This window comes from Eschrichtius robustus, chromosome 1 (genome assembly GCF_028021215.1).
Source record: "Eschrichtius robustus isolate mEscRob2 chromosome 1, mEscRob2.pri, whole genome shotgun sequence".
NCBI classification, from domain to species: domain Eukaryota; kingdom Metazoa; phylum Chordata; class Mammalia; order Artiodactyla; family Eschrichtiidae; genus Eschrichtius; species Eschrichtius robustus.
The window spans coordinates 27,498,773-27,559,720 of NC_090824.1; the positions used below are offsets into that span (position 1 = coordinate 27,498,773).

Here is a 60,948-nt window from a genome sequence, read left to right on the forward strand (position 1 = left end):
ACTCAGTCCCTGGAGGAAGCCATTCTTATAACCACGATCCTCTCCCACCTGAAGGAAGCCTCCTCCAGCTCCTGGCAGAGCCTCACCACCTCCTCCAGGAACTCAGGAGCTAACGTCATTATCTCAGGGGCTCTGCCAGGCCCTTTACGAATCTTATCTTAGTTAATTCCCACAGCCAACCTAGGCAGCATTATTCCCATTTCACAGCTAAGAAAACTCAGGTTCACAAAGGGTAAGTAACTTGCTCCAAGGTACGTAAGGACAGCTAGTCAAGAGCAGAAAAGGGATCAGAATCCAGGTGTGCTGGGCCACAAAGCATCAGGGCGCCTGACGCTCCTGTGTGTGCTTCATCTTGACCAGATTCAAGGCTCTTCAAGGTGGAGACCAGGTTGGGGTTCCCCACAAGCCTTAGCGTAGAGCAGGGACATAGTGAGTGTTTGCTCAGTAAATTGTCAGCGGAAGTTTACCCTGATTACCTATTGTGTGAGAAACAGTATTGGGAGAACGAGGAAGTGTTTGTGTAGTGATAAGGCCTGTGTGCCTGATGGTAGCCCCAGGCCCTGGGCCAGGGACAAGAAGTGGGCGGGTGGGCAGCAGACTGGAGCCTGGTCAGAGGCGCCTCCCTGACAGCGGCGGAAGGGAGGCCTGGGGGGGGGAGGCCTGAGACCTAGGATTTAGTGGAGGATGGGAGCAGATTGACTGGCTTTGCTTCCCTGGCATCCAGGCCTACAGGTTTCCACCACCTAAAGGGGCTACAGAGACAGGGAGGGAAGAGGGAGGCATGCTCTCAGTGGACAGCAGGGCCACCTGGGGGTTGACGGAGTGGCTGTGTGCGAGGCAAGGGATTTGGGTTTGGGAGCCCCTGGGGGCAGATATATGCTTTGAAGGTACTCCCCAGGAAGATGCAGGAGAAATATGGTTTGATTCAACACCTCTGAGGAGAAGACATTTTCTTGGAGGACCCCAGACCAAGGAGGCAAAGCATGGAAAACCATGGTTTGGAGGGATCAGAAAAGGCGGAGCTTGATGTGAGGAAGCTGGTTCCGAGAGACGGCTGGGCCTGACGAGGGCACAGGGCGTGCCTTCGGGGGGACCACGGAAGTAGAGGTGCAGGGGAGCAGAGGGAGTGGGGACCCAAGCGGATGCTGCACATCCTGGCCTCACCATTCACTGACTGTGGGACTTCGGGCAAGTTACATAACCTGCCTGACCCTCAGTTTCCTTATCCATAAAATGGGAGATAATAGTACCATCTGCCTTATACCATTGCTGAGAGGGTAAAATGAGATAAAATATGTACTGAGCTTAGCACTGTGCCCAGAAAAGAAAAAGATTCAATAAATGTTAGCAGTAGTTGGTGATGGTGAGGTATGTTCCTGGGAGGGAGGGATCTAGGAATACAGTGAAAAAATAAGCCACTGCCAGCCTGTTCTGTTTCATGACAACTTAAATTTACTGAGTGCATACTATGTGCCAGAAACTATTCTCAATGCTGTAAATATTTTATTTCATTTAATCCTCATCACAGGCTTAGGAGATAGACACTATAATTTTCCTCATTTACGTGAGGAAGCAGAAGCACAGAGAGTTTGGGTAACTAGACTGAAGTCACACAGTTAGTGGGTAACAGAACTTGGGAATTCTGATTCCAGGACCACACACTTACATCCTGCCTCTCATCTGCTTAAATAAATGTAAGACATCTGGAGATACAGCAGACAACTGGTCATGGAGTACACAGCATGGCATGGGGCTTCTCAAACCTCTGCTGTGTCAGAATCTCCCAGGGAGGTGATCTAAAATGCACACGCTGGGGCGCCATGCCCAGAAAACCTGACTCTGGCAGCAGTGAGAATGGTAGGGCTGGGGCAAGGGAGCACAGAAATTTGTATTTTTAATCAGCTCCATAGGTGATTCTGATGCAGGTGGTCTAGAGGTGGGAGGAGAACACATAGACAGTGCAGTGAGTGAAGTGGTGGCTTCACCTTTGCGAGCCTGCGATTTCTCCACTATGTTTTGGATGCATGCTTATAAGAAGTCAAAGAAAGGCTCTGTTCTCAGTCTCTGGCTTCACATTTTACAAAGGATGAAGTCAACACCTAGATGGCGTAATTTCTAGCCCAAGGTCACCCAGTGAGTGGGTGGCAGGGCAGAGCCAGGACCCCTGTCTAGAGGTCCTTCCCACCTCCTGTGGGAAGCCCAGTTCATGGCTCTCAGTGTGGGCTTGCCAGGAAGCCCTGGTTATTGTAATGTTGGAATGTTGTTACTTTAATTTCACTCCAAAAGAGTCGATACTCTCTAATGATTTTGTTTGGTGGTCAGTCTCTTTGCCCCTGACCAACATGTGGGTAGTGGCTTTTGACCTCTGGCTTAGAGACTCTGATGGTTCCCTTCCACACAGCTGGGTCTTCTGCTTTAGGGATGCAAGTTGAGCTATCTTCGGAAGCCGCTATCTGAAATGCAGAAGTTGGACATCTGTAGAACTGACAGCACTGGTTGTGGTCTGTGAAACACCAAATCTTGGAGAAGTACCTCTTTAGAAAGGTTATTAATACTTCCTTTGCCCACGTGCCACAATGATTTTCTGCAAGAAAGAAAAAAAAAAAAGCCTCCCTCATGTGCCTGCGGAGAGAGCTTCCTCCTCATCTGAAGCCCTGGCTTCCCATTCCTCCCTCTTTGCTAACACTTGAGCTGGCAGAACGTGGCTGGCCCAGGAATGAACCTTGTCCCCAAGCTGGTGTTCCAGATACTACTCTCCTTACCAGAGGTCTAATTTCGTGTCGTGTTCCAGGAGAAAAGGCAGCAGTGCTTGAGCAGGAGAAACAAGGATGTAAATCAGACTGAGAAATATTTATTGAGTGCATGCTGCTTGGAAGGTGTGGAAAGGTTAGGTATTGAAATAGGAATGGCCACGGGTTAGGTGGAGCATTAGTTTTCAACTCTGGATGCATGTTGGATCACAGGGAAGTTTTAAAAAATCCAAATGCCCAGGTTGCACCCATACCATTTACATCAGAATGTCTGGGGGGTGTAGTGGAAGTAGTCAGGCATCAGTATTTAATAAAGATCCCCAGATGGTTCCAGTGTGCAGCAAAGTTAGGGAACCACTGAAATATGCTATTGCCCTGGACAAGACCCAGATATTCTGTTTTCAGTGGTCTGCATTGGGTCCTAGGTGGGTCCTAGGCACTGGCAGTCTTTAAAAAGCTGCCAGGTGATTTCAGTGTGCAAAGTTGATTCAAGTAAATAATAAAGGGAAAGGCATGTGGGCATTATCAAGATGCCCACAGCTGGTGGTCTTTTCCCATCTATATGGTCTGTATCGCTCACAAGATGGAGCTTTTGTGGAGGGAGAATGAGTTTTGGTGGATTTCAGAGACAGCTGGTGACGGTAGACACCAGATGCTGACCACTTAGTAGCCTATCAAGGAAAATGCATTGGAGAGAAAACAAAACTTCCTTAGAACCAGGAGTGAAGGCCAAAAATGGTGTAATCCTCTGCTCTATGTCACCAAGCTTTAAGGTCTCAAAAACAGTTTTAAAGTAATCCCAAGTGCTCTTAGGATCTGCATGTGTACAGGCTTCAGGTATGGCTGTTTCCAGGGGTTTGGGGGTAGATGCCATTTGGCTCTCTATTAATCCTCCTTTGGAGTGCCTCAACTCTGGGGCTACTTCTACAAAGCACTGAGCAATTTCCCCATTTCCTTCTTTCCTTCTCAATACTTTTATTTCTTCTCAGAAGCATAAGTGGCTACAGACATAAGGTAAACATGGGGTCCCTGCAGTTCCCATCTTACCTCCCTGACCCTACCTCCTTCCCCAACTAGAGTCTCATTTTCACAGCTCTTCTTTTTTTGTCCCTAGGTTCTTCCACTCCAACTGGTCCAGTGGATTTCTTTTCATCTCATTCTTGTCTTGGGATTCTGCCTTCCTGGCCTCCAGGACTTCATCTCTCTGCCCTGCGCTCTGGGGCTGGTATTCTCCATAAGCAAACAGTGCTGATGGCGCAGAGGCGACACCTCCCTTCTACTCCTGTTCTTTTCAGCTTTGGTTTGCTCTCAAGACATGTGGGTAGTGGTGACAGTTCATGTCATGGTTCTTATGTTTTCTGAAACTTCTTCTTTGGGGACATATTTTTTATCTTTTGCTTACATCATTTCTAAAATTCTTCCTAGTAATTTTTTGTTAAATCCAGACTTAGTGTTCTCAGCTCATGTATATCACTGGAAGAACTTTGATCCTGGCAATAAGGATTTACAGGCTGTGACTTAAAGGCTGGGTCCTGATAGTTTAACTCGACAATGTTCTAGAGACAACACTGATGAAGGGCATTAATTGTGATGGAGGGTTGGTGAGGAGGTCATGCTTCCTACTAGGAAGATAAAAATTCAGCATCATAGGAATCTGGAGAGGAAGATAAATCTTGTTTATTCAAACAAAGTGAATTGAGGGGAGACACTAATCGATGCTACAAGTTTTGCATTAACTATTAACATCTTTATGGATTTTCTGAAAGACTTAAATTTACTTAAACCCCACAAAAGTTGTATTTTGAATATAAGTGAGGGTAGAAAAAGAGAACCCAGAAGAATCTAAAACTTCTTAGTAGAGTGGGAACTAAATAATAAAGATCATGTTTTATCAAATGTAATTATGTCTGAAAACCAGTCTGCAGTTAGGAGCTCTCATTTCTATTCTCAGCTCTAACACTGACTCATCATATGGTTTGAAGCAAGTCACTAAACAACTTTGGACCTCAGCTTCTCCAGTTGAAAAAATGACAATTAAAATACTAGATAGAGGAACTAGCATTTATGGAGCAACTGCTCTATGTCAATGTGCTAAGTGCTTTATATTATGTTGCAGTATTTCTTTAAGCAAATATTTGTTGACCACCCAGTGTGTACAGGACATTGTGCCTGGCCTCAGGGAACAAAGCAAAGACCTTGCTCCCTTAGAGCTTAAGTTCCATTTGGGTTGGGTGATAATAAATGAAAAAGAAAGAAAGAAAGGAAGAAAGAAGGAAAGAAAGAAAGAACGAAGGAGAGAAAGAAAGAACGAAGGAGAGGAAGAAAGAAAGAAAGAAAGAAAGAAAGAAAGAAAGAAAGAAAGAAAGAAAGAAAGAAAGAAAGAAAGAAAGAAAGAAAGAAAGAAAGAAAAAGAAAGGAAGGACAAGATACTCTCAAATAGTCACAAGTGCTATATAGATAATAACACCAGATCATGTGATAGAAAGTAACCTGGGGACAGGGTTACTTATGTAAGGTGGGAAGTGACATTGGAATTGGGACCTGAACAGCAGGAGCAGCTTGCAGAGCCCAGAGTCCATGGGACAAGATGTAGAGAAGAGAGTTCCAGGTAGGCATTAAGTGCAAAGGCCCGATGCAGGTAGGAGCTTACATTGTTTGGAAGGCCAGGTGACTGTAGGAGAGTGAAAGGGTGGGTGGTAGGAAGAAGTGATCACTGGGTAAGATGAGATTAGAGAGGTAGGCAGGAGCCCGACTGCAGTGGCTTTGGGGCTGTGGAAAGGTATTTGAGCTTTATTCTGATTGGCCTGATTTATATTTTTTAAAGAAAATCACTTGGGGTGTATTAAGGAACATGACTGTAGTGGTGCAAGAATGGAAGCAGAGACAACAGTAGGGAGGCTGTTGTCTTATCTAGGTGAGAGAAGAAACTTTTCTGTGAAGGGTCAGATAGTAAATATGTTAAGCTCTCTTCCACACATTCTGTTTCTCCCCCTCACTCTCCTGATCCTCCGCCTCCTTCTTTTCTAACAACCCTCTACAAATGTAGAAACATTCTTGGCTCTTGGGTGATACAAAAACAGGAGGTTGCCTGCTGGATTAGGCCTGACCAGCTGGGCAGTAGTATGCCGACCCCTAGCTTAGAGAGAAGTAGAAACTGATCAGCATATATTTAGGACACAGAACTGGTAGGACTTGCTGATGAACTGGCTCTGTGCGGGGTAGGGTTAAGAGAAAGAGGAAACAAGGATGGCCTCAGTGAAGAAGTAGAAAGTGGTGTCATTTACTAAGATGGGGAAGCAACAGATTTGGGAATAGGGGGAGAGGGGATATCAAGAGTTAAGTATGAGTTGCCTATTAGTCATTCAAGTGGAGATGTCAAGTAGGGAGCCTGATATAGACTCTGGAGTTTAGGGGAGAGGTCAGGGCTGGATATTCACATTTGGGAGTTATCAGTCTATGGATGCATTTAAAGTCATGGACTGGATGAGATCACACAGAGTGCAGTGCAGAGGTTCCAGGACCAGCTCCTGGGGGACTCTAGAACTTAGAGGACCCATAGAAAAGGTCCTTGGAATCACTTTCTGGGTCAAAGAGTATGACACATGACAAATTGTTTTCCAAAAGGGTCTTTTGCCTCTTCACAGAACGCATCTTGTTTTAGCTATTCAAATACACCCTGTGAGTGGGACTGTACAAACGAATGGGCGGGGGCACTGGAGTTAGGAATCCTTGACAGCTTTTGCGTTGGAGCTGGGGATCCTCAAGCCACACCAGAGGATTAGGCTGGTTAAAGGAGGCATCAAAGGGCCATAGCTCTTCCAGGGACTTCCAACCACAGAATTGCCCAACAAGGTTATTACAAATGCAGATTTTTAATAAGAGCTTCTGATTCACTGTCTGGAGTGAGGTGTGTTTTAAACAAACTCCCTCTCATACAAACAAAAGTTTGCGAAACCTGTGGCTTAAGGATAGACTGGGTGGAGGGTGTGTCCTAGTGACATCTCTTCATCTCCAGAGTCTGGGGGGATGGGGGGGGTGGTGGTTCAGGAATCTTAGGTGAGACTGGCTGGGGAAGTTTCAGGATGATGGGATGGCAGAGGACTGTTAGGCCAGGAAAAAACAGTTTCTCTAGTTGTGGGACACTTTCCATTTGCTCTCCAATTCAGAATGAGGCCTTTTCCCCAAACAGATGTAAAATTGTACCTTGTTTAGCCCTGATGCAGAGTTCAAAAATTCTAGTTCCCAGGCTTCCCTGGTGGCGCAGTGGTTGAGAATCTGCCTGCTAATGCAGGGGACACGGGTTCGAGCCCTGGTCTGGGAAGATCCCACATGCCACGGAGCAACTAGGCCCGTGAGCCACAACTACTGAGCCTGTGCGTCTGGAGCCTGTGCTCCGCAACAAGAGAGGCCACGATAGTGAGAGGCCCGCGCACCGCAATGAAGAGTGGCCCTTGCTTGCCGCAACTAGAGGAAGCCCTTGCACAGAAACGAAGACCCAACACAGCCAAATAAATAAATTAATTAATAATAATTTTAAAAAAATTTCTAGTTCCCTAGGAATATCTACTCTGCCCTCTAGTTACACAGCACAGAGGGTAGATTTTTTTTTTCCCTCTGTCCTTATATGGAAACAAGATCACATTTTTCAATTAAAAAAAAAAAGATATGCGGACTTCCCTGGTGGCGCAGTGGTTAAGAATCTGCCTGCCAATGCAGGGGACACGGGTTCGAGCCCTAGTCCGGGAAGTTCCCACATGCCGTGGAGCAACTAAGCCCGTGTGCCACAACTACTGAGCCTGCACTCTAGAACCCACGAGCCACAACTACTGAGCCCACGTGCTGCAACTACTGAAGCGCGTGTGCCTAGAGCCCTTGCTCCACAACAAAGAGAAGCCACCGCAAGGAGAAGCCTGTGCACGGCAACAAAGAGTAGCCTCTGCTCGCCGCAACTAGAGAAAGCCCGCACGCAGCAATGAAGACCCAACGCAGCCAAAAATAAATAAAAATTGAAAACTTTATTAAAAAAAAAAGATATGCTCATTGTTGGTGAAACTGAAATAGTACCTACATTTTGGATACATTATGGATTAAATAAATTTGTTTGAAAACAGCTAAGGAATAATGGAAGAAATTTGCTGTTAGACCTTCTGCTAGGAGCTAAGGAATTAATCTTGCATTTATTGAACCATTATTTATTGTGCCTTCTAAGTGCCAGGCACTATTTTAGATTCAGGAAATAAAGCAATGAATAAAATAGACATAAATTCCTGCCCCTGACAAAACAGATAGCCTAGTTAGAGAGACAGATCAATAAGTGTGGTAAATAAGTAAAATGTATGCAGAAACTAGATAGTGATGAGTACTAAGGAGAAAAATATAAAGGAGGGAATGGGGAACAGGAAAGAGCTGGGGGCCAGGATAAGTGAGAATATAGAACAGGAAAGGACTTAAGAGCTGTGACTGAGGAAAGTAACTCAATTTCCCTAAGTCTCAGTTTCTTCACCTGTAAAATAATATGTAATAGCACCTTTCTGAAGATGGTTCAGGCCCTCAGACTGACTTTGTCACTTTTAAACTATGGGACTTTGGGTACAAAAGTTCTCTGGCTTCTCAGAACCTCAGTTTCCTCATCTGTAAAATCAACAGATTTCCCCAGCCTATGTCCCATGGGTTTTGAAAATGCCAAATGAGATCATTAATATTTGTGAAAATATTTTAAAACATATAAGCTATTATTTAAATGTAAGAAATTTAAAGAAAACACACACACAGATATTTTATGGGTTGCAGATCTCTTGCTGATAGTCAGCAGAGCCTCAGGACTGAGAGTAAACAATGAATTCGATAACGGCTTGGTTCTGATTCCCTGCACTGGCAGGGAAAAGGCCAGTGCAGATTATCAGGATGTAGTGAGTAGATGAGCAATCATATCTTAGATCAGGGATAAAATAATCAAACTAAATGTTCCTAAGTAGACACCTCATAAAGTAATCATTATATGATATTTGTCAAATTTTAAAATGCTTTACAGCTCCTTTATGTTTGTTCTTGTTTTGTTTGTGGGACTTCAGTTCCAGGAAAAGACTGAAAGAAGTTATAAATACAGAACAACTATTTAATTTACTAAGAGCAGACAGTCCATCTTCTGGGTATTTCTGTAGATGCTCAATAAACATGAATCGAAGTAGATAATTCTAAACATAGGCTGTGGAGTACTCCTTTTTCATCTTCCTATTTTCTTCAGCCCTGAATATTTGATAGCATCCCCATAATGGTTTGTTAAATCAATAAACATGTCGGTATGCATGCATGCTATAGTGTCTGGCACACAGTAGGTAGTCAGTAAATATGTGTTAAATGAAAGCATGAATGATTACCATGTAAATTTTCCTACTACAGACTAGCCAATTTGATCCCTAAAGTAATTTAAACATTTAAAACACACCAATACTTGCTTCCCCTGTATAACGCTTATCTGGTAAACTGCATTAGGTTCATCTCCCACAGTGCGCTAAAACAAGGTTTTATTCAATTTAAATACAGAATCCAAATTTAGCTTGAATAGTACCTAGCAGAGTAGGTGCTCAATGTTTGCTAACTAAGATGCACATTCAGAAATCAGTTATTCCAGCCCAAATACCCGGCTCAGGAGCATGAACTGGACACCTCCAGCTCACATTCAGCAGATGACCTCTACCCCTTCTCTGAGGTTCTGGCCCCCGCTCGCCTAATAGCCAAATAAGAATCTTTTCTCAGCCTCTCGAAGTCTTCCTCTCAAGTGCTCAATGTCCCAATTGTCACCAAGGCGCTGGGACAGCGCACCCTCTGCCTCTGCCGCACATCCTGTGCGCCTGGGAGGTTGGTGGGCGGGCCCAGCGATGGGCTTTGTGGCTGTTTCCTATTGGGGCTTGGTTGCTATGGTATCACCGACCTTAAAACTCGCGGGCGCTACTTCCGGATGTTCAAGGAGAATTGCTTCCTGGGCTGCCCGTACTTGCTATGGTCGACTGAGCGGTCACAGAGCTTAACAAAAATGAAACTTTTTCCGGAAGCTTCTAGAAAACCTCATTTAACCACTTTAATTTGAAGGCATTACGTGGTATCATATGCCTTCTTCCCTTTAAAAAAATTCACTATACATTTTTCATCTATTTGCCAGCCTCCAAAATGGCGCCGGCGGCATTGGAAGGTCAGAGGTGAGCTACGTGATCCCTCCCGGTTCCGGCGCGATAGAGGCCCAGGGAGGTGAACGGTCTCCGGCACGATGTCTGGTTTCTCTGGCCCACAGGCCCAGCGTGGCCCTTTCCCGTTAGCGTTGCTGCTTTTACTCCTGCTTGGCCCCACCTTGGTCCTCGCCATCTCCTTCCATCTGCCCGTTAACTCCCGCAAGTGCCTCCGCGAAGAGATCCACAAGGACCTGCTGGTGACGGGCGCGTACGAGATCACCGACCAGTCTGGGGGCGCCGGCGGCCTACGCACCCATCTTAAGGTGAGGTACTCGGTGGGGCGGGGAGAGAAGACCGAAGGCGTCGGCGAGGTAGCTGAGGATCCGAGAGTCCGGCGGGCGGAGGCCTGGAGCGCGGCCTGGCCTCCCGGAGCGCGAAGGGCGAGCCGTCGAGACCGCCCCCTCACCCCGCTCGTTGGCTGTCGCGGGGCGGGGCTGGGCGCCAAAGCCGGGAACCCATTGAAGGGCCTCCCGGCCTTGGCGGATGTGGTGACAGCTGAGCGGCGACGGCCTTGACTTTGGGTCCTTGTCGCGGTCCTATACTTGTTTTGGTCTTAGGTACCTTGAACTGTAACTAGGATCTCCAGAGAAGTCTTTGGATGCTGATTATGTGTAGGGACCGGCATCTTAAGACACATCGATACCTGCAGGAAAACGACGGAAGCACTGAAGCTTACTGTGAATAACAAAAAGCTGTTATTTCTTGAGCATCAGCTGTGTGTTAGGTCCTGTGCTACTGTACACGTATTACCATTTAGTTCGTACACTACCCTACGAAGTAGGTACTGTTAGCCTCATTATACACATGAGGAAACTGAGCCTCAGAGAGGTAGTAGAACATACTGGTGTCAGAGCTGGAACTGATTTTTAGTTTGGGAGTTAAGTAAGGTGACAGAAAAGTGCTGCAATCTTATTCCCTTCTTGTTTTTTATTTGTAATTCCTGTGATTGATTAAAGTCGATTATTGGTCACAAGACGGTTTCAGTCTCTAGTCCTTTCCTTTCTGGTACCCCAGAGTCTGGACTTAGCCAAGTTTTCAGTAAATTTCGGTGATACTCTTGGATGGTGACAACTACTACTATAGTGCCGTTTGGTCCCATATTACATTTAGGATGACCGGGCCTGATCTTTGAAACGTTAATATAATTTGATATATGTCAAGATTCGATTGTATTTTAGGTAATTTTATTCATTCACTATAAGCACGTGGTTTTTGTTTTTAACAGAATGTGTCTTGAACTAAACAGGAAGAAACATTTTTACATTTTAATAGAGCTTCAGGTATAAGAAGACCATAATTTATTTTTAAAGTATTGGAACCCAGTAGTGGTAACAGATGCAGTTTATATAAACTTTATTTGAGAGATATAAACTATTTTTAGTGCTGTTGCACAATGAGCCAGCCTTTTGTTATTCTCGTCAGGTACCAACCTCCTTTGGCCAAGAAAGAGATGATGGCATAATTTTATATGCTTAGATACAACATTTTGGGGGTCGTGCTTCTGGCTCTTCAAAGGATGTGTAGTGCATAGAGTGAGAGAATTTGAGCAATGAGAGTTTACTCTCATCTTTAGTGTTGCCCCCTCTGATCTGTACTTAGGTTTTAAAACCCTCCCGTGGCTCACTATTCTTCATCTGGTAAAGTGTAAATTTCCCAGCATACTCTGTAGCATTCTTCATGACCTGTTCCTGAAGCTTTATACGCTTTGTCACTCCCCACTTTGCATTTTACATATGAACCACCCTGAACAGTACCCTAAACTCACTTATTTTCATCTTATATTGTAATTACTTATATTTATAGCTTGTCTTCCTCATTAGACTGTTAGTATCCTGAGGGCAGGAATTATTTTCATGTTTGTATTTTCCAGAATGTCAAGCATACTGCCTTGCTTCTAGTAAGCACTGAATACAGGAAGCATATAGTGTAGCATAGTCTTATGGGAATTACATCTGTATCCAAGGCTGCTGAAGGGACCTCGACAGCAGGAGTCTGTGCATCTACATACTAGCATTTTACCATCACACGTTGCTCTCCCCATGTCTGCTCTGTTCTCTTGCTACTAGCCAGCTTAATCGGACTACTCCTGGGGTCCTTAACCTAAACACCAAGTAGGTAATGTAAATGAATGAATTGGGCCAGCTGTAAGAAAAACAGCAGTGATGTTAAATGGGAGATAATTGGGAGTAGTGGAAACTGTCAGTATGGAGTAGCCAGTACTCATCTCTTGATGTGGGCCTGTTGCCACATCTGATTTTTCAAATGAAGTCAGAAATCCAGATTTTCATGTGAAAGCTCCTGATTTTAAAATGTCACCAACTAATTCAAATCAGGTTTGGCATTTGTTTATTTTCAGTTTTATAGAGAAGAGTACAGTCAGTCCACTATGTGCACATTACCCAGATTCAACAGTTATCAGGATCTTGTCACACTTGTTTCATCTTAACTGTTTCTCCCTTCTCATTTTATGCTGAACTGCTTTAAAGTAAATCCTAGATATCATGGTATTTCAGTCCTTCATACTTCAGGATGAATCTCTTAAAAATTATGAACTTAATCACAATGTTATGCGGCTATAATCATACCTCACAAAGTTAACAATAATTCCATAATGCTATCTAATAATACCCAATTCATATTCAAATTTCTCCACTTGTCTCAAAAATATCTATTTAAAATTAATTTGTTGTATCACTCAAGTCTCTTTAATCTATAGCAGTCCACTCTCCCTCCCTGCCCCTGCCTTTTTTATATGCTTGAAATTGTATTGTTGGAGTCAGAGATCCGTAAATCACGTCCTACATTTTGGATTTGTCTCTGCTTCCTTGAGGTGTCACTTAACGAGTTCTTTCCCCCATATTTCTTGTAAAAGGAATCAGCTGTAAAGATGTAACTAGATTCAGGTTTATCTTTTGGTGAGGTTACTTTAAGGGTGGTATTGTGTACCTCATGTGGCATCATGTGGTTACTTTTTGTGCCCCTTAGTGCTGCTAAGATAGATCAGCGGGTTCAGTTGGGTGTATTAGTGTCCAACTGCTGCTATAACAAATTACCATGAACTTAGTGGCTCACACACACATTTGTCTTACAGTTCTAGAGGTCAAAAGTCCTAAAATCAAGGTGTCCGCAAGACTGTGTTCCTTCTGAAGATTCTAGGGGAGAATCCATTTACTTGCCTTTTCCAACTTCTAGAGACCACCTGCATTCTTTGGCTGGTGACCCCTTCTTCCGTCTTGAAAGCCAGCAGCATAGTATCTCCAAAACTTTCTCTCTCTTCCTTTCTCCCACCCAAACCTGTCTCCCTCCTCAGCTTCCATCATCTCATCTCCTCTGACTCTACTGCTTCCCTCTTTCCCTTATAAGGACCCTTAATTTAATCCACATCTGCAAAACCCCTTTTGCCACGTAGGATAACATATTCACAGGTTCTGGAAATTAGGCTATGGACATCTCTTGGGGGGTGGGGACATTATCCTGCCTACCAAGGTGGTAACAGCCCGGAGCCTCCAATGTAAAACTTCCAATTAATCTTTCACTTAGGAAGCCATTGATGACTTATGTAAATTAATTGTTTCATTAAGGTTGTGAAATGATGATTTTCTAATTGTTGTTCCTTTCATATTTATTAGCTGGAATTATTAAAGAATTCATCACTTGAGGCCATTTGGTTACCCTAAAATTTACAATTCAGGAAGGAAAGTCAGGGTAAGTGCAGAGTTTATCCCTTCTTATTGACAGTTTTCAGAGTAAGGAAGTTGCCCTTGTCATTTCCAGTGTAGTCTGAAGAAGGTTGTTGTTGTTGTTTTAAGTATTATACTGAGATCATTTTTTATTGTTGTTTATTTCGATTTTTGGAGTCATTGTTTTAGTCAGTTGCATTCGTTCTCTATGCTCACTTGTCTCTTTGGCTCCTGTGTCCTTTTGACACAATCCTATTAGACTTTGATAGCTGCCCTGTTGTGTGGAACAACTAGGTGCCCTAGGCTCATCTTTTGTATGTCAAACCCCTGACCTGGATGCAGCTATTCCTCCAAGAAGTTGTGGTTCCTTTTTGTGAGAAATGGTATTTTAGAGACCGTAAGTTGGGTGTCATTTTTAACAGTTTAATATACTGTGCAGGCCACAGAACCTATCTGTGGTTTGATCCCACTCCTTAGCACAGTTTAGCCTCTGTCCACTTAGTTCTGCTTTGTCTTAAATTTTGACCACTCGTGGCCCAGACTCTGCCTCAAGGATTCTCTCTATGCATCATTTCAGCTTCTGAGGTGTGACTCCAGAGTGCAAGGATCTGATTGGTTCAGCTCTTTTTTTATATCTAAGTCTCTGAACAGCCTGTTGATTATCTTCTCTTTGGTCATATATCCACCCCTGGTTTAAGCAGCCGTGGTTTGGGTTGAGGTTTGGAGAACTGGATGCTTTCTGAAGTGCAAAACTTGGCCAACTGGGCTTGGCATTTAGTTATTGCTCTAATTGAGGCAGTCTCTCTTAGAAGGATCTTTGTGAATGTAGTGCCTTGATAGACCTGTCTCGTTCATCATCTTCCTGTCAAGGAGCACCTTAATGTCCAATGAATACATCAGTGTTATCATGTATCGCTCTGTGTTGTAGTCTTGTGTTTACCCATCTCCTCAGGTAGACTTTAAGCTCCTTGAGCAGAGGCTGTGTCTCAATCATCATTGAAATGCCTGTGTCTAATACAGTGCCTGGTACATAGTAGGACTTCAACTTAAGGAATGAATGAACAAATGAATTGGCACTGTCCTAGCCTCATCTCTGATCGTTACCTCTTCCTTCCTCTTCACCTCTCTCCTCCTACTCCTGACTCTAGCTGTTCTGAATACCTTGCAGTTCTTTGAACACAGTGTTCTCTTAACCTGGACCAGTCTTTGCCTGTATACCCCTCTTGTGTGCTTCCATTACATCCTGTTTGACACGGCTTACTTTGTGAACTCCTTGTTGTTTTATTCATCTTTGTGTCTTCGGTTTAGGATACTGTGTAGGCATTGTTGTACAACTGAGTTAAATATCTTAGTCTTATTGAGCCTGGACCTGGAGTCAGACAGATTTGGGTTCAGATCCCATCAGCTCCGCCATTTAAAGGGTGTATGGTCTTAGGGGAATTACTTAACCTTTCTCTTTGGGTCTCTTATATGTAAGATAGGGATGATAGACTTCATGGAATTGTTAGAAGGGCTAATGGAGATGGTTTCTTTAATTGTTCAGGGCCCATTGTGGTGGGCCATAGATGTTGGTACTCTTCTTTCCTGTCTAGTGAATGAAAATTGAATTGCTTATCTGACTCCCCCGCCCTATGTCATTGCAGTGACCAGATAAAGAATATTTTAATGAGAGGAATTCTGAGTTTTTGTGTTTCTCCCATTCATTCAATAAATATTTATTTAATACTTAGTATATGCCAGACATACCTGGGGTTATAGGAATGAATTGCAGACAAGGTCCTTGAGCTCTAGTGGAGAACAAAGACAAAATACAAGTTAAAAAAAATACAATGTCAGGTAGTGATAAGTACTATAATGAAAAATCAAGCAGTAGGTGGTAAGGCGTGATTAATGGGGTAGAGTATTTAAGTGGCCAGCGAAGGCCTTTCTGAATAGAGAGAGAAGTGGATTGAAATGATGGGTGGGACTCTTTTGCAAAGATTTCTCCTTCAGGCCCATGTTGGGATGTGTTTTGTGTTAAGATTTCCAATTGAGGTTATCCCTTCCCTACTCATTTCATAAAATGAGGCTAAACCAGGCTAAATAGTTTCAGATTTAAAGACTGCTGCACAGAATTGAAACAGGAAGTACCAACTCATCATTCATAGTGAATATAGAAGTTTTCTCATTACTTCAGGTCCATAATAAAAGCCCGTTGTAGGGACTCAGAATCTGTGAATTGAAAACCACATTTTCATAAAGACTAGATGATACCATAATAATTTAATAGGTTCCAGTATCATTTATTATTTAGAATCCTTGTTAATGGTGAAAATTGGAGGATGAATTAATTTTAGGGGATGAGATGAGTTAGTTATTGCCTAAGGGTGATTTATATTTTGGAAATACAGAAAGAGAGCAAGCAATTGTGAGGAGATGTCATAATCATCACTGGAAAGAAAGAAGAGCCTACTGGTAAATTAGATCACTTATACTTTTTTTAACCTCTTCCAAATAATCTAATTGGTCTAAGGGTTTTTTTCATTGTCATTCTTCAAGAGTGCTGTTGCTATTAATAATTCATTTTGGTAAATGAGATTATCTTTTATTTGGATATTACACTCAGTTATGGTCCCAGTGTTTCCCAACTAGCTTACAGATGAGAATGCCAAACAAGATCATTTGGAGAGTTCAGCCTTGAGTCGTAGGCTTATCACAATTTAAGCATAAAAATTACCAAGAAGCATCTTGGCAGTTGGGAAACCATTGGCTTATAACATTTTTTCCCACTAAAAGCTGTATGAAAAGAGTGTGTGTGTGTGTGTATGCTATAGCTTTTTTTTTTAATATAAATTTATTTATTTATTTACTTATTTTTGGCTGCATTGGGTCTTTGTTGCTGCACGCGGGCTTTCTTTAGTTGCGGCGAGCGGGCTTCTCATTGTGGTAGCTTCTCTTGTTGTGGAGCACGGCCTCTAGGTGCATGGGCTTCAGTAGCTGTGGCATGCGGGCTCAGTAGTTGTGGCTCGCGGGCTCTAGAGCACAGGCTCAGTAGTTGTGGTACACGGGCTTAGTTGTTCTGTGGCATGTGGGATCTTCCCGGACCAGGGATTGAACCCGTGTCCCCTGCATTGGCAGGCGAATTCTTAACCACTGCGCCACCAGGGAAGTCCCTATGTTATAGCTTTAATTGATTTTATTTGGAACAGTTACACTTCAGCTCATGATTACTGTTGTCTGTACTGAGGGCTGATCATTTTCTGTTGGGAAAAATATGTCTCTTTCAAATTTACGTTTGATGTGACTGTTGTCCAGTGGGTTAGAAACAGGTCAATAAATAGATGGTTTAGTACAGAAGGCTAATTGGTACATTAAAATTTAATAATATTAAAATCTAGTTTATTTTTGTATTATATACAGCTTTCTAGCTTTAAATTAAAACCTGACTCTGTGTTTCCTTCTCCATAAAAGTTAAACAATGTGTTACTTATTTATTTATTTATTTATTTAGTACAAAAAGCTTCAGCTTTTTTTTTTTTTTTAAATCAGTCATCAGTTTTATACACATCAGTGTATACATGTCAATCCCAATCGCCCAATTAAGCACACCACCATCCCCACCCCACCGCGGTTTTCCCCCCTTGGTGTCCATACGTTTGTTCTCTACATCTGTGTCTCAACTTCTGCCCTGCAAACTGGATCATCTGTACCATTTTTCTAGGTTCCACATACATGCGTTAATATACGATATTTGTTTTTCTCTTTCTGACTTACTTCACTCTGTATGACAGTCTCTAGATCCATCCACGTCTCAACAAATGACTCAGTTTCATTCCTATTTATAGCTGTGTAATATTCCATTGTATATATGTACCACAACTTCTTTATCCATTCGTTTGTCGATGGGCATTTAGGTTGCTTCCATGACCTGGCTATTGTAAATAGTGCTGCAATGAACATTCGGGTGCATGTGTCTTTTTGAATTACAGTTTTCTCTGGGTATATGCCCAGTAGTGGGATTGCTGGGTCATATGGTAATTCTATTTTTAGTTTTTTAAGGAACCTCCATATTGTTCTCCATAGTGGCTGTATCAATTTACATTCCCACCAACAGTACAAGAGGGTTCCCTTTTCTCCACACCCTCTCCAGCATTTGTTTGTAGATTTTCTGATGATGCCCATTCTAACTGGTGTGAGGTGATACCTCATTGTAGTTTTGATTTGCATTTCTCTAATAATTAGCGATGTTGAGCATCTTTTCATGTGCTTCGTGGCCGTCTGTATGTCTTCTTTGGAGAAATGTCTATTTAGGTCTTCTGCCCGTTTTTGGATTGGGTTGTTTGTTTCTTTAATATTGAGCTGAATGAGCTGTTTATATATTTTGGAGATTAATCCTTTGTCCGTTGATTCGTTTGCAAATATTTTCTCCCATTCTGAGGGTTGTCTTTCGTCTTGTTTATGGTTTCCTTTGCTGTGCAAAAGCTTTGAAGTTTCATTAGGTCCCATTTGTTTATTTTTGTTTTTATTTCCATTACTCTAAGAGGTGGATCAAAAAAGATCTTGCTGTGATTTATGTCAAAGAGTTTTCTTCCTATGTTTTCCTCTAAGAGTTTTATAGTGTCCGGTCTTACATTTAGGTCTCGAATCCATTTTGAGTTTATTTTTGTGTATGGTGTTAGGGAGTATTCTAATTTCATTGTTTTACATGTAGCTGTCCAGTTTTCCCAGCACCACTTATTGAAGAGACTGTCTTTTCTCCATTGTATATCTTTGCCTCCTTTGTCGTAGATTAGTTGACCGTAGGTGTGTGGGTTTATCTCTGGGCTTTCTATCTTGTTCCATTGATCTATGTTTCTGTTTTTGTGCCAGTACCATATTGTCTTGATTACTGTAGCTTTGTAGTATAGTCTGAAGTCAGGGAGTCTGATTCCTCCAGCTCTGTTTTTTTCCCTCAAGACTGCTTTGGCTATTCGGGGTCTTTTGTGCCTCCATACAAATTTTAAGATGATTTGTTCTAGTTCCGTAAAAAATGCCATTGGTAGTTTGATAGGGATTGCATTGAATCTGTAGGTTGCTTTGGGTAGTATAGTCATTTTCACAATATTGATTCTTCCAATCCAAGAACATGGTATATCTCTCCATCTGTTGGTATCATCTTTAATTTCTTTCATCAGTATCTTATAGTTTTCTGCATACAGGTCTTTTGTCTCCTTAGATAGGTTTATTCCTAGGTATTTTATTCTTTTTGTTGCAATGGTAAACGGTAGTGTTTCCATAATTTCTCTTTCAGATTTTTCATCATTAGTGTATAGGAATGCAAGAGATTTCTGTGCATTAATTTTGTATCCTGCAACTTTACCAAATTCATTAATTAGCTCTAGTAGTTTTCTGGTGGCAGTTTTAGGATTCTCTATGTATAGTATCATGTCATCTGCAAACAGTGACAGTTTTACTTCTTCTTTTCCAATTTGTATTCCTTTTATTTCTTTTTCTTCTCTGATTGCCATGGCTAGGACTTCCAAAGCTATGTTGAATAATAGTGGTGAGAGTGGACATCCTTGTCTCGTTCCTGATCTTAGAGGAAATGCTTTCAGTTTTTCACCGTTGAGAATGATGTTTGCTGTGGGTTTGTCGTATATGGCCTTTATTATGTTGAGGTAGGTTCCCTTTATGCCCACTTTCTGGAGAGTTTTTATCATAAATGGGTGTTGAAATTTGTCAAAAGCTTTTTCTGCATCTATTGAAATGATCCATATGGTTTTTATTCTTCAATTTGTTAGTATGGTGTATCACATTGATTTGCGTATATTGCGTATATTGAAGAATCCTTGCATCCCTGGGATAAATCCCACTTGATCATGGTGTATGATCCTTTTAATGTGTTGTTGGATTCTGTTTGCTAGTATTTTGTTGAGGATTTTTGCATCTATATTCATCAGTGGTATTGGTCTGTAATTTTCTTTTTTTGTAGTATGTTTGTCTGGTTTTGGTATCAGGGTGATGGTGGCCTTGTAGAATGAGTTTGGGAGTGTTCCTTCCTCTGCAATTTTTTGGAAGAGTTTGAGAAGGATGGGTGTTAGCTCTTCTCTAAATGTTTGATAGAATTCACCTGTGAAGCCATCTGGTCCTGGACTTTTGTTTGTTGGAAGATTTTTAATCACAGTTTCAATTTCATTACTTGTGATTGGTCTGTTCATATTTTCTATTTCTTCCTGGTTCAGTCTTGGAAGGTTATACCTTTCTAAGAATTTGTCCATTTCTTCCAGGTTGTCCATTTTATTGACATAGAGTTGCTTGTAGTAGTTTCTTAGGATGCTTTGTATTTTTGCAGTGTCTGTTGTAACTTCTCCTTTTTCATTTCTAATTTTATTAATTTGAGTCCTCTCCCTCTTTTTCTTGATGAGTCTGGCTAATGGCTTATCAATTCTGTTTATCTTCTCAAAGAACCAGCTTTTAGTTTTATTGGTCTTTGCTATTGTTTTCTTTGTTTCTATTTCATTTATTTCCACTCTGATCTTTATGATTTCTTTCCTTCTGCTAACTTTGGGTTTTGTTTGTTCTTCTTTCTCTAGATCCCTTAGGTATAAGGTTAGATTGTTTACTTGAGATTTTTCTTGTTACTTTAGATAGGCTTGTATAGCTATAAACTTCCCTCTTAGAACTGCTTTTGCTGCATCCCATAGGTTTTGGATCGTCGTGTTTTCATTGTCATTTGTCTCTAGGTATTTTTGGATTTCCTCTTTGATTTCTTCAGTGATCTGTTGGTTATTTAGTAACGTATTGTTTAGCCTCCATGTGTTTGTGTTTTTTACGTTTTTTTCCCTGTAATTCATTTCTAACCTCATAGCGTTGTGGTCAGACTAGATGCTTGATATGATTTCAATTTTCTTAAATTTACTGAGGCTTGATTTGTGACCCAAGATGTGATCTATCCTGGAGAATGTTCCGTGCGCACTTGAGAAGAAAGTGTAATCTGCTGTTTTTGGATGGAATGTCCTATACATATCAATTAAATCTATCTGGTCTATTGTGTCATTTAAAGCTTCTGTTTCCTTGTTTATTTTCATTTTGGATGATCTGTCCATTGGTGTAAGTGAGCTGTTAAAGTCCCCCACTATGACTGTGTTACTGTCAATTTCCTCTTTTATAACTGTTAGCAGTTGCCTTATGTATTGAGGTGCTCCTGTGTTGGGTGCATGTATATTTATAATTGTTATATCTTCTTTTTGGATTGATCCCTTGATCATTATGTAGTGTTGTTCCTTGTCTCTTGTAGCATTCTTTATTTTAAAGTCTATTTTATCTGATATGAGTATAGCTACTCCAGCTTTCTTTTGATTTCCATTTGCATGGAATATCTTTTTCCATCCCCTCACTTTCTGTCTGTATGTGTCCCTAGGTCTGAAGTAGGTCTCTTGTAGACAGCATATATATGGGTCTTGTTTTTGTATCCATTCAGCAAGCCTGTGTCTTTTGGTTGGAGCATTTAATCCATTCACGTTTAAGGTAATTATTGATATGTATGTTCCTATGACCATTTTCTTAATTGTTTTGGGTTTGTTTTTGTAGGTCCTTTTCTTCCCTTCTGTTTCCCACTTAGAGAAGTTCCTTTAGCATTTGTTGTAGAGCTGGTTTGGTGGTGCTGAATTCTCTTAGCTTTTGCTTGTCTGTAAAGCTTTTGATTTCTCCATCAAATCTAAATGAGATCCTTGGGGGGTAGAGTAATCTTGGTTGTAGGTTCTTCCCTTTCATCACTTTAAGTATATCATGCCACTCCCTTCTGGCTTGTAGAGTTTGCTGAGAAATCAGCTGTTAACCTTATGGGAGTTCCCTTGTATGTTATTTGTCGTTTTTCTCTTGCTGCTTTCAATAATTTTTCTTTGTCTTTAATTTTTGCCAATTTGATTACTATGTGTCTCGGCATGTTTCTCCTTGGGTTTATCCTGTATGGCACTCTCTGTGCTTCCTGGACTTGGGTGGCTATTTCCTTTCCCATGTTAGGGAAGTTTTCGACTATAATCTCTTCAAATATTTTCTCTGGTCCTTTCTCTCTCTCTTCTCCTTCTGGGACCCCTATAATGCGAATATTGTTGCGTTTAATGTTGTCCCAGAGGTCTCCTAGGCTGTCTTCATTTCTTTTCATTCTTTTTTCTTTAGTCTGTTCCGCAGCAGTGAAGTCCACCATTCTGTCTTCCAGGTCACTTATCCGTTCTTCTGCCTCAGTTATTCTGCTATTGATTCCTTCTAGTGTAGTTTTCATTTCAGTTATTGTATTGTTCATCTCTGTTTGTTTGTTCTTTAATTCTTCTAGGTCTTTGTTAAACATTTCTTGCATCTTCTCGATCTTTGCCTCCATTCTTATTCCGAGGTCCTGGATCATCTTCACTACCATTATTATGAATTCTTTTTGTGGAAGGTTGCCTATCTCCACTTCATTTAGTTGTTTTTCTGGGGTTTTATCTTGTTCCTTCATCTGTTATATAGCCCTCTGCCTTTTCATCTTGTCTATCTTTCTGTGAATGTGGTTTTTGTTCCACAGGCTGCAGGATTGTAGTTTTTCTTGCTTCTCCTGTCTGCCCTCTGGTGGTTGAGGCTATCTAAGAGGCTTGATGGGAGGCTCTGATGGTGGGTAGAGCTGACTGTTGCTGTGTCGGTCAGAGCTCAGTAAAACTTTAATCCACTTGACTGTTGATGGGTGGGGCTGGGTTCCCTCCCTGTTGGTTGTTTTGCCTGAGGCAACCCAACACTGGAGCCTACCTGGGCTCTTTGGTGGGGCTAATGACAGACTGGGGGGGGGCGCGGGGGGGCTCACGCCAAGGAGTACTTCCCAGAACTTCTGCTGCCAGTGTCCTTGTCCCCACGGTGAAACAGAGCCACCCCCCGCCTCTGCAGGAGACCTTCCAACACTAGCAGGTAGGTCTGGTTCAGTCTCCCCCAGGGTCACTGCTCCTTCCCCTGGGTCCCGATGCACACACTATTTTGTGTGCGCCCTCCAAGAGTGGGGTCTCTGTTTCCCCCAGTCCTGTTGAAGTCCTGCAATCAATTCGCACTAGCCTTCAAAGTCTGATTCTCTATGAATTCCTTCTCCCGTTGCCGGACCCCCAGGTTGGGAAGCCTGATGTGGGGCTCACGACCTTCACTCCACTGGGTGGACTTCTGTGGTATAAGTGTTCTCCAGTTTGTGAGTCACCCACCTACAGTTATGGGATTTGATTTTACTCTGATTGTGCTCCTCCTACCGTCTCATTGTGGCTTCTTCTTTGTCTTTGGATGTGGGGTATCTTTTTTGGTGAGTTCCAGTGTCTTCCTGTCAATGATTGTCCAGCAGCTAGTTGTGATTCTGGTGTTCTCGCAAGAGGGAGTGAGAGCACGTCCTTCTATTCCGCCATCTTGGTTCCTCTCTCAGTTTCAGTGTTTATTAAATAAAGAGGAGGTAGAAGATAGATGTGGGAACAGGCCAGGATCCCCTCCTCCTAACTACACATATGCAGACATACAGACACAACTGAGAAAATGACAGGGACAATTCAGGGGACAGACTGAAGGGCAGAGGGAAACAGCACCCTCCGAGAGTGGGCCCGAACCCAAGGGTGGGCTGAGACCTGGGCCAGCGGTAGGCGTTCTGAGAGGTTATGCTTGAGCAGCTTGGAGATGAGCTCCTGGGCTCCTGCGGGCATGGAAGGGGGGAACCTCAGGTCCACCTTGATGATACACCGTTGCGTCTTGTTTTGGGAAGCGCTCTTGAAGGGGGGCGTTTCCCACCAGCAGCTCGTAGCAGAGCACTCTGATGCACCACAGATCCACCTTCTCGTTGTGCATGCGCCCCTCAGTCATCTCTGGGGGCATGTAGTCCAGAGTGCCACACATCGTCTTCCTCCTCAGGGAGGGGGCGTGCACAGACCAGCCGAAGTCGGCAATCTTCGGCTCTCCCTGGAGCCCCAAGAGCAGATTCTCTGGCTTTACATCTCTGTGAATCACCTTCTTCCCGTGGCAGTATATCAGAGCATCTGCCAGCTCCTCCATGATCGTGGCTGTTCGCTTCTCGTCAAAAGTGCGGCTTTTCTGCAGGTTCTTATAGAGCTTCCACTGGGAGGGCATACTCCAGAATCAAGTAGATCCTTTGCCGGTCATAGAAGTAGCTGTAGAGATGCAAGGTGTTGGGATGCTGCAGATGGGCCTGGGTTTCAGTCTCCCTGCGCAGCTGGTGCTCCACACCCTCCTTCTCTATCTGAGACTTGAAGAGGACTTGGAGTGCCACGATGAAATGGCTTTTCTTCTCCCAAGCCCAGTACACATTTCCAAACTTGCCTTTGCCCAGAGGACGCCCAATCTCAAAGTCGTCAATTGGGAAGGAACAGATTGAGAAGCTGGGGGTCCCACTGCTGTTCTCCACCACCTTCTGGACAGGGGCACTGTGGGCTGGGCATTGGAGCAGCTCATGAGGACAAGTGCAGATGGGGTGACAGGCTCCTTCCGGAGGACTCTCTGGGGCAGGGTGTTGAGGCCAGACTGAGCCATCTGCTGGCCGTAGGGCCATGCACAGACAGGCTCCTTATGGATCCTTAGAGGGAAAGGGGGAGGGAACTGGAGCCCATGGCACAGCCCACCCCCCTGGCCACTGGCAAACGACTGAACCTGCCTCTGTTACTTCATTTAAATTTCTCTTGTTCAACAGTTGTCCCCAGCCTTCTCTCTTTTCAACTGGTCTAGAGAAGGGGGCTGCTTAGAATTTGAAATTGCTATACCATATCTTTATGATGACTTCTGAAGACTGAGCCTAGCTTCTAGGAAAAGGGAACAGATTTATAAAGGTAATCTAGTGAGGTGCAGTGACTTCTGTGTTGTTTCTTGTGTGAATTGCCAACTGGTGGTTGATCCTGAGCCATGGCCCCCAAATGCATACGCAGCCTGGCATCCTGGACAGTAGAGCCCTCTGTGAAATCAGCCAGCTGGCCACAGACCAGAATTTGGGCTCCGAAACAAGCCTCCGACTTGAGGGAGATTGATGTCATCTGCTTTATCCTGTGCCCCCAACCTCATTGTTCAACACAACGTGTGGGAAATCAAGGGACTAGTTGTTAAGAAAGAACAAGGCTTTGTTTGTGCCTGAAAGGGTCACGCTGGAGGTTTTTACCGTAAATAACTTTGGAACAGTATGAAAAAAAACATTTGATCTGGCTTCACCCCCGCAGCAGTATTGTTAGGGCAGCAACTGGTCTTTCCTTCTCATTCCCCTCCCTTCCTCCCTCTCTTTCTCCAGCTTTCTCCCCCCGCCCACCCCCGCAACCCCCCAATTCCCACCCCCCTAGTCAAGTATGACGTATTGCCTATGTTGAGTTAATGTCCTAAATGCTGATAGAAGCAGGAGAGCATCTATCCATTATCATACCAGTGCCTGGAAATTTTCCATGTCTAGTTTTCAGTACTTCTATAAGCCTTCTTAAACTACTTCTGTGCTGTGCTCTGCCATTGCTGAATCGTGTTGGAAATTTGAAAGAATTTAGTGTTGCTAAATGCTGCTTATGGCCTTTCTAAGTTTGACTTTGTTCTGGGTAAAATCTAGATGTGATCCTTTGATTTCAGGGATGCTGTTGGTAGACTTGGTACTTGCTCTTGTTTGAAAGATCAGAGTAAATTTGTTTTCTGCCCATTAAATATAGCTTCTGGGCTGACAGAGTCGTCCATGTTCTTAGTGTGTAGTACTTGTGGTAGTCTCTTGAAAGTATTTCTGATACTATTTTTCTAGTGTAAAACTGCAGCATCTTCAGTGATTTGGTGTTCTTTCTGATTGGAGTAATAGACCCCACAGTTTAAGAGTCATCGTGAACTCTTAGCAAATGAAGCGTATAGACCCACAAGCCCTGATCATTATATATGCACCCACAGTCCTCTCTTCTCCTCTCCCCACACTTAATGTTATTGGGTCCTTCATGTAGTTTATTATTTATTGGGTAAAACACTTGCAGGAATTGCTGAAGTCATCTGGTATTTCTTTCTATCCCCTGTTAGCAGCTAAACTGATTCGTTGAATACCTGCTTTGTTAGGCTTTTTTTTTTTTTAATTTATTTATTTATTTTTGGCTGTGTTGGGTCTTCGTTTCTGTGCGAGGGCTTTCTCTAGTTGCAGAGAGTGGGAGCCACTCTTCATGGCGGTGCGCGGGCCTCTCACTGTCGCGGCCTCTCTTGTTGCGGAGCACAGGCTCCAGACGCGCAGGCTCAGTAGTTGTGGCTCGCTCAGTAGTTGTGGCTCACGGGCCTAGTTGCTCCGCGGCATGTGGGATCTTCCCAGACCAGGGCTTGAACCCGTGTCCCCTGCATTGGCAGGCAGATTCTCAACCACTGCGCCACCAGGGAAGCCCAGGCATTTTGTATCTCTTCCGTTTTTAAATCTTACTGCTGCTTCCTTGAGGTTTACCTATCTGTCTTTTCCTATCTCCATGCAACAACCATTTAGGCCCTAGTCATCCCTGGGTTTAGTCGATGCAGACTACTTTATCTAGTTTGCCATCCGTTAGCACTTTTAGATTGAAAGTATGGTTAGTGACCTAATTGTTTGTGGAGTTCTGAGTTATCACTAGCAAGCAGTTACCATAATAGCAAAAATGCTAACAGTAACAACGACAATGATAATAATAACACTTACTGAGTGCTTGCCAACTGCCAAACACTGTTCTAGGCACTTTACCTATATTAAATTTAATTTTCAGAGTAACCTCGTAAAGTACATACTCTTGTTCTTATTTTACATATGAGGCTCAGAGAGGTTAAGGAACATATCCAAGGCCTTACAGCTAGTAAGTGGCACAACTGTGATTTGAACACCAACCTGAGGCCTGACTCTAGAACCTTCAGTCTAACTACTATGCTGTACTGTCTCTCAAAAGGAGAAAAGGGTAGGTGTTTCTGTTTTGGCTCATTTTTGTTCAATGTATAGAGCTTCTCCAAGGGACTTGGCTGTTTCTGAATTCCTGAGTTAGTCATTCAGGAGCTACAAGGTTGATGGTTAGCCTTAAAATAATATGTACACATTGTGTACTCAGTATTATACCCCAGACTGGTCATAAACCTGAGGAAGACAGAGTGCAGGTAGGAGCCTATGTGAAGGAAATTACATCTTCAGAGTTTCACCAACTACACTAAAGCTGCAAGCTGATTGACCTCTGCTGCTATGGTAGCACGCCCGGAAAGACGTGGATTTGGCTTTTGGGTTTTAACATATTCTTGGACTGGTGGGGTATGGAGCTGATTCAGCAAATGAAAGCAATGTGTGACCTGTGCCATTAGAAAGACACAGACTTGCCACCTCCCCCATACATCATATGTCATTTTACAAGGGTAGGTATAGACTTGTCCAAATTAACTATTTGTATTTACAACATAAAAAGTATATGAAAATGTTTGTTTACTTGCTTGGCTTTGATTATAAATTTCTTGAGAATCTGGAGGTGTATGTGTATATGTGTGTGTGTGTGTGTGTGTGTGTGTGTATGTATGTGTTTGACTTCATCTTTCTGAATAGTAATTTTTTTACATAAGCTTTTTATCTTAGAACAGTTTTAGATTTACAGAAGAACAGTGAAGATAATACAGTTCCCATATACCCCACACCCAGTTTCCCCTCTTGTTAATGTCTTATGTTAGTATGATACATTTTGTCTGTCACAATGAACAAGTATTTATACATTATTATTAACTAAATTCTATACTTTATTCAGATTTCCTTAGTTTTTACCTAATGTCCTTTTTTCCTGTCCCAGGATCCCATCCTGGATATATTACATTTAGTCGTATTTCTTTGGGCTCCTCTAGATTATGACAGTTTCTCAGATTTTCCTTGTTTTTGACAGCCGTTTGAGTTTTGAGGAGTACTGGTCAAGTATTTTGTAGGATACCCCTCTATTGGGATTCATCTGATGTTTTCCTCATGATGAAACTGGTATTAAGGGTTTTGGGGAGGAAGACCACAAAGGTAAAGGGTCATTTTCATCATATCATATCAAGGGAGCATATTGTCAGCATGAATTATCACTGTTATGTTGACCTTGATCATCTGGCAGAGGTAGTGTTTGTCAGGTGTCTCTGCTGTAAAGTTACTTCCCCCCGCCCCCCCTGCCCTTTCTGTGCTGTGCTCTTTGGAAGGAAGTCACTATGTGCAGCCCACACTTGAGTGGGGAGTTATGCTTGACCTCCTTGAGGGTGCTGTTTCTACATAAATTATCTGAGAGTGTTCTGCATGGGAGATTTTTCTCTTCTCCCCGGCTTGCTTGTTTGTTTGCTTGTTTAGTCATTTATATCATTATGGATTCCTGGGTGTTTATTTTATATTTTGGATTACAGTCCAACACTGCTTTATTTTGTTGCTCAAATCGTTACAGCTTTGGCTGTTGGGAGCTCTTTCATTTGGCTCCTGTGTCCCTTTGACAAACCCCTGTTGTTTTTTGTCTTGTTTTGTTTTCGAGCGCTTCTTTACTTTCTGGCACTACAAGATGCTCCAGGCTCATCTTGTGTATTTCTTGCCCCAGTCCTGGGGTCAGCCATTTCTCCAAGGAGCCCTGGTTCCCTTTTATTGGAGAATGGTATTAGAAACCAAGATCTGGATGGGTAGTATTATTTCTAAGGTATCTTTTCCTGACACTTTTTTTTTTTTTTCCAAACACGCTTGTGGTAGCAGCAAGTGGCCAAAAGTAGTCCCAGCCTTCTTGCAACTTTAATTTTATTTATTTATTTATTTATTTATGGCTGCATTGGGTCTTCGTTTCTGTGCGAGGGCTTTCTCCAGTTGCGGCAAGCGGGGGCCACTCCTCATCGCGGTGCGCGGGCCTCTCACCATCGCGGCCTCTCTTGTTGCGGAGCACAGGCTCCAGACGCGCAGGCTCAGTAATTGTGGCTCACGGGCCTAGTTGCTCCGTGGCATGTGGGATCTTCCCAGACCAGGGCTCGAACCCGTGTCCCCTGCATTGGCAGGCAGATTCTCAACCACTGCGCCACCAGGGAAGCCCTCTTGCAACTTTAGAGTAAGGCTGAGAATTCCCTGAGCAGCAAGAGGAGCTAGGATGGGGAGAGAGGTGGTGGTGCTAAAGAGCAGAGGCCCGGGGTTCTCGAGCATTCATCCAGTTCCTTCAGGTCCCACCTCTGCATTAGGTCAGGCAGATTGTTATGGAGGGTCACTAAAGGCATCCATCTGAATTGTATTTCTGTCTTTAGCAAGGCCGTGGTTGAAAGTGGAGAGGCTAATATTGGTCACAGTCCTTTCACAAGAACCTTCCTGATAAGTTGTTCTTGTTTAGTTCCAGGAAAATTATCTCTGAAGATAAATTTGTGAGCTTTCATCAGAAAACAAATGATGTGTAACCCAACTTGTTTCTCTCTTAATCTTGGCTTCCAGAAAACTGAGAGCCAAATTTATTATCCAGATACCATTTGCTTAGTTCAGGTTCTTGATAGTGCCTATTAGTTTCTTCCTCCAGGTGAACTCTATTCCTTAATTCCTAATTGCTTTATTTGCCTAGTGTTTGGGCCTAAGCTACTTAAAGATCCTTTTGAAGTAGGCAGGGTATTATCTTGAATGTGTGGTCAAGGAAGGGGGGCACGCTTCAGGAGCAGAAGAACTGCTCGAGAACCTGTTTTCTCTGGCCACTGCCTAGAATCGTCCAAGAAAATCCAATTCTAAATGAGTCTGTTTTCCCAGTGGACCTGTATTCTCACATATTTGATGGTTTTGGTGTGAGTATTCACATATTCTTGACATCAGCTACTGTGCATGTACAGTTAACACTTTCTTCCCTACTTTATAAGTTGTGAACTTTGGTTTGCTTTTCTTCAGAAGGTGTTATCTAGAAACAAATCTTTATTACTTCCCATTCCTTGATGTCATATGGGCAAATTTTATGCCTTGATATTACCTTTGTTTAAGAACTTTACAGTAAATTTTATGTGTTTTTTATTGTTAAGGGGGAATCCTTTAAGGGTTTGCTGTTATAGTAGGTGAAAGTGGCAGTTATCATATTCCCAAGGTGGTTCTGTAGTAGAATTTAAGAAGAAAAAATAAAACCTCTCAATTTTTGAGAAACCAGATGATCTTTTAAAGTGATCCGTAATCAGAGCATTTTAATGAAAGAAATTTAAAACCATCATTTCGGCCTATTAGACTTTGCCGGCTCTGGCTAGTCACTGAGATTTGCCCAGTTTTCTATTCCCTGATTTTAGCTACCTGCTGATTTATGTAAGTATGCTGGGGTTAGGGCATGTGATTTTTTTCTTTCTTTCTTAAGGTCAGTGGCTTGGCCCCTTAATAGCTGCAAAGTTACGAACTACGTGGGAAACCTGATTTTCAGAAAAGTTCTGCGATCTGTTAGAATCCCCAACAGTCTATAAGAGCCTAGCTTGAAGGTTAGATTATCAAGTTGCCTGTCTGGATTTCCAAATATCTGGATAGATACCTTTATATAGTTGTGTCAACTGAAGGTCATAGGGAGTATAGAAATGTGGAGACACTGATGGAAATGTGATCATTATCACACACTCTTTCCAGGAGGTAAATTTCATGCTGATAAATGGTATAGGCAATGATGGGTGCTTTGCCTTCAGCCTCTTGTAACATATTTGCGTCTTTAGTATATTTTCAGATGTCATAGAAAGAACCAACAATGCAAGTGGTTCTACCATGATTGTAGTTCCTCAGTACAGTGTAGAAGAAGACAATTTAAACAATTTTTACTCCTTCCGAGAACCAGTTGGAAGTGTGGATTGTATTCGAGTCTTTCAGAAGAACATGGCAGACTTCTTAATTCATTTTGCAAAGTACCCAATGAAGGATTTTTGCCACTGCTTAATAGTTTTCTGACCTGTACCTAGGATCCTTTGTCATCTAAAGAGGCTCCTGTCCTTAAATAATCTTTTTTTCTTTTTTAATTATTTTTTATTTATTTATTTTTTTGACTGTGTTGGGTCTTCGTTTCTGTGCGAGGGCTTTCTCCAGTTGCGGCGAGCGGGGGCCACTCTTCATCGCGGTGCGCGGGCCTCTCACTGTCGCGGCCTCTCCCGTTGCGGAGCACAGGCTTCAGATGCACAGGCTCAGTAGTTGTGGCTCACGGGCTTAGTTGCTCCGCGGCATGTGGGATCTTCCCAGACCAGGGCACAAACCCGTGTCCCCTGCATTGGCAGGCAGATTCTTAACCACTGCGCCACCAGGGAAGCCTAAATAATCTTTTTTGAAGAACCCTTTTAAAATCTTAGGAGAATGCAAAGAGATCATAAGCTATTCTTCTAGGAAATAACCTGGTTGGGCAAATTTATGCCAAGTCTTGTAAGTCTGATTAAGTTGAATTGCCCTTTGTTTGGCTTTTTCTTTTAGTTGATAATTCAGGAAAAGTATCACATGAACAAGAGGCCTTTAGGAATTTTCAGGGCCAAATATTCCCATGCAGATTGTTTATTTATTGCTGACTTCAAGGCCTCTACCTTGTGGCCGCCTGCTAATCCCTCTAAGGTGGAGAATGCAGACTGAACAGTGCCATGTCCCACTCAAGAGGACTCTCAGACTCTCTGACTTGCACCAACCCAAAGAATCCATCAGATTCTGTTAGTCTTTCTTGGCTTCTGTGCATTCCACTTCTTTCAGCCATTCCTGCTGTGGGGCTGCAACATGGAATTTGGAAAGAGCATAGCTTTTAGACCCTGTCTTCAAATCTACATACACAGTTTATTAGCTCTGTGATAATGAACAAGTTACTAAGTTTCTGCCTCAGTAAAATAGGGATAATAAGACTGGCCTCTCTGGGATTGTTGTGAGGATTAAAGACTATGTAGGTAAAGTTTATAACATAATTTCTACAACATAATTCCTTTATCCCCTCATCCTTCCAAACCACTCAATTGTAGACCCCAGACCTAAATCATATAATACTTTTCTTTGCTCCTGCATCCTGGCTGCTAGGTGCAGCCACTAGAAATCCATGGTCCCTGATCTCAGCTCTCACCTCAGTGCTGCCGAACAGTTCTTTCGTGTGATTTTAGCCAGCTTTCTTCCTGTCCTATGCAGAGGTCAGATATTGGTGGCCCAGAAGTTGGTTCTATAGACATTTTTTGTTTGGCCTTGAGATAGTTTTTCAAATGTTGGGATTGGTTGTGAGGATTTAAAAACTAGGAGATTTCAAATAGCAGTTAAAATGTTTAGGTTCGTTTGGAGAATTAGATTGTCTGAAAAGCTGGCGTGCCATGGTAGTAATTGGTTTCTCCCTTGAGACAGGCCTGTCTCCTGTTTGCCACATTGTTCACCACACCCCGTGGACTTGTGCTGGCCCATTAGACTCAGTTTATGCTGCTTGCTTGGTCGTTGTGGGCATTCACTTTTTGGTCTTGTCCTGTGGGCTCTCCGGTTTTTTTGTTTGTTTGTTTTAAAATATTTATTTATTTATTTAGCTTGCACCGGGTCTTAGTTGCGGCGTGCGGGATCTTCCTTGCGGCGTGCTTGCGGGATCTAGTTCCCCGACCAGGGATCAAACCCGGGCCCCTGCATTAGGGGCACAGAGTCTTACCCACTGAATCACCAAGGAAGTCCCCGGGCTCTCCGTTTTTATTTTATTTATTTATTTATTTTTATTTATTTATTTTTTCTCCATTTTTAAAATTCCTCAAATGTGGCCCCTTCTCTCCATACACAAAGTCTTCATCATCTCTAACCTGGAGTACTGGGTTAGTGTCCTAACACATCTTCTTATCTCTAGTATTGTCCCTCTTGAGTCTGTCTTCACAGTGTTATCAGATTTATCTTTATAAACTGCAAGTTGAATCACATCACTCTGGTTTCAAATTCTTCATTGCCTTTCCACTTTGTGCGCAATAAATGCCTTAGCATGATGTTGTAGTTCTACATGATCTGGCTAGTATCTCTCCAGCCACTTAACCTCTCTGTGCCTCAGTTTCCTCCTGTGGAACATGGGAGAAAAAATACTTCTTACCTGTAGGGTTATAGTGAAGATCAAGTTAAAAATGCATATACAGCCCTTGGCACAGTACTCAGCATTTAGTAAGTGCTTAATAAATATTAGCTATTAGTGTTATGATGATACCATGTTTTTGTTCTGTTTTGTTTTTCTGGACCTAAGCCTTCATATTTGCTGTCTCTTCTACCCTGAATGTCTTTACTCCTATTCTTCCCTTGATTGCAACTCATCCTTCATGACTCAGCTCCTGTGTCACCTCCTCCACGATACACTCTGTGACCCTCCATAATCCCATGGCACAGACGCGCTCTCCACACTGCAGTGAAGTTGTCTCATTTCTTATTCTTCTCCTATTTATACTCTTAAGCCCTTCGAAGATGGGAACCATCTTCCACATCCTATTTCTCCAGTGACCAGTGCAGATCCAGGCATCTTAAATGTTTGACAAATTAATGAATGATCAACATCATTCATGGCAGAAGATACTTGGTTAATATTACTGCTGTTACTCTTAGGGAATTTAGATGTGCCATAAAACCTTTTTTATTAACCCATCATTTCAAATTTGTCTAGCAGTGATAACTATTCTTTCATTACGTTTTTCTTCCCAAAACTGAAATAACTTTATTTCTGACCATAAGTGATACATACCTTTGTAGAAAAAAAAGTATAAAGAAATCTCACTACTCAGAAATAACTAGTGTTATTAAAGTGCTTTAAATATATAGGTTTATATGTATACTACTCAATTTTTGTATTTAAAATCTCATCTATAATTGAATCCTGTTTTACAAACAGCATTAGAACGTCAAGTTTAATATAATGAATCCACTATTTTTGTGTTCTACATTTCAAGTAGCTTCCTGTCTTAGGTCATGAAATGTGCCTTCTGCCAAGACAACCATGTGCTCTAGAAAAGAAGCCTGAGACCCAGTCTGTCATATTACTGTGTCAAGGCCTTGCTTTATATGCGACCGTTCACTTACCAATATATGCCGCTTCGTCTGTGCTTACAGGCCATTCTGTAGGAATGGAGCGGTTTAAGTTTGGAAAACTAGAGCCAACAACCTGGAAGACAGGAATTATCATTTGTAGAAGCCAAAGATGTCTTTTTTAGGAGTAACTTCTTGTTTATCCCCCTGCCTTCCCCCACCCCTTGTAGCCATTGACATAATCCACATAAAATCTGCAGGAATAGCTCCCCCAGATTTTTCCTCCAGGCATGCCTTCTTTTCCTTCGCTCCTTGTGTCAGGTGCTCCATTTCCACTCTCCACCCACCACCACCCCCCTGCCCCGCCCCGCCCCGCCCCACGTGTCAAGATTTGTTTTATACAGGAAATGTGTTCTTATATATCTTTCTCCTTTTTGTAGTATATTCTTTCGGTAATTGTCCACTTCCATTTTCCCTTTCTAGGAAATGATACCGGTCTACGTTCTATAAAGTGAACTTCTGCTAATAAACCCACTTTATATCAACTATATCGACTGTGTGAAATTTGCTGTATTTGGGTTTCACCTTCTAATCCAATTCCTGTCTTTGGGAATGGTTGGACCATAGTGATCATAACAGACTGTCTTTTTTTTTTTTTTGATACATTTATTTATTTTATTTATTTATTTTTGGCTGCGTTGGGTCTTTGTTGCTGCGTGCGGGCTTTCTCTAGTTGCGGCGAACGGGGGCTACTCTTCTTCGTGGTGCGTGGGCTTCTCATTGTCGTGGTTTCTCTTGTTGCAGAGCACGAGCTCTAGGTGCGCAGGCTTCAGTAGTTGTGGCACGCGGGCTTCAGTAGTTGTGGCTCGCGGGCTCTAGAGCGCAGGCTCAGTAGTTGTGGCGCACGGGCTTAGTTGCTCCGCGGCATGTGGGAGCTTCCCGGACCAGGGCTCGAACCCGTGTCCCCTGCATTGGCAGGCGGATTCTTAACCACTGCGCCACCAGGGAAGCCCTAGACTGTCTTTGATAGACAGTGTTACTTTCCATTTCTCCAGTTTCTATAAGTTCTCTTCCCGAGTATTATTTGCTGCCTGTTCTTACTTACTTTTTACTTTTAGATTACAGATTCTGCTGGCCATATTCTGTACTCCAAGGAGGATGCAACCAAGGGGAAATTTGCCTTTACCACTGAAGATTATGACATGTTTGAAGTGTGTTTTGAGAGCAAGGGTAAGTAAATCAGAGTATTTTCCCTGAATTAAGCATCATCTTCTAAGCAAGTTAGAGCATGAACTTTCTCTCTTGGTCTGGGCAGGAAGAGGAAATGAAACCTACATTTGCTGGAGTGCACACACATATAAGTGAAAGTTGGCAAATTGGTAGAGTTCTTCATGTGCAGGAGTAGGCATTTCTTGAATGCTGTGATATACTTGGCTTGAATGATAGAGTTGAATTTGGTATAGATGCTAGAAAATAGTGCATTTATATGCTAGTGACGTGTTTTCTTTGGGATTAGAAGTAGGGTCTGTCTGACAAATAATGTATCGTCAGAAGCAGTTTCAATCTCCAGGGCACTTGCTATTTCCTAGTCCTGATAACTTGCTGTGGCTTCTTCTGTGCATCTCAAGGCCAAGAGTCCTTAGTAACTTTTAGGCTGATTGATTACCTGATGGCTTCTGTGCTCAGTGGTTGGGGAAAAAGCAGATAGATGCCTTTTCACTCCCTATTCTTCAGCTTCAAGGACACCAGACTCTAAAAGCTGTATGCATTTATACCTGTTATATTACTTGGGACCCTTTGGGGCTGCAGGACACAAAAACATAACTCAAACTGGCTTAAAGAGGAAGAAGAGAAAGACCATGTGACTCTCTGAACCGGGAAGTCTACAGTGTGGTACTGACTTCAGGCAGGGCTGTATCTTGGGGTTTTAACGGTATCATTGGAACCTTACATTGTTTTTAGTGCTTCCTCTTTTTGCCTCCATTTGACTTTATTCTCAGGCTTTCTCTGTATGGTAGCAAAAGGACTCCTGGCAATTTTACATTTATAGAATGTTCAGAACATACGATCCTAGAAGAAAAGCAAGCACCTTTGCCAACACCTCCAACATATTCCCAGGAATAACAAAAGAACCAGCTGCTTTCAACAGTTAACCAGAAATTGACCCCTGATCTAAAGTGGGTCAATTTAGCCTAAAAGCTAAGGGAGTTTGCCTGAAGTAAATGGAATAATAGATTAAGAATAGAAAATTAAAAGACTGTAATCATGACTGATACCCTTCTCCCTGCCCCCACCCCTGCCAGTTCCAGGATGTCTCAACAGTATTCTAGACATTTCCACATAGTTGTGCTATTCTTACCTCAAAACTCAGACATCTAAGACTGTATTCATGACCTACTCTTTCAAATTAGTTCCCCTCACTCATCAGTATTAACACCATCCTTCCAGTTACTTGGGCTCACATATTTGAAATTACATACTTTTGTCCTTTCCAGTCTGTCATCAAGTTATGCTGATACTTCTTTCAAAATACCTCCTGTATCTGCCACCACACAGATCTGAACTCTAATCTTTCAAATCATGGATTATGTCATTAGCCTTCTAACTGATATCCCTGCTTTTAATATATCCAAATACTGCCACCAGATATATCTCCTAAAACACATCTTTCATTATGTCAGTCCTTTTTCAAAAGCTTTCCCTTCTTTGTAGTGGCAGTAATATTCCTGTTCTATAGAATGAAACACAGAATCATGAAATTCTCAAGCTAGAAGGGATTTTAGGCATCATGGCTTTTAATAGTCTTTATACTCCTGCTCCATCCAACCTTATCTTCCTCTGCCCATCAGGCCCCAGTCATTCTGGTTTGCTCTGCCTTCTAAACATGTCACATTTATTCATTTGTTGGAATGCTCTCTTCCCATATGAACATAGATTTACCTTTAGTTTTGGGGTTTTTTTGTTTTTCTTTTTTAATATTTATTTATTTGTTTGTTTCGGCTGTGCCAAGTCTTAGTTGCCCCACGCGGGATCTTTGTTGCGGCGTGTTTAGTTGTGGCATGCAGACTTCTTAGTTGCAGCATGCGGACTCTTAGTTGAGGCATGCATGTGGGACCTAGTTCCCCTACCAGGGCTCGAACCCGGGCCCCCTGCACTGGGAGCATGGAGTCTTACCCACTGGACCAAAGGGAAGTCCCTACCTTTAGTTCTTTTAGAATGCATTCCTCAGCCGTTCTAGTCTGCTTGATATCTCAATCAGTTGATTGATTCATCCATCACTGTTCTAGGTGTTGGGGATATAGCAGTGAATAAAACAGAAGTCTCTGTTCTCAGTGGAGCTTACATTTTCATTGGAGCAAGCAGACAATAGACAAATATAAGTCAACTGGGGGCTTCCCTGGTGGTGCAGTGGTTAAGAATCCACCTGCCAATGCGGGAGACACAGGTTCGAGCCCTGGTCCAGGAAGCTCCCACATGCCGCGGAGCAACTAAGCCCCCGTGCCACAATTACTGAGCCTGCGCTCTAGAGCCCGCGAGCCACAACTACTGAAGCCTGTGCACCTAGAGCACATGCTCTGCAATAAGAGAAGCCTGCACACCACAACAAAGAGTAGCCCTTGCTTGCCTCAACTAGAGAAAAGCCCGCGTGCAGCGACGAACACCCAATGCAGCCGTAAATAAATAGATTTATGTATTTATTTATTTATTATTTTTTTTAAAAAGTCAGATGGTAATGAGGGCTTTGGAGAAAAAGCAAACACCTTAAGATGCTGAGCATGTCTCAGAAACAGCAAGGAGGTCAGTGTGGCTTCCTCTGAATAGTGCATCACTTACTGATTGGATTGTTTATTTAAGTATTTGAATATATATATCTCTCACACACACAGCCTTGTGTTGTTTAAGTGTCTCATGTGTATATCTTACATTCCCAATTTTGAGCTCCTTGAAGGCACAGATTATCTTTTGTTCTGAATTTCTTATATGCTGATGCTGTGCATGTAAATGCCTAGGAACTAGTTCAAAAATGTGTGTGTATATATGTATAAATGTATGTGTAAACACACGTTATAGCCAGCACTCAATTTCTAGTTTCATTTGTGTTTATTCAGCTGTTTATTCTGTTATGAAGACCTGATACCTTGTAGTCTTTGGAGCACCTTTTAAAAGATTGTCTATTTGTCAGGCAAATGCAGAGAGAAATTTCAAAGGGTCTTTTTACAAGGGAGACCCTTTATGGTCATGATGTCAGCTATGGGGATAGGCTGGCTGTTCTGTGCAAGAAATTGTATGGTCTGGACTCAGATGGTCTGTGGTTTTGTGGTTTCATTCGTGTTTGAATAATGCTAAAGCTGTGCTGTGGCAAACAGAGATAGTGGGAAGAGTCTGTTAGGAAGAGAATATCTTGATCATTCGGACCAGGCGGAGCTGTGAGCTGCTTGGATTTCACAACTTTTTAAGTGAGGAAGGAGAAACAAATATTTGCATTGAATCTCTTATGGGCAGTGCTGTGATCAGGATTGCACATTGGATTTGGGAGAAGAGACCTCTCTGGGTGTCACTTTTTGTTTTGCTTTCTTTTGTTTTGGAAACCTAATTGGTTTAATGCTCAGAAGGTATCTGTGACTTGGCTTAGTTTCTTTCTTTTTCTTTTTTTTTAATAAATGTATTTATTTATTTTTGGCTGCATTGGGTTTCCATTGCTGCATGCGGGCTTTCTCTAGTTGCAGCAGACGGGGGCTGCCCTTTGTTGCGTGTGCAGGCTTCTCATTGTGGTGGCTTCTCTTTGTTGCAGAGCACGGGCTCTAGGCACGTGGGCTTCAGTAGTTGGGGCGCACGGGCTTAGTTGCTCCGCGGCATGTGGGATCTTCCCAGACCAGGGCTCGAACCGGTGTCCCCTGCATTGGCAGGCGGATGCTTAACCACTGCGCCACCAGGGAAGTCCTTGGCTTAGTTTCTTGATCCTACCTATTCAGTCTTATTTTATTGCTTTCAAATTGATCTTTCTAGTCTATCCAAAAGAACTTCTTTACTGTCTTTTAAACATGCCACAATCCTTTCAATAGCTGAGTCTTTGTTCATGTGTTCCCTTCTGTCCAGATACTTTGTCTGCCGTCAGGTGCTACCTCTCAAGTGAAGTCTGTCCACAACTAATCTCTTCCCTCTTCTAACCTTTGCTCCATAGCTGGGATTGCCTGAACCATTTTTGTTTTTTCCTTAAAGTTTTATATGCTTTGCATTTTCACTGTAGCTGGTATGCATATTTATGTCTTAGATGCCCATAGAATTATTTGAAGGCAGAGATTGCAATCTCCAGCACGGTTCTAGCACCTTGTGAGTTCTCAATGAGTAGTTTTTGAACTGACATTTCAGAAAATCTCCAGTGTTTCTCAGGGTACAGTACCATTCTCTATGGCTTATGGTCTCAGGAACCACGATGCTTAACTGGCAGTATTTCCCAAAACTCCTTATTTCATGCAGGCAGTTTTTAATTATACAAGTAATCAGGTGAATTCCAGGAGATTGAGACTGAGCAGTTTTCTGGGCCTCTTTTGAATCTTTCCCTTTCTCCTACTTGATGATTTAAGAATAGGATTCCTTTTGATCAAGCTGAATCAGATTATCTTTTCTAATATGAACATTGCTCTGTTGGTCCTACTATCCCAAATAGACTTTTCTGTTTGTAAGAAGTATCCCTGAGAATTTTACTCTTACTGTTAAGTTTCTTCTTGGGCTCTTCTAAAGGCTTTGTGGGAATAGTCCCATAACATTTTATTTACCTATGGAAATGGCCTTACATTGACCAAAATGTTTGAAATAAGTGGAATAGTAGACAAATCCTGTGTACTTTTCAGTACTCATATTTGTATTAAGTAAATTCAAGCTTAGCATATACCCAGTAATCCTTCTCTCAAAATTTCACAGGTCAACCTTTTCAGATGTGGCAATGTGCCTTTGCAGCCTAAGTTGGTGCCCACGACCTATTGGTCTATAGGCCACTCAGTTGTATGCTGTTGTGACTTTTATTTCCTAATCCAGTGAGCCTGTGTGTTTTCTCTTCCCCTGTTCTGTTCCTCTGTAGTACCAGCTGCATTATCTTGTGTCCTGCTCCCTCAGAGATGTTTGCCAGCAGCATGTTCTTGTCACTTTCTGGCACCCCACACAGATAGAGGCTTTGTCTGGAATGCTTGTGATTTTTAGCCAGAGCCAGGAATTTTCTGCAGCTGAGTAGGGGGAGGAGTTGCCGCTGTTTCCCTCTATTGAGAGGGTAGGGCTTAGGGAGAGGGAGGGTGGGTGGGTGATTTCCCGGAATTTTAAATATTCCGCACAATGAATCCTTTGATTTCTTTCTCAGGAACAGGGCGGATACCTGACCAACTTGTGATCCTAGACATGAAGCATGGAGTGGAGGCGAAAAATTACGAAGAGGTACGTCCTGCTGTAACAGCCAGTAGAGGCAGTAGCTTGCTGTTCTGTGAGGTTTCTGTGACCTAGTCAGGCCAACAGGCTGTGCTTTGCCCAGAAGGCTGTGGTTTTCTCAGCAGTCATGTGATAACCAGCTTGATATAAAAAGTTGTGTTAACAGCCTTGAACAATAATTCTGGCTGTGCTGTCAGCCAAATGACTGGACCAACTGTCCCATAGAAATGTTGGTGTGATAAAACTCAAGCCTATGCCATTAGTGCTCTTGAGGTGTCTGAAACCAGATATATATTTACAATTTTTAAAAGCTGGAATTCACTTATGTTAATGTTCAAGGTTAAGAAAAGTGATTTTTAAAAAAATTCCTATGGCTTTTATTCCCAGACTGACAGCTATATATATAGCTAGGGCATAGATTCAGTGCTGTTTTAGACTTGAACAGTTGTGCTGTCTTTGAGAAACACAATAATCAAAAGTAGCTTTTAGTTAAAATAATTTCAAGTTTTTCAAAGAGAGAGCAAGATGGAAGAAAAAACTGCAAGAGACTAGGAGTTTTGCTGACAGGAAGTATTGTAGAGAATAAAAATAGGCATTTATTTGGGTGGTAGGGAGGTGGAAGTGTGCATAGAATTAGGGGAAGGGAGACCAAGCCCTTTTAATCTCAATTATTGTGAGAGACTCTGGGGGCAGCACAAAATGGTTCTTCAAATGAAGAGCACCTTTGAAAAACCACAAGAACTATTTAAGACTGGAGGATTGATCTTTACAGAAAGATAAGAGTGTTTGTACCGAGATCAGTCTTTTTACAGCAGTACCTGAAGGCATGAAGAAGAGGTGGGGTACAGGAAATGTAAATGGCTTTTGAAGAATGTAAACTGAATAAACAAAGGAAAGTTGTTTTAAGTGATTTAAGAGAATTTTCTAGGAATGATGAAACAGGAGAAGTTGTTCTATCTTTGGTCAGAACTTGGAAGGGAAATATCCTAAAATGGAAGATTGGAAGCGACTGGCTGGTTCTACAACAGGAAGTAGTAGTACAATGATTGCAGCTTTCCAGGTCTTTCCTCTTTTTTCCTAGTTCATGTGTGTGTTCAATTGAACAAAACTAGACTGAGTTATTTGTAGGGAATAAACAGGAGCAAGTGATGCAGTTGTGAATGGAAGACAATTCCTAGTGAGACTTTGATTTGCTTGTTTCTGTCTCCAGGCTAGTTTAAGTAAAAGAAATAAAGCAAGAGCTTCTTTGTTTGATGAACTTAAGAGTAAACTGAAAAATCCAAGAATCCTAATTATATCTAAATAAGAGCATGTAAGTTAAAGCACTGTTGTACGGTATAAAACACTAAGAAAAATGTTGTATTATCATGCGGTAGAAGAATAGGTAAAATGATTTTCAGTTTTTGAGTACTGCTGCTATATTCTCAACCTCAGATTGGCTATTAGACATAGCTTGTTTTTCTCTAAAACAGATGGTATTATTGTGAGTTTACGTATAGAATGATGTGGACGTCACTATCGTATGGCATTTTTTTAAATTATTTTTTTAATATATCTTTATTGGAGTATAGCTGCTTGACAATACTGCACTAGCCTCTGTCGCACAACAGAGTGAATCAGCCACATGCACACATACATCCCCATGTCCCCACCCTCTTGAGCCTCCCTCCCACCCTCCCTATCCCGCCCCTCTAGGTCATTGCAAAACCGAGATGATCTCCCTGTGCTATGCAACTAACTGCTTCCCACTAGCTATTTTACATTCGGTAGTGTATATATGTCGATGCTACTCTCACTTCGCCCCAGCTTCCCCCTCCACCCCGTGTCCTCAAGTCCATTCTCTATGTCTACGTCTTTATTCCTGCCCTGCCACTAGGTTCATTAGTACCATTTTTTTTTAGATTCCGTATATATGCGTTAGCATACGGTATTTGTTTTTCTCTTTCTGACTTAACTTCACTCTGTATGACAGACTCTAGGTCCATCCACCTCACTACAAATAACTCAGTTTCATTTCTTTTATGGCTGAGTAATATTCCATTGTATATATGTGCCACATCTTCTTTATCCATTCATCTGTCGATGCACATTTAGGTTGCTTCCGTGTCCTGGCTATTGTAAATAGTGCTGCAACGAACATTGTGTTACATGTCTTTTTTTGAATTATGGTTTTCTTAGGGTATATGCCCAGTAGTGGGATTGCTGGGTCATATGGTAGTTCTATTTTTAGTTTTTTAAAAAACCTCCATACTGTTCGCCATAGTGGTTGTATCAATTTACATTCCCACCAACAGTGCAGGAGGGTTCCCTTTTTACCACACCCTTTCCAGCATTTATTGTTTGTAGGTTTTTTTGATGCTGGCCGTTCTGACCGTTGTGAGGTGATACCTCATTGTAGTTTTGATTTGCATTTCTCTAATAATTAGTGATGTTGAGCATCTTTTCATGTGCCTCTTGGCCATCTGTATGTCTTCTTTGGTGAAATGTCTATTTAGGTCTTCCACCCATTTTTTAATTGGATTGTTTGTTTTTTTGATATTGAGCTCCATTTGCTGTTTGTATATTTTGGAGATTAATCCTTTGTCCGTTGTTTCATTTGCACATATTTTCTGCCATTCTGAGGGTTGTCTTTTCGTCTTGTTTATGGTTTCCTTTGCTGTGCAAAAGCTTTTAAGTTTCATTAGGTCCCATTTGTCTATTTTTGTTTTTATTTGCATTACTCTAGGAGGTGGGTCAAAAAAGACCTTGCTGTGGTTTATGTCAAAGAGTGTTTTTCCTATGTTTTCTTCTAAAAGTTTTATAGTGTCTGGTCTTACATTTAGGTCTTTATTCCATTTTGAGTTTATTTTTGTGTATGGTGTTAGGTAGTGTTCTAAATTCATTCTTTTACATGTAGCGGTCCAGTTTTCCCAGCACCAGTTATCGAAGAGGCTGTCTTTTCTCCATTGTATGTTCTTGCCTCCTTTGTCGTAAATTAGGTGGCCATATGTGCGTGGGTTTATCTCTGGGCTTTCTATCTTGTACCATTGATCTATATTTCTGTTTTCGTGCCAGTACCATACTGTCTTTTTTTTTTTTTAATACAGCAGATTCTTATTAGTTATCCATTTTATACATATTAGTGTATATATGTCAATCCCAGTCTCCCAATTCATCACACCACCACCACCACCACACCCGCCACTTTCCCCCCTTGGTGTCCATACGTTTGTTCTCTATATCTGTGTCTCTATTTCTGCCCTGCAAACCGGTTCATACTGTCTTGAATACTGTAGCTTTGTAGTATAGTTTGAAGTTGGGGAGCCTGATTCCTCCAGCTCCATTTTTCTTTCTCAAGATTGCTTTAGCTATTCGGGGTCTTGTGTGTTTCCATATGAATTGTAAAAATTTTTTTCTAATTCTGTGAAGAATGCCACTGGTAATTTGATAGGGATTGCATTGAATCTGTAGGTTGCTTTGGGTAGTATAGTCATTTCCACAATATTGAGTCTTCCAATCCAGGAACATTGTATATCTCTTCATCTGTTTATGTCATCTTTGATTTCTTTCATCAGTGTTTGATAGTTTTCTGACTGCACGTCTTTCACCTCCTTAGATAGGTTTATTCCTAGGTATTTTATTCTTTTTGTTGTGATGGTAAATGGGATTGTTTCCTTAATTTCTCTTTCTGATTTTTTGTTGTTAGTGTATAGGAATGCAAGAGATTTCTGTGCATTAATTTTGTATCCTGCAACCTTACCAAATTCATTGATTAGTTCTAGTAGTTTTCTGGTGGCATCTTTAGGATTTTCTATGTATAGTATCATGTCATCTGCAAATAGTAACAGTTTTACTTCTTCTTTTCCAGTCTGTATTCCTTTTATTTCTTTTTCTTCTCTGATTGCCGTGGCTAGGATTTCCAAAACTATGTTGAGTAAGAGTGGCGAGAGTGGACACCCTTGTCTTGTTCCTGATCTTAGTGGAAATGCTTTCAGTTTTTCACCATTGAGTATGATGTTTGCTGTGGATTTGTCATATAAGGCCTTTATTATGTTGAGGTAGGTTCCCTCTATGCCCATTTTCTGAAGAGTTTTTATCATAAATGGGTGTTGAATTTTGTCAAAAGCTTTTTCTGCATCTATTGAGATGATCATATGGTTTTTATTCCTTAATTTGTTAATGTGGTGTATCACATTGATTTGCGTATATTGAAGAATCCTTGCATCCCTGGGATAAATCCCACTTGATCATGGTGTATGATCCATTTGATATGTTGTTGGATTCTGTTTGCTAGTATTTTGTTCAGGAATTTTGCATCTCTGTTCATCAGTGATATTGGTCTCCAATTTTCTTTTTTTGTGATATCTTTTTCTGGTCTTGGTATCAGGGTGATGGTGGCTTCGTAGAATGGATTTGGGAGTGTTCCTCCCTCTGCAATTTTTTGGAAGAGTTTGAGAAGGATCGGTGTTAGCTCTTCTCTAAATGTTTGATAGAATTTGCCTGTGAAGCCATCTGGTCCTGGACTTTTGTTTGTTGGAAGATTTTTAATTACAGTTTCAATTGGGAGATTGGGATTGACATGTATACACTGATGTGTATAAAATGGATGACTAATAAGAAAAAATAAATAAATAAACAACAACAAAAAATTACAGTTTCAATTTCATTGCTTGTGATAAGTCTGTTTATATTTTCTAATTCTTCCTGGTTCAGTCTTGGAAAATTGCACCTTTCCAAGAATTTGTCCATTTCTTCGTAGTTGTCCATTTTATTGGCATATAGTTGTTTGCAGTAGTTTCTTATAATCCTTTGTATTTCTGCAGTGTCGGTTGTGATTTCTCCTTTTTCATTTCTAATTTTATTCATTTGTGTCCTCTCCCTTTTTTTCTTGATGAGTCTGGCTAAGGGTTTATCCATTTTGCTTATCTTCTCAAAGAACCAGTTTTTAGTTTTATTGATCTTTGCTGTTGTTTTCTTCGTTTCTATTTTATTTATTTCTGCTCTGATCTTTATGATTTCTTTCCTTCTACTGACTTTGGGTTTTCTTTGTTCTTCTTTCTCTAGTTGCTTTAGGTGTAGGGTTAGATTGTTTATATGCGATTTCTCTTGTTTCTTGAGGTGAGATTGAATTGCGATAAACTTCCCTCTTAGAACTGCTTCTGCTGCATCCCATAGGTTTTAGGTTGTCGTGTTTTCATTGTCATTTGTTTCTAGGTATTTTTTTATTTCTTCTTTGATTTCTTCTGTGATCTCTTGGTTGTTTAGTAGTGCACTGTATAGCCTCCCATGTATTTGTGGGTTTTTTTTTTTGTTTTTTTTTTTTTGGCTGCATTGGGTCTTTGTTGCTGTGTGCAGGCTTTCTCTAGTTGCAGCGAGCAGGGGCTACTCTTCGTTGCAGTGTGCGGGCTTCTCATTGTGGTGGCTTCTCTTGTTGCGGAGCACAGGCAGGCTTCAGTAGTTGTGGCACGAGGGCTCAGTAGTTGTGGCTCACGGGCTCTAGAGCGCAGGCTCAGTAGTTGTGGCACACGGGCTTAATTGCTCCACGGCATGTGGGATCTTCCTGGACCAGGGCTCGAACCCGTGTCTCCTGCATTGGCAGGCGGATTCTTAACCACTGCGCCACCAGGAAATCCCTGTATTTGTGTTTTTTACAGTTTTTTTCCTGTAATTGATTTCCAGTCTCATGGCATTGTGGTCAGAAAAGATGCTTGATACGATTTCAGTTTTCTTAAATTTTCCAAGGCTTGATTTGTGACCCAAGATGTGATCTATCCTGCAGAATAATCTGTGTGCACTTGAGAAGAAAGTGTATTCTGCCACTTTCGGGTGGAATGTTCTATAAATATCAATGAAATCTATCTGGTCTGTTGTGTCATTTAAAGCTTGTGTTTCCTTATTTATTTTCTGTTTGGATGATCTGTCCATTGGTATAAGTGGGGTGTTAAAGTCCCCTGCTATTATTGTGTTACTGTCAGTTTCCCCTTTCATGGTTGTTAGCATTTGCCTTATATATTGAGGTGCTCCTATGTTGGGTGCATAAACATTTATAATTGTTATATCTTCTTCTTGGATTGATCCCTTGATCATTATGTAGTGTCCTTCCTTATCTCTTGTAACAGTCTTTATTTTAAAGTCTATTTTATCTGATACGAGTATTGCTACTCCAGCTTTCTTTTGATTTCCATTTGCATGGAATATCTTTTTCCACCCCTTCATTTTCAGTCTGTATGTGTCCCTTGGTCTGAAGTGGGTCTCTTGTTGACAGCATATATATGGGTCTTGTTTTTGTATCCATTCGGCCAGTTTGTGTCTTTTGGTTGAGGCATTTAATCCATTTTACATTCAAGGTTATTATTGATATGTATGTTCCTATTACCATTTTCCTAATTGTTCTGGGTTTGTTTGGTTTGTTTTTGTGGGTCTTTTTCTTCTCTGTGTTTCCCACCTAGAGAAGTTTCTTTAGCATTTGTTGTAAAGCTGGTTTGGTGATGCTGAATTCTCTTAGCTTTTGCTTGTCTGAAAAGCTTTTGATTTCTCCGTAGAATCTGAATGAGATCCTTGCTGGGTAGAGTAATCTTGGTTGTAGGTTTTTCTCTTTCATCACTTTAAGTATATCCTGCCACTCCCTTCTGGCCTGCAGAGTTTCTGCTGAAAAGTCAGCTGATAACAGCTGATATGGGGTGTCCTTTGTATGTTATTTTTTGTTTTTCCCTCGCTGCTTTTAACATTTTTTCTTTGAATTTAATTTTTGTTAGTTTGATTAATATGTGTCTTGGTCTGTTTCTCCTGGGGTTTATCCTGGATGGGACTGTCTGCTTCCTGGACTTGGTGACTATTTCCTTTCCCATGTTAGGGAAGTTTTCCACTGTAATCTCTTCAGATATTTTCTCAGACCTTTTCTTTTTCTCTTCTTCTTCTGGGACCCCTATAATTCGAATGTTGTTGCATTTAGTGTTGTCCCAGAGGTCTCTGAGATTGTCTTCAGTTCTTTTCATTCTTTTTTCTTTATTCTGCCCCTCGGCAGTTATTTCCACGATTATGTCTTCCAGCTCGCTTATTCGTTCTTCTGCCTCAGTTATTCTGTTATTGATTCCTTCTACTGTATTTTTCATTTCAGTTATTGTGTTGTTCAACTCTGTTTGTTCTTTAGTTCTTCTAGGTCTCTGTTAAACATTTCTTGTATTTTCTCAATCGGTGCTTCCATCTTATTTCCAAGATCCTGGATCATCTTTACTATCATTACTCTGAATTCTTTTTCAGATAGATTGCCTATTTCCTCTTCATTTATTTGATCTTTTAGGCTTCTACCTTGATCATTCATCTGTGACATATTTTTTTGCTGTTTCCTTTTTTTTTTTTGATGAGTGGGATTGTGTTCCTGTCTTACTGGTTGTTTGGCTTGAGGCTTTCAGCACTGGAGTTTGTACACTGTTGGGTAGAGTTGGGTCTTGGTGCTGAGATGAGGACCTCTGGGAGACCTCACTCCGATGAATATTCCCTGGGGTCTGAGGTTCTCTGTTAGTTTGGTGGTTCGGTCTTGGAGTTCCCACCACAGGAGCTTTGGCCTGACCCTTGGCTCGTGAACCAAGATCCTGCAAGCTACGCGGAGCGGCAAAAAAAGGGGGGAGGGGGAGAACGATAACAAAGAAAAAAATAAAATTAGACTAGGAAACTAGCAGATATGTTAGAAAGAATATAAAAATAAAAATATAGATGAAACAACAACCAGAAGGTAAAACAGAACCACAGTAGTAAGAAAGAGGAGGAGAGGAAAAAAAATAAAAGGTGGAAAAGGCCTTGGCTGTGGAGGGCGGGACCTAAGCAGGGGCTGGGTTTGGGTGGTGGGTGGGACCTATGCTTAGGACTTATGCTTAGGGGTGGGGCTTAGGCTCAAGGAACAGAAGGGGCTCAGAGGGTGGGGGACCCCACCTGGGAGCTCAGCAGGTCTCCGGGCTCAAGTGGGCAGGGCCATCCCAGAGGGCCCCCTCCCACCCGCCTCTCCTGATCTCCTTGGCCTCCCTCCTATGCCCCCAGGACCCACGCGGCCCCAAGGGGGCCTCTGAGGGCGTAGGACCCAGCCCGAGAGCCAGGCAGACTTCTCCGGCCGATTGGGCAGGGGATAGCATGCTCCCCCCGATCCGAGCCCCCAAGGGTCCCTGCAGGCATGGGAAACCCTCCCACCCTCAGCCACCCCTCAGAAGCGCTGGTCCTATCTGGCCTCCACTTCTCCTCCCCTCTCAGTCCCCCCACATCCCACCAGTTAACTTGGGGTTTCCTCCCATCACCTTGGGCGTGGAGGTCTCCCACCAGCATCCTGCAGGCGCCCTAGTTGTGGGGAGACGCAGACTCCACATCTTCCCACACTGCCATCTTGACTCCGCCCCCCCCCCCCCCATGTGGCATTTTAGAATCCCCATACCTCCTGGAATTTCCATCATCCTTGGACTTTGTTGACACTGGGAAAGGGCCTTTATCTTTCATGACCTTTTACTTACCCAAGAGGGGAATCCCTAGCAGAAAGGAAACCACAGTGCTTCCTTTGCCTGCTTCCTGCTTCGGAAGTCTGGCATGTCCTAAGCCTTTCTTTACGCACATGGTTGCAACACAACTCTAAATTCTCTTTCTTAACCAAGAAACTCCTCCCACTGCTTTCTTCGGTGGTCTACCTCCCCACTCCCCCACCCCCCAAAAAGCAGATTAGACTGAGACAGAGAAGGACAAGTGGTTATTACACAGGCCAAAGACTAGCCCTTTTCTCAGTCTGTGGCTAGGCTGCCTTAAACCTTGCTCAGAAATAGCTATTAGTTGTCTCTGGGCTAATGCCTGTGACAAGAACATAGATAGTAGAAGCACTTGTTGAGTGGTTAATTACCAGAGAGCAGTGAGCATATGTAGAGGTTTTGAGGCATTTAATTTAAGGCCCTTGAGGCAAGGGAGAGACTTTATCTCCAGAGGATTGCAGCCCTTCAGCATCAGTATTTAGATTCAGGAAGGTGGCACATTTCTTTTAATGTTTTTTTCACATCACAGCTCTCCCTCACATTTGCAGACTTCCTAATTCCGAAATCCCATGTGGTCCTGTAAGATTCAGTAGTAATCGCTGTCTAAATAGCTGGACAGAGTACCACACTACCTACTAAATTGTTATGGAGGATTAGTTAATGCATGTGAATTGCTATGTAAACATGATACAAATGTAAGGTGACATTATTTGAAGGCAGAATGGTTGCCATTTTGTAAAGAAGCATAGTCTTGTAGTTTGCATTCTTTAAAGAGAAAGAATGTGTATTTCCTCAGAAATAAAGCACTTCTGATTCCCTCCGTTGTATTTTAAGGACCTCTCACCACTATCAGAGGGTGGCATTTGCCCCTCAGAGGGTGGCATTTTTGTAGAATCAGTATGTGAATTGAGCCATTTCTTTTTAGTTTGTGGTCTGTGAACTAGAACAGCGGTTTGGAGGGACTTTCTGTCTAATCTTACAGTTGTGGGAATGAAGGCAATTATCCCACCAAGATGGAGCTGTCTGACATACCCTCTAACTCTTGGGCTGTGTATGTCCCCTCTTGCTTGGATGTCAGCATTTTCAACTCAGCTAAAGTCATGTTTTGCCTAGGGGTTCTATTAGTATGCCATTTGCTACCAACAAATACACCAAAAACACAGTTGCAGTTGTTGGAGCAACAGCTGAAGGCTTTCCAAAGGTTCTGTTTCTCTGAACGCCCTCATGAAGGAGGAACTCTGGTTTTATATACTTGATCCAAAATCCTTTTCTTGACATAAGTTAAATGAAATAACATGGGAGGCACCTGACACATAGGTGATCAGTTCAGTAGATTTTAGTTCCCTTCTCCTACCCTTTCTAGAAACTGCCAAATGGCTATGACAGAGTAAATAGGATCTTTCTAAATTTCATTCATTTAGCCCTAAGGTTGGCAGTATTAGCTGGACTTATTTTGGCACATTGTTGACCTTTTGACCTTCATTGAAGAAGCCTGTGATTCACATGCCCCCATGCATAAGTAGACTTGCCTTTGGGTGTACAACTGTCTTCATTATCTTGATTGTGTTAGACTGGATGGTCTCCACTTTTATTGCTATGCTTCTAAAATTTGCAGGGGCTGTGGAGTGGGGTGTGGAGATAACAGAGTCATTTGTCTGAATCTGGCTCTCCTCAAGAAGCTTCTCTCTTGAGTTTCTCAGTGTTCCACCAAGGGAAAGAATCTAGTGATTCTCTAGAGGCTGGTTTCACATGTGTGTTTTAAGAAGCAGTCTTTCAGATTTAATACCTTTCCTTGGTACAATTACATAGAACTCTGAACTCTTTAGATTCACATCGTCATTAGAGGAATGGAAGATTTGGATATGGTTTAAGAAGAGTAATTTTACAGTTATTTTGGAGGTGTCGTAGATACACAGGGAAAGCTTTTCCAAACAGTACCTACCATTACAGATGAAGAGTGATAGATATTGTGGTAGAGAGAACTTTTTCCTAGGCAGTGGGCCTGGTGAAGATGAATGCTGAGTGAAAGTAAATGCAGAGTGCTCTTAACATACAGGGAGTGTGTGCTTCAGGGGACCAGCAGCACATATCTGCTATGAGAAAGTTGGCTCCTTAAAGAAGGCATAGAATGGACCTAATGGGTTAGCTACAAGTGTGTACCATGTATCAGGCATGTGGGACTACACAAAGTATATATCATTCTAATTCTGTTGAGTTCAAGATCCAAACTAGTGTGGGGGAAAAGGATAAAAAGCAAAAACAATGTGAATATGACAATATATGATTGAGTGTTAATTGTGTGACACAGTCTAAGTGTTGTAGGGCATTAGGGAAGAGGGAATCAGTGTTAACAGTAGTGGTTAAAGGAGGCTTGCTTCATGGTTAAGGCTGGAAAGATAGGTACGATTTGGATACACTGAGTGTGTATGCTTTTGGAAGTCAGGGATTCATTTTTGCTTACATTTTACAGCAGAGCTTTGCAGTTGTTTTGTTGTTGTTGTTGTTGTTTAAAATTAATTTATTAATTTATTTATTTTTGGCTGTGTTGGGTCTTCGTTTCTGTGCAAGGGCTTTCTCTAGTTGGGGCAAGCGGGGGCCACTCTTCATCGCGGTGCGCGGGCCTCTCACTATTGCGGTCTCTCTTGTTGCGGAGCACAGACTCCAGACGCGCAGGCTCAGTAGTTGTGGCTCGCTCAGTAGTTGTGGCTCACGGGCCTAGTTGCTCCGCGGCATGTGGGATCTTCCCAGACCAGGGCTCGAACCCGTGTCCCCTGCATTGGCAGGCAGATTCTCAACCACTGCGCCACCAGGGAAGCCCGCTTTGCAGTTTTGATGCTAAATAAATGCTTTGGTGACCCTGGGTAGGGAGTCAAGAGACCGTGGTACTGCTGGTCTTGGTCTTCCCCTCAAAGGACTGAATAACTTTATGGAATCATGAGTTTCCTCATTTGTAAAATGAAGTCTCTTGTAGCTCTGATATTTTTGATTATTTAATGGTTAAATGCAGTCTACAAGGGGAATGCTACCTCCTAGTGGAGAACCTATGGTACACATTGTCAGATAGGGTTTGCTTTTATCAGACTGTTGGCAAAACACACATCATCCTTCCAACCGTGGAAGAGAAAAGTAGACTAGAATAATGGCCTGCCTTCGTGAAATGTATAATTTCACATTCTTACAGACGCTTTGAACATTGAATCAGATGTTTTGAATAGCAGAACAACAGTCAGTGGGGATATTGATAGAGGTTTTCTTGTTAGCTTTTTGTACTGACTGATGTAAAGTCTTGATGATACTCTTCTTTTCTTCTTCTTCTTATTAATTATTTATTTGGCTGCATTGAGTCTTAGTTGCAGCACGTGGGATCTTCGTTGTGACGCTCAGGCTTCTCTCTAGTTGTGTGCAGGCTCCAGAGTGCATGGGCTCGGTAGTTGCAGCACGTGGGCTCTCTAGTTGTGGTGCGCAGGCTCAGTAGTTGTGGTGCACGGGCTTAGTTGCCCCGCAGCGTGTGGGATCTTAGTTCCCCAACCAGGGATTGAACCCGCGTCCCCTGCATTGGAAGGCGCATTCTTAACCACTGGACCACCAGGGAAGTCCCTTGATGATACTCTTTGAATGCTTAGTCCTGGGCAAGCGAAGAGGGTCTACTTTAAAATACTTAGGATAATTTGTTTTAAAATTTTATTCTATTAGTTATAAAAATTAGAGTAATGCAGTATGAAACCTATGAAGTTTGACTGATAACCTGGACAACTTACCCAGATCTTTGTGGCCTACTATAGCTCATTCACTTCACTTTTGATCCGGACAAAACTTAGTCTAGTCATCTGGTTTTCTTCACCAAATTTTTGTACCTACAGAATAAAATATAAACTCGGATTGCAATTCTAGCTCAACCAAGCTCTGAGACCTTGGGCAAGTTATTTAACACTGAGCCTTAATTTCCTCATCTGAGAAATTTAGGAATAATAATATTCACCATATATAGGATTATGTTATGAGGATTAAGTGAGAGTACAAGATATAAAATACGGATCACATTCTGGGTATATAGTAATAGGTCTAATTCATTATATTACCTTCTTCATCCTCATCCTCAATTTAGCTCCAGCCTAACTTTTGAGCCTTATATTTGCTATTACCCACCACCCACCCCCAAGCACGCGTGCACGCACACACGCGTACATCTGCCTACTTATATCTAGGCTACTCATGGCCTCCTAAGCAGGGCCTGCACTTTCTTCCCATATCTGTCTCTCCCATCTCTTAAAATCCCGTACAACTTGTATGACCCAACTCCCCTACTTCCTGTTAAGCTTTCCTTTATTCTTCCAATTGTAATTAAGTTCATGCTACTTTCTTTCCATTCCACTTCCAATGTGTACCTTTGTTGTAGAAGTTAATACATAGTGCTTTATATTATGGTTGTAGCTTTTTAGGTGAGCCTCTCCACGAGACTGAGCTTCTTAGGAGCAGAGATGATAATTTATCTTGGTGCCTTGCACATAATAAGCACTCAAAAAAACATTGTTAGGGTATTAAAATGTTAAAAAACAAAACAGAAAAACCTTTTTACATTTGTTTTGATTTCTAGGTTTAGATTAAATGTAGAAATATATTCATTATTTTTGTTATTTCCACTGAGTATCCATGATGTGTTAGATGGTTGAAATAGCAAGTTGGTTTTCAATATTGTTTTAGTCTTTTGGCAATTCTTTAAGTTTGCTAGATTTTAAACTAATATCAAGAATAAAGGTAGTTATCAGGCAGAGATGTTTTTTAGGGAAAGAGACCTTCATCCCACTCAAGAAGTCTGCAAATAATTTACTGAATTAAGGACAGGATTGAGTAGGGATTTCATTGAGAAAATGAAATCGACTTGGATGATATGTTATGAATAGAAGTTTGGAGTCTAGAGTAGGTCCTATACTAGAAAAGGGGTTAGGAAATTGAATGATCAAGTAAACAGTGGCCCCTATGCCATATGGAATACTATGTAGCAGTTAAGAAGTATGAGGTGAATCTACAAGCACTGAAGTGTTTGGAAAGATTTTATTAAATGAAAAGAAGGAAGCCATAGAACAACATATACATTATGAGCGCATTTATAAGTATGTTTTTAATTATATTTTCCTATGTACATTTATATACATACAAAGGCGTAAGTAGTGTGTTATCTTCTGACAAGGTCTAGAAAGATGTACACCAAGTTCATAACCACCTCTGGGAAGAAATGTGTGGATGTGGGGATCGAGGAGCTATGAAGATGGGCCTTTTGTTTTTGTTTCCTTTGCTTCTGAATAATTTAAATTCTTTAGTAAGGGGACATATTTATATGTTTCTTGTACAGCTAAAAAATAAATGAAACACCGGAAAGGAAAAGGATTGGGAACAGGTTTGGGGGACTATATTCTACAAAGGCTATTCTCAGTACCAAATTTATTTTCATTCCAAGCTCCTTTTTGGGGTTTTAGGCCTTTGGGCTATTGTCATTTAACCAAAAAAAAGGTGGGGAGTTAGAAGTAGTCGTCAAAGTAATTTTTAAGAATATTATTTTCAGCTGGCAGAGAGAGGGTACAGCCATAGTTTCACTTCCAGTTCCTTTTATAAGTTTCTATTTAAGGAGCCTTAAAGCACTTATCTCTAAAGATGTATCATGCTGTTGCCTTCATACTATCTCATTCAAGAAGCTTTGGAGGGGAAAGCATATACCAGGAGGGAAAATGTTAAACAGCCTAAGGTTCAGCTTATCATATATGTCTTGTATCTTTTTCCTGGGGGGATTTCTATGCTCTGCACCTCTATATGAAATCAATTAACAGATATATATTGTAGGTTAATGGCAAAACCTGGTGTTTAGGTATTCAGCTAAGAGTGTTAGCTCAGTGTATTAACTAACCATTGTAAATCTTATACCCAGTTAGCTTTATTCTGTTCTGTAGCTAGCTGTCAGTCAAGCTATTAACTGTATTCAACATTTTACAATTGTAAGAAAATGTACATCCAGTGAAAGAAAACTTAGGTAGATCATTACAAATCCATCACCATATTTTAGGTACCTTAAATATAAACTCAATTTTTATATCCCTATCTTAACAGCAGTTTTTAGTTTTCTTTTATTTTAAATAACTTTGTCTTGTTCTTCACAGGTTCAATGAAGAATATAGTTTAGTGAAGAGAACACAAGAACACCCTCAAACTATTCCCATTCATCCCACATTAACTGCTATTAACATTTAACAGAGAAAAAGAACAAGGAAGGTGAATTGGACAGAAGAGAAGAAAAAGTAGGGAGTTATATAGAGAATGTATAGGGAGTAAAGAAGCAGATGTAGAAATATTTTTTGAAGAGTTCTCTGTGGAAAAAAATTTAAGAGCAACTGGTATATGAGTTTTAAGATCTGGAAAACTCTGGTGTTATATCCCCATTTTAATACAAATCATAATCTAAGATTGGTAAAGAAAAAACAAATAGAATAATGAAATCCTCTCTCTGATCATATATGCCTTTAGTTACTAGATACTCTTGGAGGTTTAACAGTGGTCTGGGGTGAAAAAGGAAGACAGTTTATTTCTCATACCCTTCATTCCTTAGCACACAGCGATGTCCTTGGAGATTTATTTTGATAACTGGCTATGTAATTTAAAAACACGTGGGGATATGGGGATATATGTATACATATAGCTGATTCACTTTGTTATACAGCAGAAGCTAACACAACATTGTAAAGCAGTTATACTCCAATAAAGATGTTAAAAAACAAAAACAAAAAAACACGCAGTGCAATTTTTTTTTTTTTTTTTTTTTTTTTAAGCAGAGAGCTAGGATTCATCTGGGTTCTAGAGCTCTGTTACAAACCTTAAAGCTGTTGTGGGATTTAAATGAGCAAACCAGAATTCTCTAATTTTGCATCTTGAGTTACTATCTTAATGTTATAGTTATATGTACTCTCTCATTCCTGTGCATTCCCTATTGGGAATTTGGTGTGTTTTCTTCTCAAAACCACATTTGACTAATACTATGGCGCTCACACTTATGCTAATAATATTGCTTATTTCTTAGACAAAAGTGGAAAGGCAAAGTAAAATGCTTTATTAAAGTCAGAAATCTTGGAAAAATAATATATCTTATTTTATAGGCTACCATATTATAGGACTACTAAGGAGGTTTTAATCAAAATTAAAGTATAAAAAAAGTCTGAGATGGAAACATATAGACAGTAGGGAAGGGAAGAAGCCCAAATTTTAAAATGTGTTAGAATGATGACAGAAGAAATTTTAAGTTTGGCGAAACTTTTAAAAAGACTCCTCTGTTATGTTGTGTTCTTGACTGGAGCAGCTTTTTCAGGGAGTGTGTTCATAATTCCTTTCTTTTCCAGATTGCAAAAGTTGAGAAGCTCAAACCTTTGGAGGTAGAGCTACGACGCCTAGAAGACCTTTCAGAATCCATTGTTAATGATTTTGCCTATATGAAGAAGCGAGAGGAAGAGATGCGTGATACCAATGGTGAGGGGAGGGAAGCTCTTGTTTCTCAGTACGTGCACCCTAAAGGAGATAGATCCCCAAACTTTAAATTCTGGTGTACCTTTTTCTCAGTTTTGCCAAAGGGAGTTGTGTGGAAGGATAATTGCTTACTTCAGTGTTGTTGCTCTACAGGTAAATGAGCCTTGTTAGATTTTCAAGGGAATAGCAGTTTTTTCTGTGATAAGCAGTTGACCATATTCTCAGTCAGCTTTTAGTGTATCAAACTAATAGTACTAATCTTTGTAATTTTTAACATTTATGTATAGAATAATAAAAATTTAAGAAAAAAACTTATCTGAAGTCCCACTGTAAGGCCTAGGGGCAGAGTGAAGCTAATTAATTGCCTTTTCCCCCTGGCCGTTTTAGCCTACTGAGCCTCACTTCATTACATTTACACTGCTTTTGTTTTTTTTTTTAGAGTCCACAAACACTCGGGTCCTGTACTTCAGCATCTTTTCAATGTTCTGCCTCATTGGTCTAGCCACCTGGCAGGTCTTCTACCTGCGTCGCTTCTTCAAGGCCAAGAAGTTGATTGAGTAATAAAGCCCAGTCTCCTCCCACCTTGTATCTTAGCCAGCAGAACATCGCTGGGATGTGCGTGGCCTAAGGCATCCTACCAGCAGCACCATCAAGGCACGTTGGCGCTTTCTTGCTAGAACTGATGTCTTTTGGTGTGGGAGGACGTGGGTTACCACCTACACCCAATAAGTCAAAGAGGGACTTCTTTTTAACTTGGTAGGATTTGGACTGGTTTTGCAACAATAAGACTATTATCAGAGTCACCTATGACAAAAAATAGGGGTTACCTAGATAATGCCAAAGCCAGCATTTGTACTGGGTTTCCTCGTATGATCTGTTTGAACCATGTTTTCTTTCCTTCTCCCACTTGCTCACTAGCTTGGGCTTCCACTCTAGTTCTTATACCAACATTTGTATGACCATGTTGAACTTGTTTCATTCTGATTGTCCTCTTTGGATTTCTGTGTGACAACACTATTAACTTTCTCTTGACCCTTAGCTGAAATGTTTAGATAGCTTCTGGTGATACCCTTTCATAATTTTATGTCTCTTGAAAGTGTAATGGATGTGACACCTCATAGAACTGAGCTTTGAACTGTAGATTACTCTTAAAGAAAATTTCATTTTAGAGAATTAAAATACTTGTGCTCAGCCGCTTGAACTTTTTCTTTTTGTGTATTTATGTGTGTTTAGTTCCACGCAGTTTTATCACATGTGTGGATGTGTGACCACCACCACAAGATGCAGAACCGTTCCATCACATGGATCCCTTGGGGTACCCTTTTATAGCCACAGTCACCTCCTTCCTTAACCCCAAGCCCCAACCTCTGGCACCACTAATCTGTTCTCCATCTCTCTAATTTTGTCATTTCAAGAATGTTATATAAATGGAATCACATAGTATATAACCTTTTGAGATTGACTTTTTTCACTCAGCATAGTGCCCTTGAAATCCATCCAAGTTGTTGCATATATCACTAGTTTGTTCCTCTTTATTGCTCATTAGCACTTCATGGTGTGGATGTACCACAGTTTAACCAGTCACCCACTGAAGGACATCGCTGTTGTTTTCAGTTTTGGGCCATTACTAATAAAGCTGCTGTGAACATTCATGTACAGGTTTTTATGTGAACATAAATTTTCATTTCTCCGGGATAAGTGCCCAATAGAGCAGTTGCTGGGTTATATGGTAAATACATGTTTATTTTTGTAAGAAACTGTCCTGCTCTTTTTTCGGAATGACTGTGTCATTTTACGTTCCCACTAGCAATGTATGACCAATCCAGTTTCTCCACATCCTTACCAGTATTTGCTATTTTTTTTTAAATTTTTTTAGTCATTCTGAGAGGCATGTGTAATGATATTCATTGTGGTTTTAATTTGCATTTTCCTATTAGTAAATGGTGTTGAACATCCTTTCATGTGTTTATTTGCCATCTGTATATCTTCCTCGGTGAAATATCTGTTCCTTTGCCCATTTTATGATTAGATTGTGTGTTCTTTTTACTACTGAGATTTTTTTTTTTAATTGAAGTATAGTTGATTTATACTATTGAGTTTGAGGAGTCCTTATATATCCTAGATACAAGTCCTTTGTCAGTTATGTGGTTGCTTAAATTTTTAACATAACTTCTACAAAGGAAAAAAATAAGTAAAATTTATGAAGACTTTACATGGCAAGTCACTGACTTAATTTCTGTTCTTATGTATTCCATCTAGAGAATTAGGACATATGAAGTATTAAAAAGTAACACATCTGGAAGGATCATGAATCGAGTAAATACCTGAAAATGTATGTTATAAAAGCAAATCCAATAATCACTTTGGGAATATGAGGTGCCTAAAGGCCAATACTAAGGTAAATAAGAGAAAGTGTGGACACGAATGACCATGTTCATAAACAACAGTGAAAAATAACATCACTTGATGTTTTCCCCACTTCTCCCAATAAAGTGGGTGGGAGTTTGTCCTTTCTGTAATCTCTTTTTTTTTAACCCTACTGACTGTTACAGGGCTTGTCCCATCGCAGTGACAAGCATTACAGGACTTAGGGCTCTGCAGCTTGCAGTTAAGAAGCAGCATGTTGGAATTAACAGAGAACGGTGCTGTCATGACCTGGATAAAGTACAAAGGGGAAAGAGGGAGTGAGTTATGTTGTTAAACTCTTAGGCTGTTCTGTAAATGTTCCAGCTATTGTGAACCCAAAAGCCTTTTTTCCCCCTCTTTTGACTCCCTGTATCCATTCCTCTGGTGTGGCATAAAAGTAGTTCTTTCATTAATTTGTGCAACATTGCCATCTGCTGTTAAGAATTGATAGATACTGTTTCTGAGAACCTGGCAGCCAAATCTCACCATAAGGGCAGCAGATGTTGAGAAAGTCTATCTGTGGTATTACATATACTAAACAACAGAGGATACATCCAAGCAGGGAAGAGAATAACCAAATTTGTGAGTTAAGATCCATCCTTAGACGTTTAAAGGTGAAATACTGTTCTGTACCATTAGCCTAACAAGAAACTCTTTCATATTTCTGACTGGTGCCGTTCCCCTTTTTAGAAACAATGAAAGCTACTCAGTTGGTTATAGTCTTCTGTTCTGACAAAATGTCAAAGAAGAAGATAGGAGAGGAAAATGTTTTATTTTGCTGATGTTTTGTTCCCAAATGTGACTTTGTGAAACTGAAATTCTTTCCTGTCCTTTCCTTTTACTCATGCCAAGACTACAAACTTGGAATTTGTGCTTTTGGTTTAAAGTTCATTGATATCACAATTTGATTTTATCTAAAAAGTAAAATTATTTGCCTTTGATAAAAGACTAGTGCAAGAGCAAATCAGCTTTAAAAACGAATATGTTATCTGCTTTCCTCCATTTTTGAACCTGTTATTCAACAAAGCCTGTAAATTATTGATGAAAATGATAGTTTTAAGTAAGCTTTGTTATACCATTGTCATAAACCCCTGTCATAAGCTGTTTTTCTGTTTGTTTAATGGAAAGAGGCATGTGGGATTTATGGATTTATACAGATTCACTTGTAAATGTTGGATTGGGGATTTTTGTGTAAATTTTCTCAAATAAAGGCTAGCAGAAACTATTTTAGGTGTATTTTTCTGTTACTCTTGAGTATCTCTTTGTCTGGATTGGCAATAATTCCTCCATATTCCTCAGTATTAAAGTATGGCAAATTATATGTGACGAATTAGAGAAAAAAATGTTTGTAATTTACTCCAGATGGATAAAGTTTATGTGAGCTAGTAAAAGTTTATTATACTTTATATATAAATGTATAAACTGTGTATAATATCTATATTAAAATAATAATACTTAATTATACATGTTCAGAAAGATCAAATAGGGTTCTGTAAGCCAGGAATTCTCTGTAGCTTCTCTGTTTTAGAAACTGCTAGTGGAATTATTCCTACAGAGGGTCTTCTCCCTTTCCCTCAATTCTTAAAATACCCCTCCCAATTTAGAACCCCCCCCAAGACTTGCTTTTTTGACCCATCACATCTATGCAAAACCCCACTCCAGCAGGTAAAGGCCATTTTCTCCGTTCCTTTTACTTGCAGTTGAATCTTTTCCATAAAGCTTCTTTTTTTTTTTAATTTTTAGTTTTATTTTTAGTTTTGGCTGCATTGGGTCTTCGTTGCTGCGCGCAGCCTTTCTCTGTTTGTGGCGAGAGGGGGCTACTCTTGGTTGCGGTGCATGGGCTTCTCATGGTGGCTTCTCTTGTTGCGGAGCACAGGCTCTAGGCACGCGGGCTTCAGTAGTTGCGGCACACAGGCTCAGTAGTTGTGGCACACGGGCTTAGTTGCTCCGCAGCATGTGGGATCTTCCCGGACCAGGGCTCGAACCCGTGTGCCCTGCATTGGCAGGCAGGTTCTTAACCACTGCGCCACCAAGGAAACCCCATAAAGCTTCTTTTTAAGAGTCAACCTGAAGTGATTTACACATTGACTATCTGGCCTCTTATTTACCCTCTACCTCCATTCCCCCCAAAAACAGTTAATAAATTATGTCAGTGAATCTGTAGTTTATAAAGTAGTGGTTCCCAACATTTAAGTGTAAATACTTTAACATCAAAAATGTCTTATTTCTTACTGATATTTTAGAGAACATAAATAATGAATGAATTCAGCAAAATGTGTAAGTGAATGTAAATTTAATTGTCTCAACAGTATATATGTTAAATGGTTGTACATGTTCTACAAATTATTAGCTATTCAGTCTGCTACAATGGTATCTCATATAGCATGAGCCCCATGAATAATATGAATTTTTCTAGTACCACATTTAAAAAGTAAAAAAAAACAGTTGAAATTTATTTTCTTTTATTTTTTTAATAATTTTTATTGGAGTATGGTTGATTTACAATATTGTGTTTTTCTGCTGTACAACAAAGTTAATCAGTTATACCCGTACATATATCCATTCTTTTTTAGCTTCTATTCCCATATATGTCATTACAGAGTATTGAGTAGAGTTCCCTGTGCTATACAG

The 60,948-nt window shown here is 41.2% G+C and overlaps 1 protein-coding gene and 1 pseudogene across 1 annotated transcript; one reads left to right on the forward strand and one right to left on the reverse strand.

Moving 5' to 3' along the window:
- The first annotated feature begins 9,933 nt into the window (after positions 1-9,933).
- TMED10 (transmembrane p24 trafficking protein 10) lies at positions 9,934-59,542 on the forward strand. Its single transcript, XM_068542322.1, has 5 exons — positions 9,934-10,239; positions 34,630-34,741; positions 39,864-39,937; positions 55,788-55,914; positions 56,351-59,542. Exons 1-5 carry the CDS (start codon positions 10,015-10,017, stop codon positions 56,470-56,472), a joined length of 660 nt encoding a protein of 219 aa, XP_068398423.1. The 5' UTR covers positions 9,934-10,014; the 3' UTR covers positions 56,473-59,542.
- On the reverse strand, positions 23,163-25,456 carry LOC137762164 (aurora kinase B pseudogene; annotated as a pseudogene).
- Positions 59,543-60,948: the final 1,406 nt, after the last annotated feature.

Bases quoted from the DNA above. Each gene is read 5' to 3' on its own strand.
- TMED10 (XM_068542322.1), top strand. From the start codon at position 10,015: ATGTCTGGTTTCTCTGGCCCACAGGCCCAGCGTGGCCCTTTCCCGTTA. The intron at 10,240-34,629 runs GTGAGGTACTCG...TTTTACTTTTAG, and splicing joins GCCTACGCACCCATCTTAAG to ATTACAGATTCTGCTGGCCA. The intron at 39,938-55,787 runs GTACGTCCTGCT...TTTCTTTTCCAG, and splicing joins AGGCGAAAAATTACGAAGAG to ATTGCAAAAGTTGAGAAGCT.